Source organism: Trichosurus vulpecula, chromosome 3 (assembly GCF_011100635.1).
Source record: "Trichosurus vulpecula isolate mTriVul1 chromosome 3, mTriVul1.pri, whole genome shotgun sequence".
NCBI classification, from domain to species: domain Eukaryota; kingdom Metazoa; phylum Chordata; class Mammalia; order Diprotodontia; family Phalangeridae; genus Trichosurus; species Trichosurus vulpecula.
Genome location: NC_050575.1, coordinates 416723413 through 416795055, shown reverse-complemented (window position 1 = coordinate 416795055; position 71643 = coordinate 416723413).

Sequence of the window (71643 nt, the reverse complement as noted above, 5' to 3'; positions counted from 1 at the left end):
CACTTTGCATTGTGCCTGGCATGTAGTGATTAATAAGGGTTCTATCTGTCTGTCTGTCTGTCTGTCTATCTATTGAATCTACCTGTCTATCCATTCATCTCTCTATCATCTATCTATCTATCCGTTATCTACCCATCCATCATCTATCTATCCAACTATCTATCTTTACATCCACCCATCCATCCATCCTTCTATCCCCTCCTCCTTCCATCCATCCATCTGTCTATCTATCTGTCCATCCATCCATCCATCTACCTATCCATCTATCTATCATGTATCTATCTATCCATCTCTCTTTCTGTCTTTCTGTCTGTCTATCTGTCTATCCATCCATCCATCCATCCATCCATCCATCCTTCTATCCATCTACATATCTTTCTATCTATCCATCCATTAGTCCATCCATCCATCTCCCCACCCACCCACCCATCCACCTGTCCATCTGTCTGTCTATCCATCCATCCATGAACCCATCCATCCTTCTATCTATCTATCTATCTATCTATCTATCTATCTATCTGTCTATCCATATCAAAGGAAGCCTACAACAGGAAGGGAATTATTGTTACTAAGGTGTTATTCACTGTCATGGTGGATATCCAACACTGAGTCTTGCTGGGACAGGGATTCTGCCTATATGGACATGTCTTCCAGATGCTCCTGTTTGGGGCTAATGTACCGAGCACAACAAGCCTGAGAGCCTGCCTGCTCTTACTATCTATCCTGTCTTTCTGCTTTGGGGGTTTGGCCATCAAGTGAACCATGGTGCTGTTCCAGCAGCAAGAGGGAGTTCGACGTCCCCACCCCAAGCCCATCACATTCCCTGACAGCCCAGCTCTGGGCCCTGGGTGGCATCAGAGTGGAGCCAGATCCTGCCTGAGGGGGCCCAGGCAGGGTCCTGGCCCAGACCAGAGGAAGCTGCTGAGGGGAGAGGGCTATCAAGGGCGCCTGCTATTCTCGGGCCAGTGGCTGAGCTGGGTCACGCTTCATGCCGCATCAAGGTTTCTCAGACATTTTATAAGGGGTGAAATTGGAAGAATGTTGATTTTAATTAACCCAAGTGCACAGATATGGACTGAAAGACCAAGGGAGGAGGAGATCTGTTTGCTGGCCTGGGGACCCCCTGTAGATTACATGCCTGAGTACTACCATATGTTTGGGTCAGAGGGACATGGCCACCTGCCTGGGGGAGGAGGCCAGAGCTGGGAGCTAAAACCACCAGCTCCCTTCAGTGCCCCAGTCAGCTCCCCCTCTGGGGAATTCATCTGCTGATGCTCCCTTAGGGAACCTGGGAGAGGCAAGTTTCCCACATGGGGGAGTATACTCAAGCATGTTGGTGTGTCTGTGAAGCCAGTGGCATTGGCCAGCTTGCTCTTCTTTCCATTCGATACCAGCATCTCCCAAGCCATACCTTGACCTGACTGTCCTTCATGCCTGACATCCTCCTCGTCCTCCCCCTCTTGGGTTTCCTTCCAGATTCACCTCCAATCCCACCTCCCACAGGAAGTCTTTCCCAGCCCCCTACCACTGCCAGCACCTTCCGTCTGGGATGACTTTCTACCAGGCTTGTAGCTGTCTGCTATGGACCTGGCTGTTGCCTCCCCTGTTAGGAGGTGAGCTCCTAGAGGCAGGGGCTTTGCCGGTCAATGCTCGGCACATAGTAGGTGCTTCATGCATCTCCTTGTATCTCTGTCTGTTGGGTTTCTTTTATATTTGCTTGTGAGTCAGAGTGTGTGTCTTTGCACATTCTGTCACAAGACAACAGGACCCTCATTATCAGTGCCCCTGAGGAGATGACTTTGCACTTACAATTGTAAACATTTTGTGTTTACTCATCTGTGTACCTGGCATTTCCCCCAAGAAGGATGGGGGCCCCTTGAAAATAGGCACTGTTTACTTTTTCATCTTTGCATTTAACACAATGCCTGGCACATAGTAGGGCATAAATATAAGTGCTTATCAAATGAGTGAATGTATGGTTATGATCCATGATCAATCAACAAACATGTATTAAGTGCCTACTATGTGCTACGTGCTGATGACACAAAAGTGAACTGTTTCCTGCTGTCAAAGAACTTACATTCATTCATTGAATCAGTAATCATTTATTAAGCACTTCATTTATGCTAGGCACTGTATTAGGTGGTGGGCCTGGAGTCAGGAAGACTCACTTTCCTGAGTTCTAATGTAACCTCAGACACTTACTAACTGTGTGACCTTGGGCAAGTCACTTAACCCTGTTTGCCTCCATTTCCTCATTTACAAAATGAGCTGGAGAAAGAAATGGCAAGCCACTCCAGTACCTTTGCCAAGAAAATCCCAAGTGGCGTCACAAAGAGTCGGACATGACTGGAATGACCAAACAACAAATGTATTTTGTGTGTATCTGGTACACGCCTAATTATTTGCATGGTGTCTCCCTCCACAAGCCTGTGTTTTTCTTCCTTTGTGTCCTCAGTTAATTGATCGGCACAGCTGAGGGATTAGTGCCGCTTATGGACTGACTGACTGGTCTTGGGCTGGTGGAGATAGCCGCATCATACAGGTACATCCAGGGGCGTCCTGGGGAAAGGCAGCAGTCCCTGGGTGGGTCAGAAGAGGATTCCTAAGGGTAGAAGGTGGTGTCTGAGTTGAGCCTGGGAGGAATCTCGGGTTCTGAGAGGGGCACATAAGGACGAGGTTTTATGATGATGGTGATGATGATGACAGGCAGCATTTCTGCAGTACCTTAAGACTTTGGAAGCATTTCACAGGTATCGCTTTTGATTCTTGCAAGAATCCTGGCAGCTGCTATCATCAGTCTCATTTTACAGATGTGGAAACTGAGGTTCGGAGAAGAGGGGTGAAGTGGTTTGCCCAGAATAACACAGCTAGCCAATGTCTGAGGGAAGGAGGAGATGGGGAGTCAGGAGGAGGAGGAGAAAGAGGAAGGAGGACGTGAGGGAGGAGGAGGAGGAGAGGGAAGAGGAAGAGCAGGGAGGAGGAGGAAGAGGAGGGGGAAGAAGAGGAAAAAGTGGAGGGGGAGGGGAAAGCAGATTTGGGGGTGGGGTTGATAAGCTCAGTTTAATGAGCTCAGGGCCCAAAGACAGAAGGTCTTGGTTGCTGAGTTGGAAGTGAATAAATGAATGCATCATTAATCACTGAAAACTGTGCCAAGCACTGTGCTAAGCCTTAAAGACTGTGCGACCCCCAAAGAGCTTACATTCTAAGAGGGAGTGCAGCAGATGTGACCAGGGAAGGAGTCACCAAGATGATGAGTGGAACAATGGGGCCCTCCATTGGCATGGCCTCAGTGGCAGCCAGCACTAATACAGCGGCCTTGCTCAGAGGAACGGGCGGGCTGTGGACTGGGGGGAAGACGGAAAGGTGTGGGGCCTGGCAGAGCTGAGCCAGGTGGTTTGGTGGTCCCGGGTGTGGCCTCTGGTGCTGGGAGAAGCCCATTGTGAGCCAGCCCAGGAAGCAGCTGCTGAGGGCCCCGGGGCTGATGCTCCCCAGCCTGGACCAGAAATGCCTCTGTGTGAGTGTGTTTGTGCTGTAGGGAGATCTGCAAGCAGAGAACCTAGGTTCAGATATTGCCTCTTACAGGTACTGGCTGCGAGACCACAGGTAAGCCACTCCCCGGTGCTCAGTTTCCCTATGTGTAAAATGAGAGGATGAAATGAGATCATCCCTAAGTTTCCCTGGAGCCCTCTGAGTCTGGGACTCTTTCCTTTTTGATAGATCTGGGATCGGGGAGGTCAAAACCCACACAACCTACTCAGGCCCCAAACCCCCCTGGGGGGAAATGGAGGCCCTGAGCAGGCTGATGACCTGGGCCACCTCAGGAAGTGATTCCTGGTGTCTGGAGGGTGGCTGGACTCTGGCTATCCGGCCTGTCCACTCCCACTTCCTGACGATGGGGACCCAAGGGAGCAGGCCCCAGCGCATTGCGGGGCTCGGTGAGAGTGGGCAGGGAGGGCAGGGCTCAGACTATTTCTATATCACATGCGTACAGTATACAGAATTACAGCAAAGACAGTGAAAAGGTCCCTAAAGGGAAGTGAAAAAGAAAGAGTGAGGGTCTCTGAGAAGAGATAACGGACCTTCCCATTCTATTGCAGAGTTGGAGGGCTGCGGGGGAAGAGTGTTGCATACATGATATCACCATCGGTAAACATAAAGTGCCTACTGTGTGCAGGGGCACAGAGCTAAATGCAGGGGATACACAAAGAGGCAACCCTTGCCCTAGGAGCTTACAATCTAACCGGAGACACAAAGGCAGAAGTCCCCGCAAACAAGCTAGGATACAAACAAACGAAGAAATAGCGAAGTTTTGCTGGTGAAGGCTTCCCGGAGGAGGTGGGATTTTAGCAGGGACTTGGTGGGAGCCAGGGAGGCGGAGATGAGGAAGGAGAGTATCCCTGGGGTGCGTGAGCATCCCGGGGGTGGGGACCACAGAGAAAGAATGCCCGGAGAAGTGAGATCAGACAGCGGCCGCCGCGGACCGCTGGGCGCAGAAGCGGACCGAGGTCAGCCTTTCCTTCCAAGGCAGCGCCTGCAGCAGCTGCCCCGACGGTCGTCCCCTCTGTCCTTAGCTGGAGGTGGCTTCTCCGCAGACGCCTCTTCCCTCGAGGCAGCTCATCACCATGGGTGAGCCGTGAGATTCGCACGCACTCTGAAAAAGGTTTGCAAAGCCCCCGCTCGGACCCTGACGGCGACCTGGGGTGGGCGGTGGGGGGCTGTTTGCAGGTGCTTTCATCTCCTGGAGCCTCAGACGGATGGGACGTGCCCCGGGACGCACCCACCTCACTGCGTAGAGACGAGCCTTCCTCACTGCCTAGGCCAGCCTCTTTCCACCAAGACTGGTCCTTTACTCAGACCCTGCTAGCCGATCTCCCCTCCCCTCCCTTCTCGGAAGGTCCAGCTCAAAGGCTACCTCCTCCAGGAAGGCTGCCGGGGGCCCCCACCTCCTCAAATGATCATGCAGATTCTTAAAATACTAACAGTCATAGAGGTCATTTATTTACATAGCACTTAAAAATCTGCAAAGTAATTTACAGACGTTGGCGCATTTGATGATCACAAAAGCCCTGAGAGGTCGGTGCTAATAAGATTATTCCATTTTACATATGAGGAAACTGGGGCTGAGAAAAAGTGAAGTGGTGTGCCGGATCACGTGCTAATAAGTGGCCTTGAACTCGGGGCTTCCTGGGTTGGGGTCCAGAGCTCCGGACGTTACACCACCAGCTGTCCAGCCATTTACTTGTGGTAGGAGAGGAGGAATAAACCGACCTGGTGGTAGGGAGCCAAAACCCAAAACATTCCCTGAACTCAAGAAAGCTTATATTCTATCAGAGGAGGAGGATTTACCACAGGAAGAGGCAGTGAATCCCATGACTAAGGAGATGAGGAAAGAGGAGGGAGAGCACACCAGGCGTGGGTATGGTCTGTGCAAGGTCCTGGAGGTGGGAGATGGGATGTTCAGGCCATAGTACCATAGTAGCTAGTAGACCAGTTGGGCTGGACTGTGGAGTGCACGAAGGGAAGAGGAATGCTGAGGGAGGCTGGACAGTAGGCTGGGGAATCAGGTTGCACAGAGCTTTCATGGCAGAGAGAAGCAGGAGATAATTTTTCCTAGAGGCAATAGGAAGCTGTTCTGGAGCCTGGGCTTGAGGAAGATTATCTGATCTCTGTGTCAATCAATGAGCATTTATTGAGTACTCACTGGGTCCCAAATCCCACTCTCTAGGAGACTCCCAGGGTAAAATGGTGTGGGCTGTGGCCCTGGTCTCAGTGGCTCAGCTGGGATGTCCCTGTCCTGCCTGCCTGGGCTCCTCCACCTTGTTTTCCCTCCAGCAGCAGGATAAGTGGCCAGGGCCCATTGCCAAGCCCAGGAAATCCTCCTTCCTGCTTTGATGACAACTCAGTGGCCTGGGAAGGGAGTCTCTCTACTTTCAGGATCCCTTTGGCCCTATGGGCCTGAGCTGCCTGGGCAGAGTTTCAGGATCACACACTGCTCTGCCATCCCACAGAAGCCTCAGCTGGGAGGGCATCTTCTGTCACATGTTCTTTGGGTTTGGGAGATGGAATGAAGCGCAGAATCTCAAAAGAGATGGGACCTCAGGTAGCATGTGGCCCACCCCCAGGGGCCCAGGAAGCCCTAATGTCTGAAGACTTCCAAGGATGGGGAGCTCACCATCTCCCTGTGCCAACAGCCAGAATCGTCTAATAATATTCCCTTCCACTGAGCTATGTCTGCCTCTGGATTTCTCCCCTTTCCTCCCAATTTTGCCCTCTGGGGCCATGGATATTACTTAGATAATCCTAACTGCATTTGTTATTGGAAGGATTCTTTGGATCAGGGACCTCTGGGCTGGTTCATCCTTCCCTTACAGGAGGTGCCTGGCCTCCTACGAGTGCCCAGCCATCAGCTTCCTGCCAGCCAGGCACAGTGCTACCTAAGTGCTGGGATTTCCGGTGGCCACATTGTTCTTCCCATCTGTCCCGTGCCCAGGCTTGATTCTGGTGCCTTGGAAGGTGACAGAACAGGCCCTGAAACCTTCCAAACCCTCGGGGCTTTAAAAAGGGAAGTTTCTTCCTCCTTAAAGAGGGGATAATGGGCCCTGCCCTGCGGGAATGCCCAGTCCAATGGGGGTGACCACTTTCCAGTAACATGTACAAACTGGCCCTGGAGAGGATGATGGGAAATAACCCAGAAGATGGGCTGTGATAGGGCACAAAGGGAGGGATCTCCAGAGGGGAGCTGTGGCGGCCTGTGGAAGCCATGATTTTCATTTCTGTTGATTATGGCGCCTCTGGCTGGAATGGTTCCTGTCTTCGCCTCCTTAAGACACAGCTCCGGGCCCCTTCATGAAGCCCTCTCTGCTGTCCTGGCTGAGGGGAGGGGTCCTTCTCCCTTTCTGAACCTCCTCTTTGACCCTTTCTTCTGCACCGTGTTCTGTGATTCCAAATTCCAGCTAGTTTTACTTTTCCCTTGTTCCTTCTGTTCTAGGTATGGAGAACCTGTGGCCTTGAGGCCACATGTGGCCCTCTAGGTCCTCAAGTGCAGCCTTTTGACTGAATCCAAACTTCACAGAACCAATCCTGTTAATAAAAGGGTTTGTTCTGTAAAACTTGGACTCAGTCAGCAGGCTTGTAGACTATTAGCTTCCTGAGGGCAGGGGCTGTTTCTTGCTTCCCCTTTGTCCTTTTCCCCCTTATGAGCATGAGTCTTCCACGTATAGGTGGTTAAATATTCATTGATTGTTGTCTGGTTGCACTGAAAGAGAAGGTTGAGGATGTGGTCTTCGGACAGCGCCAGCTTGGAGGGGCCCTGACACCGAGTGGGAGGGATTTTTAAGTCCTCTCAGGAAGGCTCAGGAGGCTTCGGGCCAATCAAGATAGCTTTGTTGCCTTTTAGTGAAAACTGATCCCTCTTAAGAGAACTGAGGGGAACCCGAGTCCTACCCCAAGAAGGCTGGGCTCTGTGGCTCCTTCCGGGCTCCCCCGACCTGGAAGTCTCTATTCCCATGACCTTTCCAGTCTACAGGATTTTAGTTTAGCTTCTCCCAGAGCTATGTGAAATGAAAGACACATTTCCAATTTTGACAGATGAGGAAACCGAGGCCTTGGATAGAAAAGTGGCTTGCCCAAAGGCATTTTGAGATTCTGGCAGTTTGAGACTTCTATGGGCTGACTGGAGGAGCTCTTCTAGAGAGAGCTTCTGCTGGAGAAACCCCTTGCCGTCAGTGGCTTGGGGGGATGTTGGGGTCTGTTTGGTCACTTTTCATGGGACTTTGATCAAGCTGGCCATGGGAATGATGGGAAAAAACAGTGTGCCTGGTGGAAGCCGTAAGTGGGCAGGGGGAGCTGGGAAAAGGGGAGAGGAAGGGATGGAGCTGATTTCTGCCAGGCCGTGTAATTATCCCAGTTGGCCCCGGGCCAGTCATGGGGTTAATTACCAAACCATCAGGTAGAAAACAAATCTCTAAAAATATAAACAAAGTTCCCCAGATGCCTGCTGAAGGGGTGCGCTTCCATATTGAAAACACATTTGGCTTTTATGGATTTTTTTTTACGGGTTGGACCAAGACTGGGAAATGAATATATAATGTTAGAGGTGGCAGGGACTTTAGAATATAAGAATATAAAAGACTCAACCAGCCAGGAAAGAGCCGAGAGACATCTGCTTACAAGGAGATGCAAAGTGGGCGCAACTAATTAGAGAAGTGGATTTCTGCTTATTCATTAGGGGAGGCCAGGGGGCACCATAGTGCACAGAGCGCTGCACCTGATGAGTTCAAATCCGTCCTCAGACACTTCTAGCTGTGTGACCCTGGGCAAGTTACTTCACCTGTTCATGCCTTTATCAACTCTGGAAGACTGTGAACCTCAGAAAAGATGCCAGCCTGCATTGGTAGAGGACGTTTCTGCACTGGGAGCCCCCGATGGCTGCAGCCTCGGACACTGTTGGTCACTCTCTACTCCTTGGTGGCCTCTTCTCCCTAGGTTTTCAGGATCCTTCCTCCCCCATTCTCCTCCTTCCTCTCAGACTGCTCCTTCTCTGTCTACTTGGCTGGCTCCTCCTCCGGACCATGCCCTCTAACCACAGGGGTCCCTCAGGACCCCCTGCTTTTCCTCCATACTACTTTCGTTGGTGACCTCATCAGCATCCATGGATGAAATGACCATCTCTATGGTGATGATACTCAAATCTACCTTTCCTGCCCCAGCCTCTCTTCTGAGCTCCAATGGCTCGTTTCCAACTCCCCTTCAGCCATCTCCAAATGGATGTCCCGTAGTCCTCTTAAACTCAACATGTCCAAAACAGAACTCATTATTTTTCCTCCTAAACCCCTCCCCCACCCCCATCTTCCCTGTTACTGTAGAAGGCACCCTCATCCTTCTAGTCCCTCAGGCTCCCAACCTAGGGGTCGTCCTGGGCTCCTCACTCTCTCTCACCCCCCCCATCTCTAATCATTTTAAGTCATTTTTTAGTCATTTCCGACTCTTCCTGACCCCATTTGGGGTTTTCTTGGCAGAGATACTGGAGTGGTTTTCCATTTCCTTCTTCAGATCATTTTATGGATGAGGAAACTGAGGCAGATGAGGTTAAGTGACTTGCCCAGGGGTCACACAGTAATTGTCTGAGGCCATATTTGATCTCAGGTCTTCCTGACTCCAGGCTCAGCCCTCTATGCACTATGGCACCCCCTGGCCGCCCCAGTCATTTTCCTACTGTTTCTTCCTTTTTAACCTCCCTGCTCTGACCCAGCCCCAACCCTGGTGCAGGCCTTCATCACCTGAGGCCTGGACCATTACAGTAGCTGCTGCAGGGTCTGCCTGCCTCAGTCTGTCCCCACTCCTGTCCACCTTCCGCTCAGCTCTCAACATGATCACCTCCCCTCCACTGTCTTCCTATTCATTCAGCTGCATGACTCTCCTGTTACTTCCAGGATCCCAAACAAAATCCTCTGTTCAGCTCTAATCCCTCCCTAACTTGGCCCCTTCCTGCCCTTACACCCCCAAGTATTCTACAATCCAGTGACACTGGCTGCCTCTCTATCTCCCGACTCCAGGCCTTTGCAAAGGCTGTGCCCTCTGCCTGGAGTTCCCTTCCTCCTCATCTCTGCCTCCTGGCTTCCCTTATGTCTCAGCTAAAGCCCTACCATTTGCAAGAAGCCTTTTCCAGTCCTGCAATGATTTTCTCCAAAATTATCCTGTATATATCTTGTTTATACTGAGTTGTTTTCATCTCATTTCACCCATTAGACTGGGAGCCCCTTGAAGGCAGGGACAGTGTTGGTCTTTCTTTGTATCCTCAGTAGCTGGCACTGTGCCTGGCACATAGCAGGGATCTGATACATGCTTGTGACTAGACTGGTCCTGACAATCTCTGGGTTTCCTTCCAACTCTGAATTTCTTCTAGGAAGACCTCATTCCTTATTTGTGCCTTGGGGAGGGGGAGTTCCACAGAATCCTAGCTTCAGAACTGGAAGAGATCCCAGAGGCCCCTGAGACTGAACTTCATTTTGACACATGAGGAAACTGAGGCACAGAGAAATGGGACACAGCTCCTTTCCTCAAAGCAGAATTTGATGCTTTGCAAGTGGGGGCAGGGAAGGAAGAGGAGGAGAGGGATCCGGTTCCCCTAGCGGCTTGGAGGGAAGCCAGAGGAGACACAGGGACCTTCCGAAGAGTTGGATGCCACTCCCCCAGAAAGACTCCTCTCTCTTCTCTTTATAATCCCTGTAATTTCCATGCCTATAGGCTAGAAAGCTGTGTGGACGCCTCTGATTGGTGGGGAAGGCATGTATCAGTATTGCCTTTTTATAGATGTGGAAACTGAGTCTCTGGCATTGAAGTGACTTGTCCCTGTCACAGAAGCAGGAAGGGCAGAGACACCCACAGGCCCTGAAGAGCCAATGCTCCTTGTCTGTGGAGTTCAGGGGCCCCAAACCTCGTGGCAGATCTGGGCCAGCATCCTCACAAAGGGGACTGTCAGGAAAGGCATGGGGATGGATTATGTGATGCGGGTTTTCTGAGGCGGGAAATCTAGGGTCTCCTTTGCTTCCTCAAGGGGCCCTCTCCTCCCCTGGAGTCATGGTGGAGCCAGCCAGGAGCCTGGCTCACCCAGGTGCTTGTTTACCGAGTGACCCACCCTGGCCAGAAGGCCTTCCCCCTGGTCCTTGGCCCATGAAAGGGAGACAGAGACCCACCCAAGCAGAGCTGGGGCCTGGGGAGAAACAGGCATGTGGCTGTAAATCACAGTTTCAAAGCCAAATCCGCCCCCCTTTGCCCACCGCCAACAAGCCACCAGAGGTTCTCATAGACATTTGACACCGTCCCAGTCCTCGACCCTGACATCTGGGGCACAGGGGCAGCAGCCAGGGCCCTCCTGGGAATCTGGGTAAGAGCGCGCCAGCATGAAAGGCGAGAATGCCAGGCTGGGGAGGAAGCCTAGAAACCATCAAGCTTCCCATTTTACAGTACAAGAAGGGCCTTAGATTCCCCTTAGCCTAGTCTCTCACTTTATACAACAGGAAGCAGGGCCCAGAGAGATCATAGCATCTCAGACTGTGAGAACCGGGTCATCCAGCTCTACAGTTTCATTTGACACATGGGGAAACTGAGGCCACTAGAAGTTAAAAAGTATTGGGGATGGGAGAGAGGGGCTGTGACTATCCGGAACACTGGGCTCAGTTCTGGGGGCCATGGTTTAAGAAAGACCTGAGAGGGGTAACCAGGGCAGGGAAATACCTGGGGTGCATATGGTATGAGGAAGGAACCGGGGTGTTTGGCTGCCTGCCTAGGTCCGGGTTAGGAGTGCGGTGAGAACACTTGCTTTTTGGTCCCCTTTACTACCGGGGCCTCTGTTTACCGCTCTGTGCCTCAGTTTCCTCATCTGTAAAATAAGGGGGAAGGATCCTTCCATCCCCGAGTCTTAGATATGGATCCTGGCGATGCTGCAGCTGGCGGGGCCACAGCAGGGATTCTGACCGAGGAGCCTCAGGAGTCACTGAAGTCGCGCCCTCCCTTCTTTTTACAAAGGAAGCACCTGCGGCTCATAGAGGGAGAGAGAAGCACCCGGGGTCCACCAGGGAGGCGGCACTCGAACCCAGGGCTCAGGGTCACTTGTTCTGGAGTTCCCCGGGTTCAGTGAGTCCTTAGCGTGTGGGAGGGGAGAAGAACTCCCCATGGATTTCTGAGCACTACTTTTAACAGACATTTCTTCTCCCCAAAGCTCATTCTGAGGCTCTGGGCAGTGAGAAGCCGGCGACTTCTCAAAGGCGTTCGCTCCCTCTCGGGCGTCCGCGGAGCGCATGATGAGCAGCGATGCCTCGTGCGGCTTCCGCACCACCCACCGGTGACGCATCTTTGTAGACCTCATTGTTCCGAGATGATCAGCTAGGGGATGATGGGGAGCAGAGGCTCCTGTTAATGCGTCTGTGGCATCGGCTTCCTGAGCCCACCCTGCCGATTCCTCCACAAATAAGCACCAAGACTCATGGGGTGTTTACCTTTCTCCAGGCCCCCCTCCCGGCTTGCCGGCCCCTCTGTGGTGGAGAAGTAGTTACCATTTCTCTGCTGGGAGGACATGGAAGGTCCGAGTCGCTCAGTGACCCCCACTGGAGCGGAGCCTCCCTCTTCACTCCTGGGAGCCTGCTTCTCCTCTCCCGGAGTTCCAGGGCATTAACCTACATCCTGGATAGCGGAGCAGCAAGGGACTGGGCCAGCCCGTCGGAATGAGGAAGCAGGAGGGTCCAAGGAAACAGGCACTGGGTGGTTGGAATCATCGCCAGGAACTAGCAAAGTCACATTTCGGGACTTGGGGGACTTCCTAAGAAAATTTGCTTCTTTCTTGAACTGTACTAGAAATTGGATCCAAGAAGACCTGAGTTCAAATCCAGCCTCTGATACTTACCAGCTGTGTGACCCCAGAAAAGTCACTTAACTGCTGTCTACCTCAGTTTCCTTGCTGTAAAATGGGGATAATTAATAATAATAGTACCTGCCTTCCCGGGCTCTTGTGAGGATCATATTAGATAATAAGTGCTTAGTCAGCAGAGTGCCCAGCACACAGTAGGTGCCTAGTAAATGCTCATTTCCCCTCCTTCTTCCCTGTACTAGGGAAGTTCTCAATTGCCGCCTTGGTAGGGTTTCCTAGAGTAGAAAGAACAGTGGGCAGCGAGCCACCATCCTAGGACTGAGTGCAACCTCTGGATAAGAACAGCAATAATTAAGGATGATGATGGTAGCATCAATGAAGTGCAGTCAGTTTCACAAAAGGCTTTCCATATGTTCTAGCATGGGGCATAAAGGGCTGGCCTGAGAATCAGGAAGGCCTGGGTTCAAATCCTGCCTTTGACATTTCCCTGCTGTGTGACCTCTCTGGGCTTCAGGCTCCTCCTATGTGAAATGAGGGGGTCTTTTCTAGCCTCAGATCTGGGAGCCGCTGCTTCTTCCCTGATCCTCGAATCCCAGAGCCTGGCACATTTGCGGCACCTTCCCCTCTGAGGCCACCATCCATCTCCTCTATGCATATACAGATCTCTCTGGTGGACCCAGATATTTACATGGGATCTCCTCAAGCAGGGCTTGGGGCTTGATGATTTAGATCAGCAATTCAGCCCCACAGGAGCCCTTTTTGGACTTGGTCTCTGTTGGCAAGTTTTTTTTCCAGCTCGAAAAGTCTAGGACTTTAGGATGCAGCCCCCCAGGTTAGATTTGGCCATTCACAAAGTCCTTCGAAAGTTTCCTTTAGGTAGAGTCATTCATGCAGTAAGGAAACCTCGTTATTGATGGTGATAATCAGGGTCCTTTGGCTTCTGAGCAGAGTCTCTTGGACTGCTTAGGACACTGACCTATCAGTGCAGATCTCTTGCCCAGGATTGCCCAGAGCTGGTCTTCCAAGAGATGTCTTGTGACTCCAAACCCAGCTTGGACTCACTGGGGCCTTCTCTTTCATTTAATACAAGTTGCTGAATTTGCTTCCATCTTGTTACCACAGCAGAGACACAAGGACCTTGAGCTATGGGGGAATGGTTCCAAGGGTGCCATTGTCTTTCCCACACCGAGGCTGCTCCCAGGCAGTAGATGGACACATGGAGACATTGCTTGGTGCTCCCTAAACTGGCCTTTGGACTGTGGCCAAAGAGTTGGTTTTGTTAGAAGGAGGAAGGGGAAGAGATCCAGGTGAGGCATCTGTGTGACAAAGAAGTGTGGTTTGGGGGCATCTGGTCACTTGGGTGGCTCCTCCTGAGTGTCTTTAGGGGTTGTGTGTGGTCCTGGGGACAGTCTCTTGCATCGGGCTGTGTTGTAAACTGCCTGATGGCTTGAACACAGAGTAATTCTGAGAGGTAACAATGTCATGTTTCGGGACATGGGTAGCTTCCCATTCTAGTTCCTGGCTATCTTCTTGGTGTCTCTCTTAGTTGATCCTTGTGGCTTATTCCTGGGTTTGATTGTTTATTTGTGAAATGTGAGGCATGAATTAATAACAATCAGCCTCTTCTATCTATTTTTGGGCCACTAGGCTTTCTCTCCCCACAGTGTGCATGTGTGTGTGGGAGGCCAGGAAGGGGTGAGGTTTATTTAGCAATAGAAGCCAATATGACACAAGGACAAGAGACAAATTCTATTATTGGATGAAATCTATCTTGTCACTGAGTTCCAGCTATCTTCTTTTTTTAAATTAAATTTTATTTTTTTAAACAACAAAAATCCTTCTTTTTCCCACCTTCCCCTCCCCTCAATTTAGAAAGAAAAATAACCTCCTGTTACAAACATTTATAGTCAAGCAAAATAAATCTCCAAATTGGCTATGTCCAAAAAAATAGGCCTCAGTCTACCCTCTGAGTCCTTTGCTTCTCTTTCAGGAGGGAGGAGGAATAGTGTGTTTGGTATGAGTCCTTTGTAATGGTGGTTGATTATTCACTGATCAGAGTTCCTGAGTCTTTGAAGCTATTTATCTTGACAATATCATTGTTGCATAAACCATTTTCCTGGTTCTACTCACCTCAGTTGATACAAATCTTCCTAGGTTTCTTTCAAACCCTGCCTTCCATCATTTCCTACAGCAACACAGTATTCTCTTGCATTCATACACTACAACCTGTTCAGCCAATCCCTGATTGATGGGCACCCCCTCAGTTTCCAATTCTTTACCATCACAAAAAGCTGCTCCAAGTGTTTTATACTTCCTTAGAGTTTGTTTTGCTTAAATTAATTCTTCCTCTGTCTTTCTCACTCTCTTTTCCTTTCCCCCCTTTCTCTCTTATTTCTTGGTTAAATGAGATGTATTTCTCTCTCTCTCTCTCTCTTTCTCTCCCCCCCCACCCCCGTGTGTGTGTGTGTGTGTGTGTGTGTGTGTGTGCTTGCTTCTCTCCTTTAACCTCTTCAGCTGTGTGTGTGTGTGTGTGTGTGTGTGTGTGTGTGCTTGCTTCTCTCCTTTAACCTCTTCAGATGTTACACTCAGTTTTGGGGGCTAAGTTATTCTTGGCTATAAGCCTATATTCTTTGTCTTCTGGAATATCACATTACGAGCTTCTCACTCTCCTTTTGAGTGGTGGCTGCTAAATCTTGTCTGATGCTGAGTGTGACTTCTCTGCACTTCAGTTATTTCTTTCTGGCTGCTTGAAGGATTTTCTTCTTGAACCTGAAAGCTCTGAATTTGGGCTCGGATGTGCCTGGGAGTTTTCATTTGGGGATTCCTTTCAGGAGACGACCGGTGGACTCTTTCCATTTCTACTTTGCCTTTTGGTTCTAAGAGATCTGGGTCCTCTTTTTGAGTTTACAAAGTCCGATAGATAGTGTGGGTTAGTGGAAAGAGGGCTGGCTCTGGGGTCAGATGACCTGGGTTCAAATCTCTCACTACTACCTGTGTGACCTTGGCCATGCCACTCCCTTTCCACATCTGTAAAATGAGAAGGTCAGACTCGATGACCCTTGAAGTTCCTTCCAACTCAGTACCTAAGATCCTGTGATTTTTGAGGCTCCTCCTGACCTGGACATAGTGTTCTAGGTCTCTGGTCCTTTCTGTTCCAAGGTCCCTCCCAGTGCTGACATTCTGCGATTCCACAAGTCTGTGAGAGCCCCTGCTAAGCAGCAGGCCTCAGCCAAAGAGTGACCTACGGCCCTGGCATCTACCTGGCCCCTTGTTCAGCTCCTTACCAGGGAATGCCCACCCTGGCTCCACAGAGAATCAGTCCAATGACTTCTCCCACACAATCAAACAGGGGAACCTCATGGCTTCTGCTTCTATTTTTTTTAAGTCGAACAATAGTGCAAAATAATTGCTCATTCTTTCTTTTTAATAAGAGAGGAAATTTTTTCGGAAGGCAAGGTCTTCAAAAGGCCATTTCGTCAAATAGAAATACACTTGAAAGCCAGCAATCTTGAGCCCTGGGGGCCAGGCTTCGTCTGGTTCTGATTAAGCTTGGTGACCCTCACCCTGGAAACTCTTTGTAGATGTGCCTTTTCCCGAGACAACTGACTGACTGGCCAGGGATCTAACGGGCTTCACAGCACATAAATTTATACCTAATAAACGGCTTCAGATCCAGGCCCTTCGTTACAGAATTGGGGAAGCCATCTCTTTATAGTCGCCATCAGGTAAACAATTAGGAAATGCAACGGGGCATGTTAGAGAAGGGGGAGGCTTTTCTTTCCCACCCTTAGTCCCCTCACTCCCACCCCACTGGACCCCACCCCACTGGGCTTCAAATGATTGGATTCATCAAATCTAATAATGGGAAAGGACCCCAAAGGCCAGGTGCTCCAACCCTTGCCTGGGGCAGGAATGATCCTAACGATATCACTAACATCTCTGTTCTAGAGTCCCTCCATGTCAGAGCTGGGAAGGACCTTAGAATGTGGAAGGTGGAATGTCAGGGTTGGGAGGGACCTTAGAGCATGGAATATGGGACGTCAGAGCCAAGAGGGACCCTAGTATACAGAACATGTTCAGCCAAACCTGGCAGAAACTTTAGAAAGTCTAGTTCAACATCTCATTTTGTAGAAGGGAAAATTGAAGGTTAGAAAGAGAGAGTGTTTTGCCTGAGGACATAGAGAGAGACTCCCCCATTGGAGGAGGCAGAAGGAGAATCCAGTACTCTTAAGTCCTGCTCTAGGGCACTGTTGCCTCTAACTTTAGCTAGGGGGCCCAGGTTTCTTTATTTGTAACGTAATGGTCATACTTGGCTCAATACCACAGAGAAGCAAAGAGGCCCGGAGGTGCCAAGGCAGGTGTGACCAGGCCCTGGGGCATCTGAGGGAGCCCCAGGGAACCATTGAGGCTTAGGGGTGTGACCTCCATTCCTCATCAGACAGCTTCCATCGGACCTGGTCTAGACCATGTGGCCACTCATCGAGGGTTTCCTAGATCCAGAGCTGTGGAGGGCCACAGAAACCTTATGGTCAAATGCCCTTCTTTTCACAGGGAGGGAAACTGAGACTTGCTAGTGCCAGATTTTCTATCTTCCTACCTGGGGATCTTGCCCACACTTTCCAGAGGCATTGGTGGCAGAATGGAAGTCATCCTCACTGTCCTCAGAGGTAGAGGACCTGCGTCCCCTTTATGGCTCTTGCTCTTTTGGCTTTGTGACCTTGGACAAGTCCCAGCTCTCTGAGACTTCCCTTCCTCACCTGTCAAATGGAGATAACACCACTTGTCCTATCGACATACTTTGTGGGCCTGTGGTGAGGACCAGACTTACAGGTTCTGCAAAGGAGCCCTGGGGCTAGGATCAGAGCATCTGCCCTGGCTCTCAGCACTGGCGGCCTTAGGGCCAATCATGTTACCTTCCTGGGCCTTGGGGGCCTCTTTTGTAGGATGATTCAGTGACACCCATCGGCTCTCTCTGCTGAGCCCAACAAACTCCATATGAATGGGTGTAAGGTGTTAATCACATCAGATGTTTAAGAGGGAATAATTTCAGTTGTTTTGGAAATCACCATCAAATATTCTTAGATAGCAAACTGCTTAAATTCAGAGTCCAGGAGAGTGTTAACCCCATGAAGTAGATGCTTCTTAAGGGACTGTTGGTCCAAGGACTACCTAGAAAATAGAGGAGTACAGATCACAGACATAGGTGATTATTCAGCCTGAAATAAAAACCCAAAGCTCTCGGTGTAGTTCTTTTTTTTTTTTTTTTTTTTTTTTTGCCCTGTCACGTCTATTTTGTCTCCCAAAGAAAATTCACCATTTGCAAAATAATAGAACCTTGGACTTGGAATGAAATGTGAAACCATATGTGCAATGTTCTACAAACTTGAAAGTGATCAATATATAAATGCTAGCTATTATTGTTATTAAAAATAATTAGCAAGAAGTACTATATGAATGCTAGTTATTATTATTAATAATAATCAGAACACCCACGTTTGGATCTCAGCCCCAACACTGCTAGCCATGTCTCGTCTTCCTTCTCCAATGTGTTTTCACAAGCTGAGAAAATATTCTCCCTAAAGCATGAGGAAATTCCTCTGCTCCAGAATCCTCAGTAGCTTCCCATTTCCTCTTCAGAGAAAGTGCCCGTTCCTCTACTTGGCATTGAAGGCGTTTCACAATATGGCTCCAGCCTGCCTTTCCTTCTCCATTCCAGCCAAACTGGCCTGCTTGCTGTTTCACCTCTTGCTTCCGTCACGCCTTTGTTCAGTCTGTATGCTTTGTCTGGAAGTTATTCTCCCCTTGATCCTCCTCTTTGAATCCTCATCTTCCTCCAGGACTCATCACAGATGCTCCATGCCATGGAGCCTGTCCGGATCCCCTTGGTTGTGAGCACTATCTCCCTGAATACTTTTCCTTATATTGTCTTTTAGGGAGAATTAGGGTTAGGGTTAGAGTCTCTGTGTACATTACTTCCCAGGAGAATGTAAGCTCATTGAGTACATGGAAGGCTTCATGTGTGTTGGTTTTCTCAGTTTCTAGTCCAAAGATGGAGCTCAATAACTGCTTGTTAAATGGAACTGAAGCGAATTATGCCTGTTTCTGAACAAGAGTCCTCCACAAATGGTTATTCAGGGGTGGGGACCTCTAAAGGCAGCTCATTCCACAATGGGACTAATTGTCAGGAAGTTTTTTTTTTTCTTAGCTCTAAATATGCTTCTTCACCCCCCTATCCCTACCCCACTGCTCCTGGTTCTGCACTCTGCAGCCAAGAAGAATGGATCTAAATCCTCCTCAACACAACAATCTTTTAAATACATGAAGGCAGTCACTGTGCTCCCCTTAGCCTTCTCTTCTTGGGGCTAAACATCCCTCAGACTTTCAAGTGATCTTCATAGAATGTGGACTCAAGACCCTTCCCCATCTTGATAGCCTTCTTTTTGATCTTCTTTAGCTTGTAAATGACCTTCCTAAAATGTGACTCCTTATAACACATGCTCTCTTTGGGTTTTTATCAGCCTAGAATCAATTCTTGGCCTCCCTAAAAGGTTTTATGCCAAGGAATTCAGTGCTTGAAAAAAATGCTTTGTTCAAGTTTAAAAGGCAGTGTGGTATTGTGGGTAGGACAGCAGACATGGACTAAGAAAGACCTGGGTTCAAATCCCATCTTAGGTCTAGCTTCAGTTTCCCCATCTGCAAAAAAAAGGAGTTTGGACAAGCCAGTTTCTTAGCTCTGACATTCTGTGCACTATGATACTATCTATGATCATAGAAATCAAAGTGAAAGAGACCTTAAAGACCAGAATCTAGTTCAGGTCTCTCAACTTATAGGTGAGGAAACTGAGGTCAAATACCCAGGGGGACACAGGTAGTATAAATGGCAGAGGCGGGATTTGAACCCAGGTCCGCTGGCTCTAAATATACTGGGTTTTTTTTCCCCACCCTTCTCTGAGGCCTTTGTTCCTCTTTCCTCCCTATACCTACCAACTCTGACATTCTCTCTTGTAAGGTTCTAACTCTAACTCCTATTCTCATTTCCTAACTCCTTTTTCTATACAACCTGTTTCCCAGGCCTCTGGATTTCACCTCTGCAAGCATATCTTGTTGATTTCACCTCTGGAGCATCTCTTGTCAATTTCACATCTCTTGTTGATTTCACCTCTACAAGGTGTTCAATATGCTCCATTCTCTCCTCTGACCCTGCCCCACCTTGGTGTAGACCCTTATCGCCTCACATCTGGGCTCTTGCAATAACTGCTGGGGGCGGGGGTCTGCCTGCCTCGTCTCTCCCCACTGCAATCCATCTTCCATTCAGCCACCAAAGGGATTTACCCAGCATGCAGGTCTGATCATGTCAGTGCTACCTACTCAGGAAACTCCAGTGACATCCTATCACCTCTAGGACCAAATATAAAATTCTCTGTTTAGCTTTTAAAGCCCTTTACTACCTGCCGTCCTACCCAGTGACAATGGCCTCCTGGTTATTCCATGAACAAGACCCTCCATCTCTTGGCCCTGGGCATTCTCTCTGGCTGTCCCCCATGCCTGAAATGTTCTCCAATCTCATCTCTGCCTCTTGGCTTCCCTGGCTTCCTTCAAGTCTCAGTTAAAATCCTACCGTCTTCAAGAAGCCTTTCTGGATCCACTTAATTTTAGTGCCTTTTTTCTGTTGGTTATTTCTTGTTTTTCCCATATATAGCTCGTTAGTACAAAGTTGTTTTCATCTCCCCTGTTAGATTGTGAGCTCCCTGAGGGCAGGGATTGTCTTTTGCCTTCTTTTGTATCTCCAGAGCTTAGCAGTGCCCAGCACATAACAGCCACTTAATAAACATTTATTGACTGACTAAAGTTCTTTCTAACTCTGACATTTGCAATTTTGTGTTCTAAAGCTCCTCCTAGCTCTGACATCCTATCATTTTATGATCCTTAAGACATCTATAAACTCACATTTCAGATCAACTCTAAAAAGCTATTAGTTGTTTTAATGAAAATTTAACTTTGGCTAGGACAAACATTTCTCAAGATTTTTTGGTCTCAGAATCCCTTTACACTGAAAAATTGAGGAGCCCAAAGAGATTTTGTTTATGAGCATCAAAGCTATTGATAGTTACCATATTAGAACTTAAAATGTCTTAATGTTATTACTAAAATAGTTTTAACCTCATGGACCCCCTAGGAGTCACTGGACCACACTTTGAGAACCACTGAACTGGAGGAATCTTAAATACACAGATGTCTCTTGTTAATCCCGCCTCCCATCTGCCCCTTTCTCCTGACCTTCCCAGGCAAATGAAGTTCTCCCCTCCTTTTCTAGAGCTCTGTGGATGAACTTCCCCCTCCCTTCTGCCTACCTTGGGAGGTTGTTCTCAGTCCTTAATCAAGGCCCAGTGGGGAGCTCTCAGAAATGTCTGGCTTATCAAGACAGGATTTATTTACTGTCCAAATTCCTCACAGTTCTCCTGTGCTTGCTGGTCATTGAGTCAGTAGGTTGGGAGACCAGAGCTGATGGATCACCCTGTTGCTTACTCAAGCAACTGTAAACAGGGCTCACAGAGGGGAGCTAGGGCCATCTGATAGGATAATGGGATAATCAGCCCAGTCCCAAAGGCTCCCAATTTAGGAGTCATCCTGGACTCCTCACCATCTCATGTTCCCCCTATATAGAGTTGTGGCCAAGGCATGTCAATTTCATTTCTCATCTTTGCAACATTTCTTGTTGATTTCACCTCTGCTGCATCTCTTCTAGATTTCACTTCTGAACATCTCTTGTAGATTTTACCTCTGAACATGTCTTGCCGATTTCACTTCTGAACATCTTCTGTAGTTTATTCTGCAGCATCTCTTGCTGATTTCACTTCTGAACATCTTCTGTAGATTTTATCTCTGCAGCATCTCTTGTTGATTTTACCTCCAACACACCTCCTCCTTCTCTCCTCTGACATGTCCCCACCCTGGTGCAGACATTCATCACATCATACCTGGACTATTGCAGTAGATGGTTGTGGGCTGGGGTGGGGGGGAGGTCTGCCCATCCCAGACCATCCTCCATTCAACCACCAAAGTGGGTTTCCTAAAGTGTAGGCCTGACCATGTCACCACCCCTGCCCTAGCACCCACCCCCTGTGGTTCCCTATTACTTCCAGGAGCAAATACAAAATGCTCTGTTTCCAATTCAAAGTCCTTCACAACCTAGTCTTCTACCTTTCTGGCATTCTCACATCTTATTCCCCGATATTTACTCTTTGATCCAGAGACCCAGGCCTCCTGGCTGTCCTTTAATCAAGACCCTCCACTTCCCAGGACTAGGTTATCTCTCTGTTTGCTCCCACCCCCACCAATGCCTGGAATGTTCTTCCTCTTCTGCTCTGACTCGAGCTGACCTCCCTGGCTTCTTTCAAGTCCCAACTAAAATCCCATCTTCCACAGGAAAGTGTCCCGAGCCTTTCTTAACTCTAATGCCTTCCCTTCATTTATTATTTTCTATTTATCCTGTATATAACTTGCTTTCTATATATTTTTATGTTATCTCCCCCATTAAATTGTGAGTTCCTTTAGGGCAGGGACTGTCTTTTGCCTTTGTTTGTATCCCTAGTGCTTAACATAGTGCCTGGCACGCAGGAGGAGCTTAATAACTGCTTATTGACTAAATGTTAGTGGCTAGGAATAGGGGATTCAGGATGATACAACTGTAAACAGTGCTGGCCTGGGACTTAGGGGTCTGGGGTTCGAATCTTGCCTTTGACAGTTACTGCCTGTGTGACGTGACTAAGTCACTTAACCTCTGGGCCTTAGTTTCCACCTCTGTAAAGTGAGGGGGATGGACTCTAAAGCCTTTTCCAGTTCTAGATCTTCGTTCCCCGATTTAGGAGTATCCCTTCTGGGATGTCCCACCTAGTTCTTCTCCCCTTCCACCTGGGCGCGTGTCAGTTCGAGGCCTGTGACCACCCAGCCTGTCCAGAATTGGGGAATTAAGAAATAGCATGATGAAGCCGTCGGCAGACTGGCACTGCATGGGCTCTGGACAGTCCTCTGTTGGGTTATTTTTAGTAAGTCCCTTAAGGAACTCCTCAAAGCCCCAGTAATGACAGGGTGAGGCTTAGAGATTGATTTAGCCCTGCAAGGACCCTGGAGACTTTCCGGGGACCTCAGACACATCTCCTTCAAGCCCCCCAACGTTGTACAGTTGAGGAAACTGAGGCCTAAAGTTGGGAAGTGATTTGTCAATGGACACACAGAGGCAGAATTTGAACTCAGGCCTCCTTGACTTCAGGGTCAGTGCTCTTTCCATTGTACTACTAGCCCATTTATTTTACAGTTGAGGAAACTGAAACCAGAGAAGGCAAGAGACTTACCCCAGGTCACAGAGGGAGTATTAGGAGCCACCTGGGCCAGGTGGCTACTCTTCCCACTTCCCAATCCTTAGAGTCAGAGGGGCTCACAGCTGGCTAAGTTATTCATTCATTTGACATGCATTTATTAAATGCCTACTGTCTTCCAGACTCTGTGCTAGGTGTTAGAGACACAAATATAAAACAGACACCCCCTACCCTCAAGGGTAGAGTATTTTACTGGGGAGGGGGGCACAAGTCAAATCAATAAGCATGTATTAAGTGCCTACTATGTGCCAGGCACTTGGGATACAAAGAAAGGCAAACAATAAACAGCTGCTGCTCTTCAGATGCTCCTGCCTAATGGGGGAGAACAAACAAGACAGAGGGGGATAATTTGAGATAGTCACCAGAGAGAAGGTGCCACCAGAATCAAGGGGCATCAGGAAAGGCCTCCTGGAAAAGGCCAGGGCAGCCAAAAAATAAAGATGAGGAAGGAGAGATTTCTGGGTATAGGGCAGTCAGACAAATGCCTGGAGGCGGGGAGATGGATCATGGGCAAGTAACTGGCAAGGAAATCCATGTTATTGGATCACAGAGTACATGGCTGGCCTAGAGGGTGGATAAGGTGCAAGAAGATTGGAAAGATGGGAGGGGCCAGGCTCAAAGGCAAATAGAGGGTTTTCTATTTGATCTTAAGGTAACAAGGAGCCATACAGAGTATTGAATGAGGGAGTAAGGGTGAAATTGGAGGGGGGGAAGGGAGCGGGGAGAAGGAGAAGGAGAGGTGGGAGGGAGAGGAGGGAAGAGAGAGGAAAGAGAGAGAAACAGAGATAGCAAGGGATGGAGAGAGAATAAAGAGAGTCCTTTGGGGATGGGGGGAATGATCCTAAGAGATGCTGATTTCATGATTTCCACTCCTCTCAGGCAGGGCCTAGTCAGCCTCTGTGTATGTGTGTGTGTGTGTGTGTGTGTGTGTGTGTGTGCATTCAACTTCTTGGCAGATGCTGGGAGACCTGGGTAAGCCCTCTGCTCTGTTCTGGGTCCATTTCAGTCAAGTGAAGATCTTATGACGTAGCCATAGTATGCATAGGGGTGACATAAGGGTGTGTGTGTGTGTGTGTGTGTGTGTGTGTGTGTGTGTATGCTTAATGTGGGTCTGTATCAGCATGAGTGTGGGTGTAAGTACGGGTATATGCCTTTGTATGTGTGTCTGTTTCCCTGGGTGAGTCTGAACATTAGGGGAGCCACATTCAGTGCCTGCCCTTTCTGTATTCCTGGCACCAAAGGCCTCTTGTTTTCCTTTGGTCTCCTGAGGCCAGGAGAGAGATATGAGGGCTGGACAGAGCCAGGGAAGGGAGGGAGGCCTGCAGCCTGAGACCTTCCAAAAGCCAGCTCCTGACAAGTGAAAGATGTCTGACTTCCAGTCCCAGAGCCAGGCTTTTAAAAACACTGGGAGTATTTATTTAAGCCAGTAAATAGGTTTATTAGCAAGGGCCCCCCCTTTGTAGTCTCGGTAATGGATCCTCCATATGTTTGGGCTTTAGGAGCCGGCTAAGATGCCTGACACCTAACTCTCCTCCTGCCGCAGAGGTTAAGACCTTGGAATGTTGCCATGTTACGTGTGGCCCCCTCTCCTGGGATAATTACAGGCATTCCCAGGGAGAAGGAAATCACCGGGCTTTGGCCTTAACCAGCCCCAGTGCCTGCTACCCCAAAAAGCCCCTCTCCGAGGAGGGAAGAAAGAAGTCATAAAGTGGGCCCGTTATTAACTTCTTCCTTTTTAAAAGGAGCCGGAGACAGGCCGCTGGACCACATTAAAGGGCCTCCCGTGAGACCCACAAGGGGCTAATGAGCCACCTTGGACCTTCAGCCACATGAGCTGCCCGCCTGCCAGTGCCCCTTTGAACTCAGCCTTGATGTGGTGCCAGGAATGTGGGGAGCCCACAGGCTGATGAGAGGGAAGGGGTTGGGCCTCCTCGGGACATTTGCATCGGAGGCCTTAAGACTGGCCAAGGACAGAGTGCAGATCTCACCCAGCAAGGAGCATGGACAAAGCTGGATTCCCAGATACTCCAAATCTCACGAGGAAGGGACCTTGCCACCTGTCTGGTCCAAGCTGCTCCCCCAGACACTCCAGGGAAGGGGATTCCAGCCATTGCTTGAAGATCTACACAAAGACAGCTTGGTACAGGAAGGGGAATGAAGGGACTTGGAGACAGAGGGCTGAGTGTGAATTCTAGGTCTTCTGTGCCATTGTGTGTGGGGGGGTCACTTCACACCACCTGGGCTTCAATTTCCTCCTCTATAAAGTGAGGGAACTAGCCCAGATGACCTCTAAGGCCCCTCAGAGCTGTTGTCCCAAGAGCCCTCTGCCATGGCCAAGGCACCCCATTCCACTCCGAATTTCCCCAGTATCATTAAAACCCAAATTGGTCTCTTACAGAGCTCCTTCCCATCATCCCTGGGAACAGGGAAGCAGACCTCTTCCCTCTTCTACAGGCTAGCCCTTCGAATTCCTGCAGACAAGGGGCCTGTCTCCCCTGATTCTTCTCTGGGCTAAACACCCTGGTCTCCACAGGTGCTTTTCCTATGTCGCACTGAAGGCCCTTCTCTATCCTGGTTGTCTGCTCTGCATCCATTTTCTTCTTAGACAATGGAACCCAATACTCCAGCTGAAGTCTGAGAAAGGTAGAATGCAATTCCTCTGGCCTCCCTGTTCCTAAAAGTTCTGTCCCTTTTACTGTAGCCTGGGACTCCATCAGCTTGTTTCCTGGGGGATTCAGACTCTTTCATCTCTGTCCCAGTTGCTGCTGTCACTTCTCTGTAGGAAGGGCTCTAGGACCCAGGTCCCACTCAGCCTTGGCAGGTAGGCACGTTGGCTGTGGGCCCCACAGGCCCCCAAGCTGTACCCTAATCCTCCTCTCTGAACTCCTCAATGAAAGTTCATCCTTTGGGCAAACCCAGCCCTCTGGGGATCTGCACCCAGACACATCCACGAAGTTCCAGGAAACAGAACCTAGACACCCAGGAAAATTGCTCCCAGTGAGTCACATTACAAGGTCCCATCACTCCACCCATCTCCCTCTGACATCACTAATGAGTCCGACCACAACACTAACCCTCTTTCCACACTTGGTTCTCATCCCCAGGGATGGTTTCCCAACTCCGGCTACTTTACTAGTTACCACCAGAAGGAGGCGGAGGGCCAGAAAAGGCTCTCCCCTTTACAATTTGAGAGGAGAGGGTTAATTAATAGCCATGGACAGCTCTTCCTTTAGCCCTCTCCCCTCCCTTCCCCTCCAGGGTTCTTCTTCCTTCCCCTTGATTCTTCCTGAATTGAAGTAGAACATAAGTATGAATGGAAACCCCAAAGATGCATGATCATGAATTTCTGCCCACCTCTCCACCCCTCCTTGCCCCAATTCTGCAGTTCAAATAGAACTTCTCTTTGTTTCAAAGTTTTCCTACATTTCACACATGCACAGTTTCTTCATCCTCCATGCTGAACCTCTTCCCGCTCCTGCCATGCTATATGAAGACTGATTGAAGAAGGGGGAAAGTTAGCCTGGAGAAGGAAGGCCTTGGGGACTTAGAACCTCTCTTTACGTATCTGAAGAATCTTGGGAAGAGGGATGTGATTTGTTCTGTTTGGCCCTTGGGTCCTGTAGAACCAGGAGCAACTCGGAGAAGTTACTGAGAGGAAAACCGAGGGGTGATGTCAGGAAGAAGGTCCAAACACTTGGAGGATAACAAGAGGAGGTGGTGGGCTCTCCTTGCTGGGGGTCTTATTGGGGATGGTAGGGTGGCTCTGTCAGCCTGTCCCTCCACATGCATTAGAGGTGGGTGGGATGAGCTGGCTGGGTCTTGTCCCAGTGGGGCACGGCTCACTCTCCATCCCCCGAGCTGAAATGGGCTTCCTGTTGTTACTGGTTCCTCTCTTTGGGACCCTGCAAAACTGATTTATTTCCCATCTATTAGCAGTCCTTCAAAGGTTTGGAGACAGCTTTCTGACCCCCGCCCCCCAAATCTTCTCCAGGTCTCTTAGCCTTGTCTGTTTTGTGGAGGAGTGAGATCAGTAGAACATTCTGACTGATCAGTCAAAAGGCATTTTGGTTGGTTGGTCAGTTCTGGGCACCAGGTTTGAAGAAGGACGTTGCAGAGCTGGGGGAGCGTCCAGAGGAAGGCCTCCAGAATGGCTGAGGCCTTGAGGTCATGATATGTGGGAATGGCTTGAAGGAAGTGGGCTTGTTTGTCCTGCAGAGAAGACAGGGAGGAAGGGTCACCTTGTGTAGAATATTGGGCTTGTCTACTCGGCTCCTGAGGGCAAAGGCAGGAGCCACCAGGAAGTTTGAAGATGTCCAGTTTGGGCCAGATGGCAGGAGAAATTCCCCAGCTGTGAGAGCTGTCCCAAAGTGGGATGGATTGACTCGAGAAGCGGTGGGCCCCCCTGCTCCAGAGGTCTTTGGGCAGAGGTTGGATGAACCCTTGCTAGCTATGCTATACTAGGGATTCCTTTTTGGGTATGGGCTAGACTCAACTGCCGCTGAGGTCCCTTGGAAATTCTGTATTCTGTGGTTCTCTGAAATACGGTCACACCAAACAATGGCCACACTGGCTGTGTCTGTGAAGGTGTGCCTCGCTCTGCATCGGGAGTCTGCCATCTCCCTGATGGAAGGAGGAGATCTCTCCATTCTTAAGTCACCGTATATTCCCCTCTCAGGTATTGTGATGCTTGGATTTTAGTGTGTGACTGTGAGCAGTCCAGGCCAGTGCTGGGTACTGCTTCAGCCAGGGCTTTAACAAGCTGTCCCCTCAGTCTCTGGATGATCCAAACTAAGCCATGGCCTTCTCCCTGGGAGGAGGAGAAGGAGAAAGGGGGAAGAGGAGGAGGGGAAGGAGGAGGAGGGGAAGGAGGAGGAGGAGGAAGAGAAGGAAAAGGAGGAGTAAAAGGAAGAGCAGTAAGAGAAAGAGGAGGAGGAGAAGGAAGGAGGGGGAGGAGGAGGAAGATGAATGGGAGCCCAGCCCTCCCCTTCTCCTTGCCTAGGAGGGAGGAGGAGGAGAGCCAGCTCGGGACCCAGGAAGGCAGGCATGGGAAAACTGTCTCATTCATCACAAGGACTTACCTTTCTGGGCCTGTGGCCTCCAAGGTATTTTCATGCTTGGGCTGGTGTGGGGTGTTGGTCTTTGGGCAGTATTCCCCAGATTACACGCTGACCGCATTGTTGTCTGTGGAGGGGTCAGTGTACTCGGTGGACACAAAGCGGGCCCCGGGAGTGGCGTGCAGGTGCCCGGCTTGGGGAGAGCAGGCCTCACGTAGCTTGCAGGCCCCCAAGCTCCCGAGCCCAGTCCCTTCCTCCTCTGGAGAGCCGATGTTTCAGATAAAGTTCAGTTTCACCTCTCCCGGAGTTTGTGATCTCATCAGTCTGGGGGTTCCCTGCACTGACACAGACCCCATGTCCCCTGGCCCCTCAGCCGACTATCTGGGGCCCAGGCACAGGCCCAGGGAGAGGGGGAGCCTCTGCCTGTTGGAGGCTGGGCCCCAGAGTGCAGACACACAGACTCTCAGCCAGAGAGGGCTTTCTTCCATCCCCACCAAGTGCTGGGGCCCGTCTTTGCTCTTCATCGTATCCATCAATCGATGGACAAGCATTTATTGAACACTTACTGAATGCCTGGAACGGAGCTAGGTGCTGGGGATACAGCTACAATAAATCCTCAGTGCTGGAGAGGGCATCAGTCAGTCAACAAGCATTTAGGTGGTCAGTGTTTCCTATGGGCCCGGCACACAGGTATACGAAAAACCCGAGACATTCCCTGCCATTCCAAGAGCTTACATTCTAACGGGAGACTATGCGTCTACATCACCAGGTACAAAGTAACGATCTTAGAAGAGGGGGTTGGGGGGGCAGGCTTCTGGTAGCAGCTGGAGTCTGAGCTGAGTCCCGAGTCCAGTGGAGGTACAGAGGGAGGGCATTCCAGGCATGGGGCACAGTCAGTACAAAGATGGGAGGTGGAATTTTTGGGACCGATAGGAGCAGACGGTAGGTTGCGTGGAGGGAAGCAGTATGCACAAGGAACAGAAAGGGGGAGAGAAAAAGCCCTGGCCATATTCTGCTTTAAATGACAAACAGAAGAGCTTCTATCTGATCCTGGAGGTAAGAGGGAGCTAGGGGAGATTCTTGAGTGGGGGATGATGCGGGAAGACTGTGCCTTAGGAGAATCTCCAGGATGGTTGTATGGAAGATGGAAAGGTGAGGGCAGAGGCTAGAGCAGGGGGCTGTGGGGGCCAAGCAGCAGGGAGGTGATGGAAGCTCCACATTTCTACTCCCAGCTTCTCTTTCCTCCCACAGCTCACGTGCACTACCTTCCTACCTGGTCTCCCTGCTTCAGTCTCTCCCCTCCCTGGTGAGTGCCTCTGACTCTGTCACTCCCTTACACAAGAAGATTCCGTGGCTCCCCACACAGCTGGTTAGTGAAGCAGGAATGAGGCCTGGATTTGGAGTCGGAAGACCTGGGTTTGAATCCTACCACTTGCTGCATGACCTTGGACAAGTACCTTCCTTCATGGGCCTCAGTGTCCTCCTGGGCAAAATGAGGGTGTTGGACTCTGATGGTCTCTAAGGGTGGTTTGTTCCAGCACTAAATCCTATTAAATAAACAGCTTTTTCCCTGCCCTCTCTCAGGGCCATAACTAAGAATTTTTGACCTGGGCCAGGGTGGGGGTTGTTGAGAGATAGGGGTGGTGACACCTCAGAATAGTGAAAGGCTGCCTCCCTGCTGAAGGCCTGGCTACTGCTGGGGATGTAGGGAGAAAAGCTGGAGACCAGAGGCCAAGGAAACCCCAGATAGGCCATAAGGGCCTCTCAATTTCTGTGCCCTGAGACAGAACTCCAGCTGTCTCACCCTAGTGATGACTGGGTGCAGACTGCCTTGATTTCACACCCTTACGAAAACAGCCAACCATATGGTCCCCATCCCCCTCCCCTCACCCCAAGGGCCTGGGAGGAGACCTGTCCAGTGTTGGCCAGACACACCCATGGAGAGAATCCCCAGCTCTGAGCCCAAGCAGGCAGCTGTCCGACCACTGTTAGGACCACTGAGGGAAGGGTAGCCTCTGGCTGACTCCAGGTCTGCTATCCTTGGCCAAAGTGCCAAGTGGACACTCCCAACGCCGGCTTCAGGAAACACACTGCAAATTCCTCTCTAGGAAAAAGAAGCAACAACGTTGGAGCAGCATCAGTGGAGAGTCCCATTCTGACTGGGGGCGGTTCCCCGGAGGAAGTGGGGCCTTCAGCTCCTGTCTGTCCTGCCCCTGTGGCCCAGATGGCCTGGGGCCTCTCCAGGGAAGCTGAGAGAGCCTGGGGACACCTGGGGGCCGGCAGGGTGGGGCAGCTGCCTCTGTGCAGGCAGAGGCCAGACAGAGCCCTGGCAAGCAGCGTGCACTCCTGGCCCTGTCCCCTTCCCAAATCACAGGCCTGGAGAACATTAGAGGAAGAAGAGACCTCTATGATCACATTGAATCATACCTTTAAAGTCAGAGGGGACCTGATACCCTGAGGAGAGGGCCCTGAACGATCCACTCAGGGCTTCTCATCCCATCGTACTGGTCTGTGTTTCATAACTGAGCTGCCAGGCGGGGTCCCCCAGACATGTCAGAAGCCCTTGTCTTGGTCTTTAAACCTTCTGTGTGCACAGGCTCCCCGAGGGGGTCATCTCTCCTGTCTCTATGTGGCTGGCTCATCTACTTTGTAAGTCATACATTTCAGCACAGGGTTGTGGCTTCCAATCTGAGAAGGCTGCTCCTTTGTCCGCTCTCCAGGCTGGCTGCCTCTACTTCTTTGCTCTGACCCTCATACAGCAGGGTCTCTTTCCTTCTCATGCTCTTCCCCCTCTTCTGGATGGCATCCCCTTGTTCATATTCTTCTGTGGCTGAGCCCAGGACCCAGCACAGCGGGCTCCTTCCTCTCCTCTTTTAAACACTGGAGCTGAAGTCGACCCCAGTTGGCTAGTGGGGGGCTGACACGTGTTGTAGCCACAGGACCCACCAAGCAGATAAAAGCCGAAGGCTGCACGCAGTCTCTTGGGTCCACACGTTGCTTTGTTGACTCGTACTGAGTTTTCTGACTGCTGACCTCCCTCCAGTGTTTTCTCCTGAGTTGGTTTCCAGCCTGAATTGTGCAATTGATTCTTTTAACCTTAGCCCTACGCTTGACATTTATCCCAATTAAACTGAATCTCCTTCCGTGGAGCCGCCAAAACCAAGCTGCCACAAGCCCACATGCTAGTCAGACATTCCAGGTTTGTGTCATCTGCAATCTTGATTAGACCACGCTTCTTTCTAAGTGATTGATTAAAAAGTGTTTCAGCACCACCTACCCTCCTCGCTTTATAAATAATAACAGCTAGCATTCATAATAGCACACAAAGGATTGCTGAGCACTTTACAATGTGACCTCATTTCAAAACCACCCTTATGAGGTGGGCGATGTAATTATCATCCCTATTTTACATATGAGGAGACTGAGGCAAACAGAGGTGAAGTGGCTTTCTCAGGGTCCCATAGCTAGTAAATGTCTGAGATTTGAACTCAGGCCTAGGGCTAGTCTTAGAAAGATACGTAGCTGTTAGATATTGAAACGTAAAATGGGGCTGGATCGGATGGTCTCCAAGGTTCAAGGCAATTGAATTCACCAAGCATTTGTCAAGCTCCTACTGCTAAGGTTTAACTCATTGACCTGCCTGTGATTGTCATGCAGTGGCCTTGGGCACCCATCCGGCTGCTGGTTATGGTTCTGCAGACTGGCCAAGGGACAGTCCCAGCCCTCACTCAGCCCCTTCCCCAGCCCTGCTGATGGTCATAAAGCCCAACATAGTATGAATGGCTCAGGGCCAACGCATCCCTGCCCCTGGGGGAGCCTGCATCCTAGGGACCAGAAGCCAAGACAGAGACTGGATCTCTGGCTGGCTGCCTGAGGAGGGGTGATGGACCCTCTGTCCTCTATGCTGCCCATTTTGTCTGGGCCTACAGTCAGTTAACAAGCACTTATTAAGTGCTTACCATGGGGAAGGCTCTGTGCTAGGTGGAGGGAGTTTCCACATTGGAAGTTCCCTACATTGATAGAATCAAAACGTTTGACCCATGTAGCCTTTTGAGGGTCATCCAAGTTCTGTCTGCAATACCACATGAAAGTCAGTTATTATAAGCAGAAGCACAGTCAAAATCCTGCCTCTTACATGGATTAGCTCTGTGTCCTTCACTGGAGGTGGTGTGGGGCAAGCTCTGGAGGGCCTGGATTCAAGTCCCACCTCAGACTTTGGATAGGTCATTTACAGGTCCTCACCTGTAAAATGAGGGGTTGGGTCTTGATCCCTTCTGAGGTTCCTCCCAGTCTAAATGTACAATCCTCTGAGCCCTGGTTTCTTTGTTCGTAAAATGAGATCACCCAGCCTGTCTTTTCTACCTTTCAGGGTCATTGTGAGGGAAGATCTTTGTGAACAGTAATGAGCAATGAAAACACGGGCTGCTATTCTTAATGTGGCCAGGAAGGAAGACGGTCTTGGAATGCCCGAGCTGAATGAATACAAGGAGGGAAGGCTGTTTGGACTTCCATAACGAGGAAGAAGGACTCAGACAATGGGCCAAATGAACTGGACTTCTATGCCTGATAGAATTTTCGTATTGGTGATAAAAGGGTGGTCTGTGAGTGCCCAGAAGTGAGGACTGGCACATCATGCCCTCCTGACCTCTTTTCTTACAGAAGTAGGCTGGTAGCTCAGGAGATTGCCAGGAGTGGGGGAAGAAATGGTGCTCTCTGGTCGCCTCCTAATTTATAGTATGTGGGCATTTCATTCAGGTGTATTAGAACATCTCTCACTACACTCTCAGGGGTGAGATGGAGGCGGGGGCAAGATAGCAATCAATCCGTCATTCGACAACCCCATGGCCTCCCGAGTGCCAGGCTCTTTGGTTGTGCGGGAATACAGATATGCAAGTGAGACAGTCCCTACCCACATGGAGCTTACGCTCTCAAGGGACAGATAATGCATGTAGGGAAATGGCATAGACCCCAGGAATAGCGGGGTGACGATACCACAGCCCTCGGCCCTCCCCACACCTCATCTATACCATTGTGTTCAGTTCTGGCCCCCATGGTTTAAGAAGCATATTGGGAAGATGGATGTTGACCTAGGTCTGAGCAGGGACCATCATCTCTTTAAAGCTCCACCCTGCCTCACGCAGCCCAAGATCCCATTGGCTTTCTTGGCTGCTCATCAATAGGAGGCGGGCTTTGGATTCTGCCTCCACTAGCAGAGATGGGTTTGCCTTGGTCCATTCTCCCTTGCTCTTGGTGAGCTTTTGGAAGGTGGTAGGTGGGATACGAGCCGTTTGAGTGCCTCAGGCATGCAGCACTAAATGCACCCCGAAACCAACCGTGGGATGTGGGAAACCCAAACTCCACCTCCACAGGAGGAGAAAACCTGAGATAAGGCCAAAGCAGGTGCTGTGAAGGCCCAGGTGGGACCAACCTGCAGAGGAAGTCACCTGTTTGTGGCTGCGGGTGGAGAAGAAATGGTGCCATCTGGTCGCTTCCCAATTTAACTAACTATTCTTGCTAACTAGTTCCTGTGCTGCTCAAGGAGTGAACATGCTGTCAAAATAGAAATGTAACAAATTTTAAATTGCGCAACCTTTAAAAAATAATTATTTATACTTTTTCTGCATTTTAAATTTTGATATCTTGAAAGATAATCCTGATTGTCCCACCTTGGTTAGAGCTGTGCCTGTCTTCTCTAGGGGGTGGAGAGATTCCTAGAGTAGAATTCCAGTACCAGGGGCTACAGGGAGGGGGGTGCCCGGCTGACCCTGGGATGCTTGAGAGGTCCCTTTTTTCTCTCAGCCTCAGGTTCTTTATCTGGAAAGTGAGTGGCTTGGAAAAAATGCTCTCTAACATCTCTTCTAGTTTTGACATTCTGGGATGCAAAGTTCTGATCTCACAGGGTGAATGCATCCATTCTGATGGGGCCTATCTTTTTGTGTCACCTGGTCTATGATGATGACACAGTGTTCCTCTTCCAAGGAGGCAGTGTGGGGCAGTGGGCAGCAGCACTGGATTTGGGGTCAGAAAGCCTAAGATGGAATTCTTCCTTTGAACTCAAGGGCTGTCCACTCTCAGATGAGCGTCTTCCCCATTCTGGGCACTGGGAGGCGATTAGACAGATGACCTCTGCCTACACCAGGCTGTGTGCTTGACCACTCTGTCCTCCTGGTTGTGACTGCCTCCCATTCCTTCCTCTCTGTTGGGATCTTGTCTGGAACTTGACTACAGCTTCCCCCATCACAATGCAAGCTCCCTGAGGGTGCGGTGGCCAGCATCTAGTAGGCGCTTCATCAGCACCCTTTTCCCCTGTCAATACCAAACAAGTCTCCTCATCCCCTGAATCCACTTAACTGCAGCTTCACTCATTATTTCAGCAAAGGTTTCTTAAGCATTTATCCAGAGCCTGGTAGTGGGCCCTAGAAGGGCAGGGGGAAGGGAAGGGAAGAAGTATTCATGAAGGACTTACTAAGTGCCAAGCTCTGGATTATCACCCAAGAGAAACAGCAGCAGGGCATTGTGATTCACACACTGGGCACAGAGTCCAGAAGACCTGGGTTCAAATTCTGTCCCTGACACTTGCTAGCCCTGTGATCCTGGGAAAGCTGTTCCCTCATCTCCTCACAATCTCCTCATTCACCAGCCTAACAGTCTCAATTTCCTTGTCCATAAAATGTGTACATTAATAGCACCTTCCTCACAGGCTCGTCATAGGGCTCAAATGTATAGAAAGTGCTTTGTAAACCTCAACACAACATGGAAATGTCACTGATTGTCCATCATCTCCAAGCTGAGACAGCTCCTGCTTGGTGGAGGCTCTGAGCCTGGTGGGGGGACAGGACACCCACACCCATGACTCTAGTCCCCCACATGACAAAATTGAAAGTAAGCTCCCTGAGGGCAGGGATCTTTGGAAATGTTTTTTTGTCCCCTCCTCAGCCATGTCCCTGCCTGGGCCTGCTATCTGGCTGTCATCCTTGTTTCTTGTAATGTCAATTAAGTTGGGACTTTCTTACTACTTTAAAATGATTAATTGAGTGTCTTTGATTGAGTCTTACTAGGTGCTAAGCCCCAGGCCCAAACCCCTACCTTTTAGCCTATGTGGGTGTGAATTGGTAACTAAGGTGGGGCTCCAGGTGGGGCCAATGAAGGCAGGTGCTAACTCCAGAGCCAATAGTGAGAGCTTAAGTTCTGGTCGCTCAGATGACTTTTGATGAATGCCTAAAGAGTGCATAAAAAGAGAAGACAGAGTTATTTGCTTAGGGCTCTCACTCTTGGCAGGTGCACTGATATGGAGACTCTGGGCAGCTACAGCTAAGAGCCCTCCAGCTTGTAAACCCAGATGTTCGGACTTTGTTAAACTCTGGTAACTATGCATTGAGATTTGAATCAGACAAGGTCTATTGATGTTTGCAATTTGTTTGTGTTTGCTCTGAAGTTCAGGGTGCTGGCTTTTCCCCCTGAGCTGAGTGAATGATATTTGTACTTCGATTAAATTGAGATTGTTAACCCCTTAATGTTGCTTTGCTTAGTAAAGCAGATCAAAAGAACCTGGACTTGCAGTGTTCTGTGAGCTGGTTGTCGTTGGTTTTACACCCCCACAGCAGCTGTTAGCCGGATTGTTGAAACATTCCCCTAGCCTTGCTTGGGTTCTCCCCATAGTGATCTGCGAGCCTTCATCTCCTGCCTAGACCCAGGCCTCCACGCACCACCAGCTTTCACCTCTTACCCTTCCCTTTCAGCTTTCTTTTATGGGCCTCTTTTCCTGCCAGAAGGTGAGCTCCTCACAGTAAGGGCATGTCTCATTTACTTGTATTTATAGCCCCACTCCTTGGCACACAGTGAGTGCTTAATAAATGCTTGCTTTATCTGTCTATCTATCTTTGTCTGTTTGTCTATCTGTCCATCTATCTATCTGTCCATCCATCTGTTTATCTTTCTCTGTCTTTCTCTTTGTCTATCTCTGTTTATTTGTCTATGTATCTCTATCCAACTATCTATCTATTTATATCTATCATCTATCTATATCTATTTATCCAATCATCCACCAGTCTATCCATCTATCCATCTATCTATGCATCTATCTATCTGTCTATCTATCCATTCATCCATCCATCTATCCATTTGTCTATCCATTCATCCATCCATCTATCCATTTATCTATCCATCCATCCATCTATCTACATCTATCTATCTATCTATCTATCTATCCATTCACCCATCCATCCATCCATCCATCCATCCATCCATCCATATGTCTATGTATTTAGCTATCTATGTATCTATGTATCTATCCATCTATCCATCCATTCATCTATCCACCTATCTATCTATCTATCCATCTATCTATGTATTCTCTCTATCCATATCTCTCTCATATCTCTCTCTCTCATCTCTCTCTCTCTCTTTCTCTCTCTGTCTCTTTCTATCTATCTCCATCATCATCCATTTATCTCAGAACAATGTCTGGCACATGCTCACTAAAAGCTTATGGACTGGTGAATAGAGTATATCAGAGCAGTGCAGTCCCAGTGGTCTATGAAGTGGAAGGTTCCTACAGCTGGTGGACTAGTAAAGCTTCAGGGAGAAGGCAGCCCTGGAGTTGGGCTTTAAAGTTTCTGTAACTTTACTAAACTGGTGTTTAGCCAGTGTAGAAGAGGAGGAGGCCAGTCATGGCATTCAGCCCAGGGCGCTTCCTTTTCTCTGGGCTAACTTCATGCAGATTGATTCCTCCCAGTCCCCTAAGTGACTCTTCTGGAGTCCAGAGCCCCCAGGAGCTCCATGCCATGTCTGTCTACACGTCACCCACCCTCCCTGATGGGAACTCCATTCATCAAGATTTCACAGTAAGGAGGGCTGAGTGTGACCTTTGCATTGCCCCAAGGATGCTGTGAGCTGCTCCTGTGACATCCAGGGAGCTAGACAGTTTGGGCCGGGGAGGCCGCCTGGGCCCACAGCTCCTCAGAGGAGATGGCCTTGGCTTTCTGTCCCTTCTCTCAACATGTCCAAGACTGAACTTGTTTTATTTCCCTCAAACCCACTCATCTTCCAAACGGCCTTATTCCTTTTGAAGACACTGCCATTACCCCAACCACCCAGGCTTGAAAACTCAGTGCTATCCTTGGCTCCAGACTCACAAAGTCTATATATCTGGCTGTTGTCACCGCTAAAATTTGTCATTCCTTTCCCCACAACATCTCTTATATCCTCTTTCCTTGGCTCACACAAAGGACTTAGGATGTCAGAGCTGGGAAGGACCCTAGGGCAGAAATCACAGAATGTGGGAGCTAAGAACATAGAACATGGAAGGTCAGAGTGAGGAGGAACCTTAGAACACAGACCAAAGCCTGTCAGAGCTGGGAAGGACCTTGTTCAATCCTCTCTTCTTGGAATTTGAGGCCCAGAGAGGGGAAAAAATCTTGTACAGTATCCAACAGAAAGTTAGGGGCATGCTGGGACCCCAATTCAGGGCTCCTGCCTTCTTGGTACAGGTAGTTCTGGACTCCAAGGGACATATACTAGGCCAAGATACCCACGGGGAAGGATGGAAGGAGGAGACTCAGAAGAGCAGCAGACCTGATGTAGGATCGTGGGCAAGAATGGGGATTGGACGAGATGAACCTTTGCCCCAACATCCTCTTTCCTGCCCAGATTTATTCACCCTTGGCAGCTGCTGGAGGAAGGTGGAGGTATGGAACTCTCTTTCCCCTCCCAGCCCAAAGTATGTTTGGAGGCATTTATTACAGCATGAAGGAGGAAGATCCATGAACAGGGAGACCTTCCATCTGTGGATTTTAAATTGGCCCCAGGCCTGCCCCTGGTCCTAGGGAAAGAATCCCATGTGCCAGAGGCCAGGGCTTCTCCTTACTCTCAGGCTAGTTCCAAGGTGAGTGAGTCTGTGGCTGAGCCATGGCTGGGAGGATGTGGGTGTAGGAATGTCACAGGAAGGCAGGCCTGATGTCCCCAGCCCCAGCCCTGCTTGCCCCAGGACTCAGCTTGGCACTCAGAGCACCGCCATCCCCCCACCCCAGCCCAGAGGATGGGTGGAGCTGCTGTCCTGGAAAAATGGACAGGTCATGACTGGGCCCCAAGCCAAGCCTCCCTTCCCTTAGGGCAGGAGTTTTGCTTTTTGTTATTTTAAAGTTTTATTGTTTAAAGATCGACTTTCATCCTAGAAACAGAGGAATCCCTTTTACTTATGTGATGCTGTCTTCCTCTACCATCCTTATCCCATGTGCTCTTGCATCTGGAGGGAACCCTGGGCTCCCCAAGGCTTCACCAGAGGCTTCCAAGCCCTAGCAGGTCCTCCCAGGCTGCGATGGCTTTGAGTGTGCACACGGAGATGGCTTAGGGGTCTGTTGGGGGACCAGGCCAGGCCACACTGGAGAGGCTCAGATCTCACCATCCTACCTGTAGTAGGATGGACTTTGGAGATGCCCCATGGGTCAGGTCTGCAAGAGGAAGTGGGACCAGCACAAGAGACGAGACCATGGTTCTGAATCAGAAGCAGGCCTTGTCTCCAGCCCCGGCCTGGCTCTGGGGTTTCATGGTGTGGCCATTTTCTTACTCACCTGGTTCACACCTCAACCCCTCCACAGCTTATTAGCTTACCTCTAAGCTTCTGTGTCTTCCCACTATGGAGAAAACGCAAGCCCCTCTGTTGGGCCTGCCTTTATGGCTTCTCTCTGGCTCCTTGATCATCACTGCCCTCATTCCGTCAATGATCCTGCCAAAGCGACCACCCTGTTGTTCCCCAAGGCTTCTCGCCTCCATACAGGCTGTCCCTCCTGCCTGGAGTGTCCTCCTTCCTCCCCTCTGCCCCTTAGAACCCCCAGCTCCTTTCAAAGCTCTGCCATCCTCAAGAGGCATTTCCTGGGGCCCCCATTGCTTAGTGACCCCCAAACTGCTGTGTGTTATCTTGCTTATATCTAGTATTTGTTTATATGAAAACATTTTCAAAATCTGAATGAATGACCAAGCCTTTCCTCAGTGTTGACCATGGGTTGGACACTGTGCTGAGTGCTAAGGCTTCAAGCCCTAAGACGAGATGGGCCCTGAAACAACACATAGGTGGGATGCAGTGGTCAGGGAGGTCCCAGGGAGGGTGAGTGGAGCTGGGGGCAATTGATGCTGCATCCTTTCCAGGCTCCCAGCACCTCGTGCATATATGGGGGGCACTGTACCTGGCAGCTCACCGATACAGGGGAGGAAGACCCCTCTACTAATGCAGGTCAGCACCTTCTCTGCACCTACAAAAGAATTATCTAGTCTCCAGAGAATTGGGAAGTTCAGTGGCTTGGCCAGTGGCTCACAGCCGTGTATTCCGGCAGCTGCTCCCTATCCTCTGTGCCATGCTAGCTGAAATCTTTGGTTTTAACCACTTATGCATATCCATTTTTTCTCTGCTTGTCTCAGTTCAAAGATCACTCCCCTTGGAAAACAAAAAGAAGCAGATAGCAAGCTTCTGCCATCATGGTCATCCCTCATCTCCCCCATATATGCATGAAGTGTTGGGAGCCGAAGAATGACATGTGGCATGGGCTGTGCCCTCAAGGAGATGGCAGAGGATGCTCCTCACCAGGCATTCACTCCCTAGCCTGGTGAAATCACAGAATCAGGGAAAACCAGCAAAAATCAAACCCTGAAGACAAGGGGCTAGTGGGCAGGAGAGCATCCAAGGGCTGTGATCACTTCTGTTCCCATGGTGACCACAGGAACTCCCTGGAGGATGTGATCGCTGTGGAGAGTGAAGAGGGACCACAGGACCAGGGAAAGGGAGGAGTCTGCCAAGAATAGGCCAAGGAGCTTGGCTTCAATTCCTGGAGAATTTCTGAACCACACTATTAACGGGATGGATGATGATCACTTAGAAAGGGAAGCAGTGGTCATTAAAAGCCAGCATGGGCCCATCCAAATTAGGTCATTTCAGACTAACCTTATTTCCTTTTTTGGGAAGGGAGGCTTATTAGATGAGTATGGGGAGTGTTGTAGGCATAGGAAAATTAGATTTCAATGAGACAGCTGACTATGAAAGTCTCACACTATGCTTGCAGATAAGATGGTAACATGTGGCCCAGATGGGAACTTTGAACAATCTTCTTATAGGAAAGATGGAGGGATAGAGATGAGATGGATTTAAACTAGTTGGAAGGCATAATGTAAAAAGTAGTTGTAATATAGCCGGAGGTCTCTAGTAGAGTACCACAGGAATCTGGGCTTGGCTCTGGGCTGTTTAATATTTTTATCAGTGACTGGGATAAAGGCATATGTTCAGCAAATCTTCAGAAGACACCAAGCTGAGGAGGAGAGCTAATACAATGAACAACGTAGTCAGGATCCAAAGAACCTTGTCAGCTTGGAGGGAGGTCTCTAGTGGAGTGTTCCAGGATCCGTACTTGGTTTTGTGTTGTTTGTTGATGTTAATTATTTCAATGAAGGCATCGGAATGTATGGATAATGTAAAGCTGGAATGCCTAACTCTGTGGATGACAGGGTCAGGATCCAGAAAGATCCCAACAGGCCTGAATAATGGGCTCAGTCTGATAAAAGGAAAACTCATAGGGTCACTGTCCAAACCAGGAGGAATTTGCCTTGGAAAGATATGGGGAAGAAGGGATGGAAGGGAGCAGACATTTATTAAAAGCCTACTGTATGCTAAGCACTGTGCAAAGGGCCTTACAAATGTCTGATCCTCACGACAACCTTAGGAGGGAGGTAGCATTATTATCCTTATTTTGCAGATGAAGAAATTGGGGAAGACAGAGATGAAGTGCCTTGCCCAGAGTTACACAGCTAGGAAGTGTGTGAGGCAGGGTTTGAACTCAGTTCTTCTGGACTGCCGAAGCCCAACGTTCTATCCACTGCACCGCTGAGACGCCTTGGTGAAGACCTGGAAGTCTACAAGACCTGCCGGGTGACCGCTTGTCCGGGCCTCTGGGGCTGGGCCACTTTGGAGGTCCTGTGCCTCTGGCACCACCTGCCCAGGGTGATGCAGGTGGCGACTCTGGGGGTGGAGGCTGGGCCTGGTGACCGAGACGGTCCTTGCATGGGAAGTCTGGCACCTTCTGAGACATCGAGGGCTTCAGGTTTCGCTGCCTGCCCCCTTGGATTCTGTCCCTTTCCTCCCTTTGAACAATGCCTCTGTTCAGCAGTGGCCCCTGACGGGAGTTTTCACCTTCCTTAATATTCATTACGAGCCCTGCTTGGCATGTATTAGCCGAGTGAATGATGGGCCCCAATTTCCTTCCCTAATGGAAGCCCTGTTCTTTCAAACCTCCGCCTGTCAAAGGCCTAATCTCCCTCTCAATTAAGCTTCCTTCTTTTCCAGCAAGTGAAGTCTTCTCGTGAAGCATGTTCTGGTCTGCTGCTGGTTGCCTCAGAGGCAGGAGGACTGGGCTGGGGCCAGGGAGGTGGCGCTCAACCACTTTTCTGTTTTCTTGAGCAGAAACAGGCTTCCTGATCTCCTGGGTCTGTTATTCAGGAGGAGAGCACCTATTGGTCACTAAGCTGTGCCATGGCCAGGCAGTGTGGCCTGGTGACTAGAGCCCTGACCATGGGGTCAGAAGAGGCCTGGGCGTGAATCCTGCCTTCTGTTACTCTTTAAAAATTTTTTTTTTTAATTTTTAGTTTATAACACTCAGTTCCACAAGTTTTTGAGTTCCAAATTTTCTCCCCCTCCCTCTCCTCTCCTCTTCCCGCCTCCAAGACAGCATGTAATCCGATATAGGTTCTACATATACCTTCTCATTAGACTTATTTACACGATAGTCAAGTTGTAAAGAAGAATTATAACCAATGGAGCGAACCACGAGAAAGAAGAAACATAAACCAAAAAAGAAAAAAAGACAGCAAATAGGCTGCCTCAATCTTCATTCAGACTCTGTAATTCCTTCTCTGGATGTGGACAGCCTTTTCCATCATGAGTCTTTTGGAGCCGTCTTTGAACTTAGCATTGATGAGAAGAGCCTTCTGTTACTCTTAGGCCAGATGTATGACCTCTCATCTGTAAAATGGGACTGCTGACTTCTGAAAGGTCATCACTGTATGGAAAGCATTTCACCCACACTAAGCCTCCAAGATGTGTCTGTCTGAGAGCTGGTGATCCTCCTCACCTTCATCTGTCCCATCTGTGTCTGCATCTTGTAGTTGTTAGCATGTGTTCTCCACTGCAGCCCTGCAGCTGACTGCTTGGCTAGATGTGGGCTCCTCCCACCCCAGAATGTGAGCTCCTGGGAGAGCAGGGACTGGCTGACTTTTCCATGTGCATCACCAGCACCAAGCCCAGGGTTTTGCACGTAGTGACTGCTTAGGAAATACTTCATCCAATGGCACCGTCAGAACGATTTCTGCGAGACGCCCCGATGGGGGCTCCTGGAGCTTGGGATGGCCTCAAAGGTTGATCCAGGGAGGAACCTTGGAAACACAACCAGCTCCCTCATTGTCATCCTGTGTCCCTAATATCCCTCCCCTCCATCCCCTCCTCCCTTTTCCTTCCACTGATGTCCACAGAGTCTCAGCACTAGGAAGGCCATCAGAGGGCACGGAGGCTGGCCCCTGTCTGAACAGCCCAGTCTGGGCAAGATCCTTTCTGTGACAACGTCCACACAGCCAATCCCTCGTTATAACGGACCTCCAAAGGCCTCTCACAGTCTGCTGGCCCCCCTTCAATCCAGCTGTCACGGGCTTCCCGAATGAAGAGCCTCCAGGAGAGATCTGCTCCTGGCTCCTCCCTGCCCACAGCTCTGCGGGGCCATTATTTATTTCCTATTTGTTGATAAGGAAACTGAGGCAGGCAGAAGTAAAGTCCCAACCCTTCTCCCTGGCATTCGAGGCCTTCCCTGATCTGAGACCACCTGCCCCCCTTCCAGTCCTCTTGGCATCTGAGTTCCCTGGCCTCCCATGTCCTCTGCCTTCCTCACGTTGCCCTTCCTCCCTCTCTCTCTCTTCACCCTATGGTTCTTTCCTAGACTCTGCAGCCAGGAGAGCACAGTCCAGACGGGCCATTTCCCCTCATATGTTGTTCAATCGTGTCTGACTCTCTGTGACCCCATCTCCAGATACTGGAGTGCTTTATCATTTCCTTCTCCAGCTCATCTTATAGATGAGGAACCTGAGGCAAACAGGGTGAAGTGACTTGTCCAGGGTCACACAGCTAGGAAGTGTGTGAAGCTGGATTTGAACTCAGATTGAAGATAGAAGATGGAGAGAGAATATTCAGTTACATAGGGAGGGAGGGAGGCCGCCCCCCCCCCCATCGGGACAGGGCTCTGTTCTTTGCCTTTTTCACCATTTTCTTCTGCTCTGTGCTTTGGTGAAGGAGCCACTCTGACCATGGCCGTGACTGTGGGACCATAGCAGGGCACTCAAGGACGCCTTGGGGATTGATCAATCGGCTATGCCTTGGTTAGAAGTGACCTTGGTGGAGTCACTGCTTTGTAGGAGCTGCTATTAGTGGGATGGCTCTGTCCAGGGCCCTGGATGTGGGGAGAAGCTCCTTCTTCTGTTCTTGTCACTCATCTTAGTAAATGTCCCTTTGCGAGAGCTAATTAATGTTAATTGACTAAATGATCCTGGAGTTAGAGGGCTTGCCCAGCGTGCCAGAAGTTGCTAGCCTCCACTAACTGAATAGCATCTGCTTTAAAAAGTGCAAAGCCTATTAGAGCGACCTTACCTTGGAGGGGGTAAGGGAGTGCTACCGCCATTATCTCTTTTACAGGGGAGGAAACTGATCCTTGGCAGGGGAAGTGACTCGGCCAGGGTCATGGCTGGCAAGTGTTTGAGTTGGGATTCAAACCTGGGTCTTCCTGGGTCCAGGTCCCTTGTAATTTCAGCACACCGGTGCTTGAGGCAGTGAGGTGGCCCAATGGGTAGAGCTTTGGGCCAGAGCGGGAGGCGGGGGCGGGGGGGGGGGGGGGGGAAGCAGACCCTGAGTTTGGCCTCAGGCACTTCCCAGCTGTGTGACTCAGGGCAAGTTTCCCTGCCTGTAAAGTGGGGGTGAAAACTGCCTTCCTGGGGCATGAGGATAAAATAAGATGGTGTTTAGAGAGTGCTTCACAAACCTTAAACCACATCTAAATGCTTCTGTTGTTGGTGAGGCTGTTGTCTTTATTAATTCTACTTCCCAACTCTCTGGAGCTTTGAAGACAGTTATCCATCAATTAATCAATAGCAAGTATTTATTAAACACCCACTGTTTGCCTGCGCAGCTGGGTGGCCCAGTAGATAGATCACCCAGCTTGGAGTCAGGAGGACTGGAGTTCAAATCCTGCCTCAGACACTCACTAGCTGTATGACCCTGGACAAGCCACTTCACCCCTGTTTGTCTCAGTTTCCTCAGTTGGGCACTCACATGGGTATAATAACACTGCCTACCTTGGAGGATTGTTATAAGGATGAAAACGAGATCATATTTGTGAAAAGTGCCCAGCACTTGGTAAGCGCTCATCAAAGCTTCTCCCCTTCCTCTTGGACCAAGCACTTGCTGGCTCTGATCTGTCATCAGCCCAAAGGGGCAGCTGAGGCTGAGGTCCTTCTTTGTTCTCAGGGTCTGCGATTAACTCCTGTGGACTCTGCCAAGGGCTGAGCAGGGCACAGCCCAACCTTGGGTGGCTCTGGGGAGAGCTCGGGGACCCTCTTTGCCTGCCTTCACCAGCTTATAGTACTCAGGGCTGGGGGCTCCGGTCCATGTCCTCCCTGCCCCCAGCCTCTCTCCTCTCCTCCTTGGCACCTCTGCCCTCTAAAACAGATGCGCAGCCACCCTCCCCAGGGAGCAGAGAACCAGACCTTGTAGGATGGTTGGGATAAGCTGCTAGAAGTGGCTTCCATGGCAACCAGGGAAATCTCTTCTACCAAGGGAACAGGCTTTGCTGTGGCTTAGTAACTGCACCCTGAGCCCCAGGCTTCTTTCTTGCTGCAAAGGTAGAAGCTGATGATTTCAAAAACAGAGGTAGCTCAGAGGAACCTCAGAACCTAGAACATGAATGTTAGAGATGGCTAGGACATGAGAACCTAGAGCAAGGAATGCCAGGGCCCGGAGGGACCTCAGAATCTAGAGCATAAATATTAGAGATGTCTGGGACGTGAGGACCTAGAACAAGGAATGTCAGAGCTTGGCAAGACCTGGGAACCTAGAATGTGAATGTCAAAGGTAACCAGGATGTGAGAACCTAGAACAAAGAATGACAGAGCTTGGAGGGACTACGGAGTCTAGAACATGAATGTTAGAGCTGGCAAGGGCATTAGAACATAGTACAGGAATGGTGGAACTAGCAAAGACCTTAGAACATGGAACAGAAAACATCAGAGTTCAAAGGGACCTTGGAACCTAGAACACAAATGTAAGAGCTAGCAGGGACGATAGAACCTAGAACAAGAAGTGGTAGAACTCAGAGAGACCTCAGCACCTAGAACATGAAAGCAAATGCTCTCAAGAACTTTAGAATCTAGAACAAGGGATTTCAGAGCTAGGAAAATACCCTAGAATCCAGAACATAGGATGTTCGAGTTTTGAGGGACCTTAGAACTACTTTGGGGCAAGTCTCTTTAGAACAACATCTTTGTTAGGAAACTAAAGCAGTTTGTCCTCCTGACATAGTCTAAATTTGCCCATTTCTAAAGTCTGTTGCTCCTGGTTCTGCCCCCTGGGGTCAGACAGAGCAAGTCCACTCCCCCTTCCAACTCTAGCACTATGTTTTCTCCTCCCTGGGCCAACCACCCTCAGCTCGGCCACAGGCTGACAATCCGATGCAGGTCAGACTGGCTAAAGGCTGGGGCTGTGCTTCTGCAGCTGTTTGGCTTGATAAGAAGAAACAAAGCAAACCTGATATTCCAACTTTCCAAGGAGCCTAATTTCTGGACTCCCCACCTAATGCTCTCTTCTCCATCATTGACTGGACAAAGTTTTCAGGCTTTCTGACAGAGGCCGGTGAGAGGAAACTCATGGACATGGCGGCCCTTGGGGACAAAACCCAAGAGCATAGATGCTGAAATCCTTTTGGAAGAAAGCAAGCCCAGGACTTGAACCCCCTTCAAGGCCTCCAGCTCCACCTGCTCCTTCCTCTGCATCTCTTCCCATCCTGCTCTCCAGCCTCAGGTGTCTCTCTTCCTCTCCAAAGCCAACCCACCCATCTGAGCTCCATGGCTCAGCCTCTCCTGCCTCTTCCCCAATCTCACTCCATCCATCAGTCTCTCCTCAGACTCTGGCATTGTCAGCTCCTCCTGCTCCATGGGCTTCTTACCCATGGTCTGCAGCCCTCAGCCCCACCTCCCCATCCCCCCTCGGCACTTGGACACTCTGATTCTTTAGAGAAGAAAGTGAGACCTGAGAAGGTTTTTGGTCTAAAGGGAAGAAACCAGTTCTTTCCTGTCATTAAAAAATAAAAGTTCTTTCCTTTGACCTTGTCATCCTCCCAAGCCAGAAGCCCATCTCTCTCCTCTTGTTTACTGCCTAACTTTTACAAAGCTGACCATCCTGTAAGCCTCCTCTCTCTCTCTCTCTCTCTCTCTCTCTCTCTCTCTCTCTCTCTCTCTCTCTCCCCCCACCCCTCTCTGTGTCTCTGTCTTTCTCTCTCTGTGTCTCTGTCTCTGTTTCTCTCTCTGTGTGTCTCTCTGTGTTTCTGTCTCTGTCTCTGTCTCTCTGTGTGTCTCATTGTCTCTCCCCCTGCCCCCTCTCCCTCCCTCCTTCCCTCTCCTCTCCTTCTCTCTCTGTGTGTCTCTGTCTCTGTCTGTCTCTGTGTCTGTGTCTCTGTCTGTCTGTCTCTCTCTCTCCTCAGCTGCTTGCAATCAGACTTCTGACCTCACCACTCTATTAACGCTCTCATCTCAAGGGTCACTTTTCTTGCAGATCCAATCACTTTTTCTCATCTTTCTTGACCTCTCTGCAGTGCTGGAGGGGGTGGTCACCCTGTCTTTCTGGATACTCGCTCCTCCCCTGGCTTTTGGGGTGCCATCTTCTCCTACCTCTTGGGACAGCTCTTGGTGCCCTCTGGTGGTCTCCTCTTCCTCCTCATGCCCACACATGAGTGTGCCTCCCAAGGGTCTATCCTGAGAGGCTTCTCTCTCCATGCCCATCTTCCCCGCTGTCCTAGCTCTGGGCAGATGACTTCCCTGTCTATATGTCTAGCTTCGCTTGTCCCCTGAGCTCCAGGTCTGAAGGTTCAGCTGCCAACCCAATCATCACTACCTGGACACTCTGTGCCTCAGTCAGTGTGCCTGCACAGAAATAATGCCATCTTGAGCAGGGGAGTGATGTGGTGAGATGTGCTTTATCGAGGAAGGCTAATTGGGTCATCATGCGGGAGGTGCTTACAGGGGAGAGAGACTGGAAGTAGGGGGACCAGTTAGGAGGCTGGAGTCGAGGAGAGGGGATGAGAACCTGAACTGATCCATCCCCTCTCTGCTAAAACTCACTCTTCTCCTTGATTTACCAGTTCTTAGTGGGACCCCCACCTCCCCAGTCATCGCCTCTTCTCTGGAGCTCCTCACCTCCAAGGAGTGGACAAGCTTTCTCACTGTCCTTCAGCGACATCGTTGGCATCATCTCCTCTTTGCTCATAAAGCCTCCACCTTCACCATCTCTTGCCAGGACTGTCCTCGCCATTGTGTCCTAATTGGTCTCAGAACCACAGGATCTCTGCACCTCCGAGTTGGGAGGGACCTCTGCGGCCGCTCGGTCTGACCGTACCTTCCTGAGAAGTCCGTCTATGCCATCTCTGAAAAGTCCTTATCCAGCTTCTGCTTGGAGACTTCCGGGGATGGAAGGACGAGGCAGGACATTCCCCTTTGGGCTAGCTTTGATCACCCCTCACATTCTGCCCGACTAATTCATTCATGCACAGCTGTGGTCGTGTCCCTTTTCCCAGCAATCAGAGCTTTCTTGAAATAGAATGGAATGTCATCAGAAGTAGAGAGTTCTCCTTCCCTGGAGATGACCCCTTGCCAGGGATGTTCCAGAGAAAGGACCTTAATGCACATCTGGGCTGACCCTTCAAATGATTCTGGGATTCATCATCACAATGAGGACGGTAAAAGTGTCTCTCCTTGGTTCATTTCTTTTCAGATTTAAAAAAACTATATGAATTTTGGGATCCACATTTTCTAAACGTTGTCTGTTCTGTGGTTTCCCCCTCCCCCTTTCCATTGGACCAGCCTCACACAAAGTCCTACTGTCAGTACGTACATCCGGGAGCTTTCTGGAATGTCATTTGGAAAGCTTCCACCATTGGCGTGTCCCTACAACTCATGATGTAATCATGGAAAGTGACAAAGATGTCCCAAGTCTTGAGTGGACCTACAGTGAGGTGATGTGCAGAAAAGGCCTCAGTGAAGAGCTCACCCAGAGTGGGGTGGCTGTCTTGGCCACATTTCTGGAGCTCTCCTGAGCAGCGAGGCTGGGGCAGCGGATGGCTGCTAGTTCTGCAGTGGGGAAGAAGGGAGGTCAAAAGTGGTCTCGGACATGCACTAGCTCGGCCAGGTCACGTCACTTCTGTGTGCTCAGTTTCCTTGTCTGCAAAATAAGAATGGTAACAGCATGCACCTGCAGAGTTGTTACAAAGATCAAATGAGATAAATGTAAAGCGCTTAGCACTGTGGCACACAGTAGGTGCTTTATAAGTGACAGCGATTGTTCTCTCTTCAGCGCTTTGCAATCTTTACTGATCTCTGTAAATGCTGGCTAGCTACTCCTGCTGTTGCTGGCTGACGTTCCGTAACAAAGTATGATGTACAAGGGGCTCCCCTAACACCACTCCCTCTTCAGGACTTGTACATTCCCCTCCCAACCAGTCAGTGGGGAAGGCAACTCCCTCCTCAGTGGAGGAATCCAAACTGTGGCCCAGCAGGATGGTCACAGAGCTCAGCAGAGCCTGGGCCGGGGTTCTGGCCTTGGTCTTCTGTTTCTGGCCCCTTCGGATGCTGGTGGACGCTCACTTTGTCTTCTGCAGGGGCGTGCTGGGGAGCTGGAGTCTCCGTTGATGCGGACGGGTATTGCCCAGCTAGTAGTCAGATGGGGAGAGAGAAAACAGGACAAGTGGGCTGTGCCTGGAATGAGGACCTAACCCAGACCAGATGTTCCCCCACCAGGGCCCGGCCTGTGGCAACATCAATGGACTTCCTCATGCGGGAGTCACCATTTTTCATGGACAACAAAGAGACTTGTCACTGCGCGGGCCTGTCAGGGCTCATGGTGCGAACTGATACTTCCACACGGGGCCCTCTTCCTAGGGGGCGAGGGCCGGATACAGGATATGACAGATTTCCAAAGGAAATTAATTAATTCAAACCATTTACAGCCTGTGGATGTTGGGAGGTTTACAATGCCCGTTCAGCTTGCCCGGCTGGATGGGGGACGGTGGGGGAGAGAAGAGGGGAGGCCAACCCTTAGAGACTGGGAGTGAACCCAGTCACTTGGTTCTTTCAGAAATTCCAGAAATTTGTAGGCAGCGGGCTGAGGGCAGGGGTGGGTGGGAGAGCTGATGGACTCCATCCTTTCCTCCCCCCACCCCCGGTTACAATAAGAGGAAGTGAGCTCATGGACCGGCCGAGGGGGCATCTGGCCCAAGCCTCTCCTTTTCTGGAGGAACTGAGGTCCAAGGGGGCTGAGTCCAGACTTAGGTCCTAAAGCTCGGGCTGAGAGGGTCCTCTGAGACAAGGAAACTGAGTCCTAGCATTTGAACCAGGATCTTTTGACTCCAGAGCCCTTTCACTTAGAGAGGCGAGGGGACCTTGAAAGCCCTTCAGTCCAAACCCAGCAGGAGTCTGCATCCCAGAAAAGAGAGAGACTTGTTCAGGGTCACACAGATAGCACGTGGCAGAAGCTGAATTTGACCCAGTACCTTGGACTCCAAATTAAGGGTTTTTTCTTCTATACAATGCTGTACTGCTTCACCAAGATGTGCAAAGCGAGTCTCTGATCTCCATGCTTTTTTGTCTTCTTTCTGCTGTGGTAGGGGACCACAGTGTCCTAGATCCCACAGTGGGGGTCCTTGTACCTGTGTCCCCCCCATCACACTTTTGATAAGGTATGACCTAAGAGAGTCCTGACACAGGGTCTCATGCTGGGCTTCCTGCTGGGGGATAGGGTATGTGTCTGATGCTCTGTGATCTTGGATCTTGGGCCCGAGCATCCAGAGCAGGGTGGGATGTTGGCGGACCACGGGCTATGGACTGCCAGAGCTGGGGAGAACAGGCGAGGCTGGGGTGGGGTGATTGGGGTAGCCTGTTTACTGGATCTGACCATGAGCCGGCCTTTGGAAGGGCTTCTGTGGCCAAGGCCCCTGGGGACTCTGGGTGGCCATAAAAGACCCTCAGAGTCATGGAATGCACAAGGACTGTAGAAGGCCTGGAAACGGTTTCCTTGAACTTGGAATAATGAGCCAGACCAGCCGCCCACCTCGGGCCACGGCACATGGTTACCGGTAATGACTTCCTCCAGCGTGCAGGGGCTGGGGACCCCCTCTGTACCTGCTGTCCTCCTCCCCAGTTAGGGACAGATGGGAGCTGATCAGGTAGCAGCTGGTCGACTGGAAAAGGCCAGGGCTTTCCCCAAAAGTACAGATCTGAGTCAGCTGGCGACTTCCTCTGTGAGCCGAGCAAATCTTCCCTTCTGTGGGACTGGGAGTAAGGATGCTTGTCCTAACCAAGGGTGTGGTGGGGGCAGGTGAGAGGATGGAGAAGATGGAGCTGACAGGGGGGGGATGTTGTGCACTGGAGTGGAAAGAGCCTTGACTTGAAACAATTCTCTGTGACAGGTGGAGTCAGGAAGACCTGAGTTGAAATCCAGCCATAGACACTGACTAGCTGTAGAATCCTGGGTGAGTCACTTTAAGCTCCACTTTTCTCAGTTCCCTTAGCTGTAAAATGGGGATCATAATGGCATCTCCCTCCCAGGGTTACCTTGAGTCTCAAAGAGCACTTTGCGAGGCTTAGAGCACCATATAAATGCTAGCTGTTCTCATGAAAGCATCAGGACCTTGTGAGGTGACGGGGCTCCAGAGCTAGTCCTTGAGAAGCTTGCATTCTATCGGGGGATCGTGCAGTCCATCATTCTGCGTGTATCACTCCATTAGGTGCCGGGCACTGCCTCCGCTATAGGGATAGATGAGATGAAATGTTTCCTGCCCTCAGGGAGCCTGTACTCTGGTGGCAGGAGACAATGTAAACAGAGGTAAGTCAATTACATACAAACAAATCCAAAGTAATTACTAGTGGAGGCAAACACTGTGAACTAAGAGCATCCAAGTCTTTTGGGACTAGCCCCTGGCTGAGTCTTGAAGGGCGTTGGGGGTTCCAAGAGGCAGAGGGGGGAGGAGGAGAACGTTCTTGGCCCAAAGGTTGAGTTCAGAAGTTCCACGTGTGTAGAGAGGGCACCAGACCACACCTGTGATGGTGATGGTGTGGGGAACAGGACTCGAGCCCAGGGCTTCCTGGCTTTGAGGCCAGCCCTCTACACCAATTTGCCTGTCACCTAGGAACCTCTATTCCTACAGCTCAAAATCATAAGAGCTTCAATCACACTGCTTATGATTGCCATGGAGCTTGTAGCACACCAACCCTGCCCTGCCCAGACCTTTTATACACAGATACATACACACACACACACACACACATACACACTCAAACATACTTCTTTCTCTTGGGAAAATTCTACTCTAAACCTTAAACTAAGTGCTATGATGTTTTTGCCTCTCCATTTCCCATGGTCAGAGATGGTCTTGCTTGCCACATAATAACATTATGAATAATGATGGTGTCCCTGATGATGAAGATGATGATGGTGATGGTAGCAACTCCTATTTCTAGGCAAGTCCGGTCAACGGGCACTTGTGAAGCACCCACTATCTACCAGGCACTGTGCTAAGTGTTGAGAATACAAATCTAAGCAGAAAAAAAAGACAATCCCCGCCCTCCAGGAGCCTAGATTTTAACAGGGAAGATGGCACATCGAGGGACCTGATAGGGGAGAGGAGACCCTCCTCGGGGCATGGTAGAGAGATCACTTTGCAGAATGCCCACAACATCCTGGGAGGTTGGCAGGGCAGGTGTTATTTACATCTTGTTGGGGTTATTGTTCAGTCGTGTCTGACTCTTCATGACCTCACTGGGGGTTTTCTTGGCAGAGATATTAGAGCAGTTTGCCATTTCCTTCTCCAGCTCATTTGACAGATGAGGAAACTGAGACAAACAGGGTAAAGTGACTTGCCCAGAGTCCCACAGCTAGGCAGTGTTGGAGGCTGGATTTGAATTCAGGTCTTTCTGACTCTAGGCCTGGCATTCTATGCACTGCATCACCTAGCTGCCTTGCATTTACATTTTACGGATAAGTAAGCTGAGACTTCCCCTAAAGAAGCTTGGTTGGTTCATTACTGCCTCCATAGTAATAAACCCTGATCACATGGGTGATGGCAGGTCCTTTCAGTTGGCCAAGGTGAACAAGGCTGGCTGACATTCCTCTGGTCTTTTCAGCTTTGCCGAACACTTCTCTCACCCCAACCCTGAGAGTCTGGGAACACAGGCTTGCTACCACCCGCATGTGAGAGATGGAGAAACAGGCCCAGAGTAGCGGAAGGCAGACTAGCCTTGTTCTGCGTGACTCTAGAAGGCACAACCTGAAGCGATGGGTGAAAAGTGCAAGAGGCCAGTGGAGGCTGGTTTTCAGGAAAAGCTTCCAGGTCAGAGCTAGCTAGATGCGGGCTAGGCTGCCTTGGGAAATCTTCACGAGGAGGCTGGAGGACCACTTCACTGGATGGAACAATTGGGATGGGGGGGATCCTTATTCAGGTTTGGGTTGGATGAAGATGTCTTGGAGGCCTTCTATAGCTTCCCCAGGGTTAGACACTAGTCCACACTGGAGCTGGGATTCAGTCCTGGCTCTGGGTGGGACTCAGCCTGAGCCTTGTCGCTCAAGGACTCTCTCTTCACTGTTCCCTCTCCGTCCTGGCTGAATCCTGGGAGTGCCGTCAGTGGACTCCCTTTCACTTCATTCAAGCTTTTCTTATTTTACTTTCTCCAAATACTGCCTAAATCTCTTCAGATGATGTGTGGGTGCCAGCCTCCAGCCTCTCTGGTCCTTTCCTGCACAAACATTTGTTTCAGGAAGAGAACAAAAATTTTGTTTGCTGTTTCCCATCTCTCACCTCCTCCCCATCCTCCTCCCCATGGTTATTTTTTTTTCTTTCAAGTGAGGCGATGTGACCCACAGAGATGGTGAAGCCTTTGGCAGCCTCGGTCACTAAGGTCTGAACTCTGAGTAGTCCCCTGTGTCTGGTAAGGATATTGGGGTCCAGTGGTGCATGGTGGCTGACCTCTGGGACACCCAGTTTACCAAGGCTGATTAGAACCAGGCCTCCTGGTCTACCATGCAGAGTGTGTGTGTGTGTGTGTGTGTGTGTGTGTGTGTGTGTGTGTTTGTGTGAGTAGTCCAAGGAGAGGGTTTAGGGCCATAGTAATTACAACGTTAAAGCATGGAACTTGAGTTCACCAAGGTTTAGGAGAGATTTGAATTGAATGCAGAACGTCAGAGCTCTGAGAGGGCCTTAGGACATAGGGGATAAGGAGGGGGTCCTAGAACATTGAACATGAGGAGGATTCTAGAATGTAGACTGTAGAATGCTAGATCTGGGAAGGGTCTGAGAGCAAAGAACACAGAAGGTTGGAGCTTGGATGGGTCTTTGGACGCAAGAAAAATGTGGCTGAATCTTGAAGAGGAGTAATCCCATAAGTCCAACAACCCCCTTGTCCCCAGTCACCAGAGCCTCGGGTTAGCACCCAAATGGGAAAATATTCAGTTGAATTTCCATTTCATGGGGTTTTCTTGGCGAAGGTACTGGAAGGGTTGGACATTTCCTTCTCTAAGGCCCCCTACAGTCAGCCCCAAAGCAAGTGCTCAAGCCTTCAACCCATCACAGTCTTTCATGTGGGATGGAGAGTCGGACACGACCAAAATGACCCAACAACAAGAAATATCAGGCTTGGGGCAGGGGGGGGGGTGGGGGGGGCGGCTTACACTTTATCCTGGAAATGAGAAGGTGCCAGTAAAAATTGTTGAGCAGGACAATGACGTTGAATGAATTCAATTCAGCAGATTTCCTCCCTCCCCTCCCCCTTCGGGATTCCTTTATCCCCGGAGAACAGACAACAACTCTGGCATTTACTTGGGTCTTGCCAAAAGATCCACCGATGTCTTTTCCCCTCCCCTTCATTTCCAATCGCATTCCTCCTTCCTTTTCTTCCCCACAGAGATACCACCTTAACAGAGGATAAAAAAGATAAAAGTAGTTCAGCAAAAGCAGTCTGAGTACCAGCTGAGTCTGAAAGCGTAGGGGTCGCTATCCACACCCGCAGCCCCCCACCTCTGTAGACAAGGGTGGGAGGGACAACCACTTTTCTGAATCACGTTTAGGCTCAGTCTCGGTCATTATCACCACAATGATGTTAAATTTCCTTCTTTTCTTTCCATAGACACTGTTGGACTCTGGCCCCTTTTATTTCATTCTGCATCAGTCTGTATGTCTTCTCATGCTTCTTTGAATTCAGAGCCAGGTGTTTCTCCCTTTCATTTTTTAGGTTTTTTTTGATGTCTCTAGTTTTTTAATACCCCTAATAATCCAGAGAGTCCTCCGTTCCTTATAACAAACAAAAAATATTTAAAAAGGAGAAAAAACCTCAATGAAGTAGCAATATTACCTCCATTTTCCAGATGAAGAAACTGAGGGTTGGAACTCAAGTCCTCTTTTCTAGGGCTCTTTCCGCTACACGGCCCTCCCTCCGATGAAAATGGAAAAAGAAAAAATCAGACTCAAATTTGGACAGATGGGATTTGTTGGAAAATACAAATACAAATTAGATTCTTGAGGAGGCCTTGTGCACAGATGACAGTGGGATGCTGGACTTTTTTCCTACGGGAGCCTCACAACAGTGTCTCTGTTTCTTTGGCCTGTTCATTTCCCTTGGTCTTGGAAACATTGCTGGGCTGGGCTACCTGGGGTGGGCGGGGGAGTGGGGGGGCCCGCCAGGGCAGACCTGCATGGGATAGGCAGGCTCACTCCCTCACAGCTTGGAGATAAGGTGCCCAAGAGTAGGAGAGGGAATGAGATGTTTCATCTGGATTGGGCTCTTGTCCAACCCTCCTTCCTCACCTCTAGGAGCCAGAGGAAGAGAAAGAATCGAGAATTTTGCCTCCCCGGCTTTTGTAGAGGCACCTGATGTCACCGGCAGGCCACAGCCGGATCTTCCGCAGGAGATTGTGGGACAGCCCCACCCACCACGGGGTGCTTCCAACGTGGCCTTGGTCACAGATGCCCACTCTAGCCTGGGGGATGGAAGAATGTCCAAGAGGCTGCAGGAGCCACAGGTCCCGGGTGCGAGATTTAGCTCTAGTTATGTGACCGTGGGTGGGCACTTTACCTCATCTATGAAATGGGGATAAGCAATGTCTAGCCCATCTCCTTTAGAGGGAATATTGTGAGGACAGGCTTTGTAGAGCCCTGTGCAAAGTAATTTATTCAGTCAGACACTCAGTCAACGAACATGTATTACAATCCAAGCCAAGCCAGCAAGCATTTATTAAGCACCTACTACAGGCCAGATATTGTGTGGGGTGTTGACGTAGGTGTTAGGGAGATGCAGACTTTGGAGAAACTACTTCTGCCCTCATGGTAGGCTTAGTGAAAGAGTCAGACACCAGCACAGGGAACTAGAACACACCACCAGTTAGCTCTGGTAGAACCCTCGGGAAGAAGCCCAGCTTAGCAGAGCTGGATCCCTCATCAGAGTCAGGCAGCCTTGGGTTCAAGTCTGGATCAGGCCCCCAGGCAGCTCTCTGCCAGTAGGAGGTGCAGAAGAGGGCCTGTCTGCCTGGAGGGAAGGAGCCTCCTCATCTGGGAGTCCTGCAGACTAAGGAAATCACAGGCCTAATCCCCAGGCTCTGTCTTGCTGTCTGTCTGTCTCTACATCTGTCTGTCTACTCAGTCTATCCGTCTATCATCTCTCTCCCCAACTATTATTTATTTACCTATCCATCTATCTACTCAGTTTATCTATTCATCTATCATCCAGATCTATCTATCTATGTCTGTCTGTCTACTCAGTCTATCTGTTCATCATCTATCTTTCCATCCATCCATCTATCATCTATCTATCTATCTGTCTGTCTGCTCAGTCTATCTATCCATCCATCAGATTATCTATCTATCTCTTATTTATCCATCCATCTCTCTCTGTCCCTGTCTCTCTCTGTGTCTCTCTGTCTCTGTCTCTCTGTCTCTCTCTCTGTCTCTCTGTCTCTCCGTCTCTGTCTCTCTCTCTCCCTCTTACCTATCTCTCCATCTCTCTCTCATCTCTCTCTATCTTAGGCACTGCCATCCTTCCCTTCCCCTTGCTTCATAGCTCTGGTGTCCTCGACCCCTCCCTTTCCCTGGTCTCCACTAGACCAGAGGCCCAATCTTGTCGTTTCTCTGCCCATCTCCTCTTGTACTCAGCCCCTCCTCCTCTGAGACAAAGCACAAAGTCTTTTGTTTGGCACTTCAGAGAGTGACTCCTCCCTGGGCCTGTTGCAGGCTTCTCCCTGTGTGCCCTCCACCTCCTCACTCAGCTGCCAGACTGATCTTCCTAAGGCTGGTTCTGATCATGTTACACACCCCAACTCAATAAACTCTTATCTCCGGGATCAAATAGAAATTCCTCTGGCTTTGAAAGTCCTTCAGAACCTGGCCCCTTACAATATTCCCAGTCTTTCCAAACATGCTTCCCCTCCGTGCCCTCCCTGGTCCGGCGACATGGGCCTGGTGGCTGATGCTCCATCTTCTAGTGCTTCGGGGCTGGCTGCCCCATTCTTGAGACGCTCTGTCTCCCTCCACCTCTCAGAATGCCTGATTTCCTTCAAGACTCATCTCAAAGGCCCCTTTCTAGGAGGCCTTCCCTGCCCCAGCTGCCAGGGCCTTCTGCTGCGAAGCCCAGTCCCAGCCGCTCTTCATTGGCTTTATCTGCACAGTGGTCGCAGGCCCCCGCCATTACTGGGTGAGCTCTCGGAGGGCAGGGAGCCATGGCTGCTCTTTTCTTTGTTTCTTCAGCATTCAGCACAGTGCTTGGCACCTAGTAAACACCAAGGCCTGCAAGATTAAAGACGGGGGCTGGACTAGGTGCCCTTTGGGGTCCCAAAGTCCCATAATCCCTCTCCTACATGACAGCCCTTCCAATGCCTGAAGTCAGTCGTATCTTCCTCTCCCTTGGCTCCAAGCCTCAAGTTCCAGCCCTTTCTTAGGTGGCCCCTTTCCAACTTCACCACTGTCCTGCTGCCCTCCTTGGATACTAGCTTGTCAATGTTCCTTCTAACATGGGGCTCCTGAACTGAGCCCAGCCTCTCAACTGTCCTTTGGGCCATTGTCCTAGGGCTGGGGCCCCACTGAACCCAGGCAAGGAGCACACTGGCTTTCTTGGCTACACTATCATGTTGTCGACAAATCCCAGTCTTGAGGTCCACTAAGGCATTCAGATCTCTTTCCTGTGAATTTCTGTCTTATCATGTCTCCCCTATTAATCCATCAACAAAAATGTATGAAGTGATCTCTACGTGCCAGGTACTGTGCAGGATGCTGGGATACACGGGAAAAAGAAGCAAACAAGCGCTACTCCCAAGGATTCCCCTCTCATGGGGAGAGACAGTAACAAAGTGTAGGATGTACCAGTATGGGAGGGAGATCAAGTGGCAGGCCATCCTTCTGCAGGCAGCTTTTCCTTTTTTGTGATTTTGCATGCTCCTTGTGAAATGTCATCTCCTGGGTCACAGAGGGAGGGCTGGGCTGGACCCCTCCCTCCATGCTTACTTACTAAGTGAGGAGTCACCTGGTCTCAGGTCACACAGGTGGTGAGCCGCTCTTCGGAATCCAAATCTACACCCCAAGAGTCAATCATTCGGTGACTTTTTTTCCTTCAAGGCCATCCTGGATGTGCATTTGAACTTGTTTACACCTGGATGAAAACATTGGTGTGTGTCTGTGCCCTCTAGGCTTGGCCCTGACTGAAGTCATCCCTTACCTGGAGGAGGAGGAAGGCTCTCACTCCGAAGCTGGAGAGGGCAGCTAGGCATCTGCAGCCTCTCTCTCCCTCCCTCTCTCTCTCTCTCTCTCTCTCTCTCTCTCTCTCTCTCTCTCTCTCTCTCCCTCTTTCTCTCCCAAGACCTTATGTGTAGAACAAAGTTCCCAACCCTACCACCCCCTTTCTTAACCCCATTCCTGGCCAAGGCCAGAAGATCCCCTATGAAGCAGAGACCAGGAAAGATCTGATAGGACCCTTTTGAACACCTTGCCTGGCCCTATCTCTCTGTCTCTGTTCGTCTCTAGGAAGTTTTAGTCAGGAGACAAGGTGAGTGAGGGGCCACCTTCCTTGGGGATGTGCCCCAGCACACAGGAATGTGATGGAGAGAGCGTGGAATCTGGGCTTTCCTTTTTGCAGGGGTGAGACGTCTGAAAGGAAAGGGTTTTGTTTTCAGTGCCTGACACCAAATCCCTCATCTGCTTTCGAGGACTGAAGCTAATCCCCTGAATATTTGAGAACAAAGACCAGGAATCTGGGCTAGGACTGATGAAAGTCGTCGGCCTGCCGGCTCCCGTTGGGACAAGTCTCAGCCTCCTTCCACACCCGGGGGCCCTGGGAATAGGCAGGCTCTCCACCCGACATCTCGAGGAGGCTTTAGAGGGTGGAGGCGCCCTCCCCACACAGTCTGGCTGGATCCCGGGGATTGCTTAGAAGCTCTGGCTTTGAATCCTGGCTGAGCTGGGTGACTCTGGGGACGACACTTTGCCTTTCTTCTCCGGTGAAATAGAGAAAACCCAACCCAACCCAACCCTGTCTCCTGCCTCCTTCAGAGTCGTAGGGAGGTGCCAACAAGATGAAGTCTGCACAAAGTCTGATAGACGATGGAGCTCTGCAAACGCTTGGTGGTGGCAGGGGTGGGCTAGATCATGACGACAGCTGCTCATTCAGGATGCCAGACAGGAAGCTCACTGAAGGCAGGCAGGGGCTGTGTTTTCCTCATCTCTGCCGTCTCTCGGGTGCCTAGCTAGCATAGGGATTTACGAATAATAGAACAGCAGATCAAGAAATGTATTTGTTGAATGAGCTGAAAAGCCTAGATGTGGAACTGGGAGGGGCCTTAGAGTCCAGTCTCCTCCTTTTACAAATGAGGACACTGAGGCACAGAGAGGTTAATTCGGAATCAACAGAGCCACAATTTGAACGTGGTTTCCTCAGCATCAGAGCCAATGTGCTTTCCACTGTAGAGATGGGAAGGCACTCAGTAACAGGGGGACCATTCTTGGTCTGCCTAACGTCAGTGGTGACCCTGGTCATCCCCTTTAGACCTTCTGTCCTCTTGTCCAGTATGTTTCAGGGTAGAGAAGATGAGAAAGATGAAACATGATAAAACAATCTTCAGGAGCCGCAGGATGAAACACCAGTTACTTGAATGCAGGTGGGGGTTGGAAGTGGGGGGAGGGGAGAGGCCCCCACGGGGCAATGGCAAGTTCTGCTCTAGAAAAGAAAGTGTTGGACTTTCATCTCATGGATGCCGTGGGGTAGAATCATTGGGCCACATCTATGAGGAGGAAAGTCAATAAATACAAGATGGTGGAGGCATGGCTGGACAGTGCCTTAACTGAAAGATATTTGGGAGTATAGTGCCTGGCGTATAGTCAGTGTTTGAGAAATGCTCTGTCTCTATCATCTCTCTCTGTCTCTGCATCTCTCTACCTCTATCTCTTTCCCTATCTCTTCCATCTCTTTATCTCTACCATCTCTATCTCTTCCATCTCTCTATCTCCATTATCTCTCTTTCTCTATCTCTGCCATCTCTCCCTATTTCTGCCATCTCTCTACCTCTATTATCATTCTTTCTCTATCTACCTATGACCTCTGTCTCTGTTTGTCTCTCTCTAATTTTAAGCTCGATAGGAGTCACCAGGAAGATCTGAATTTGAACCCAGCCTCAGACCCTTAGTAGCCATACGACCCTGGGCAAGTCATTTAACTTCTTCCGGCCTCAGTTTCTTCACCTGTAAAATGTAGATATTAATAGCACCTCCACTGAGAGCAGGGTTTGTTGTGAAGATTGAATGACATAACATATGCACATGTGAAGTGTTTTCCAAAAAAGCAATTTATTTATATGATTATTATGACAAAGTGCTCCCTTCACAACAATCTTCTGAGTTGGTGGGTGGTGTGATTGCTCCCGTGTCACAGGTGGATAAACTGAGGACAAGTAAAGTGTTGAAGGGAATAGTTCTGGTTGGATGCAGTGTCTAAGCCAGGCTGGGGACCATGGAGTCCATCCTTGCCTTTTGGCTCCTCCTGGAGTGATCCCACCCCCACCCCGATCCCCATAGCCATCATCATCATCAGCTGCAGCCATCTCAGCGGGCCCTGGGATTTCAAGCCAAGCCCGTCATTTTCCAGCCCAAGAAAATGTGGCAGTGAAGGGGAGGGGGTGCCTTTTCTGTGCTCACAAAGGGAATTAGCAGCAGGATCTCAGCATCTTGGGGCTGTCTGGGACCTCAGGGGCTGCTGAGGTTAGCCCATGCCTGCACAGGATTCCCTCTACATCCTCCTCACCAAGTGGTCACCCAGCCTCTGATGGGAGATGTCCACGGAGGGGAGCCTGAGCCCTCCCGAGACAGCGGCCACCTCTTTGGGTCGGCTCTAATTTGGGGAAAATTCTTCCTCCCTTCTCAGTTGGCCTCTTTGTAACTCCTTCCCCCTGCTCCTGGTTCTTCCCTACGGGTGGAACGGGACAAATCAAACCAGCCCTCATCTGAACAACAGCCTTTCAGATCCTTGAAATTGGGTCTCCCCGGTCTCCAGGCCCCCCTCACCCTGTCCCTGACTCTTCTCCAGAGCAAACATCCCTGGTTCCTGCGACGGATGCTCACATAGCAAGGACTCAGGCCCTTGCCCATCCTGGCTATCCTCCTCTTCATTCCCTCTGGCTCTTCATGTCCTTCAAGGCTGGGCCCCCAAAACTGAGCCCAGTGCTCTACATGTAGCCTGACCAGGTCAGGTTTTTGGAAGCCGTACCTGCCTCATTACTGCCCAAGCTTACCCCAGCTCCTGTGAGCAGCCATATCACACTGTAGACTCCTGTTGAGTGCATCGTCCACTCAGAGCCCCAGGTCTTCTTCAGAAGACTATGCCTCCCCTATCTTGCACTTGCGAAGTTGTTGCTGATCCCAAGTCTGATACTTTACACTTAATCTTCTTATATTTCATGTATTTGATTAAGCCCCATATTCTTGCCTGTTGGTATCCTTTTGGATCCTGACTTTGGAAAGAACACTCACTGTCTGGAGACAGAGGTTCAAATCCTGCCTCAGATGTGTGCTCCCTCCATGAACTTGGACGAGGCACTTGGGCCGCAGTTTCTTTGTCTATAAAATGAGATGTTTGGACTAGGCGGCTTTTGAACTCTCTTCCGGCCCTTACCACTCTCTCATCTTTGGCGCATCATCTGTGCCTTTGGTCGAGTCATTGATAAAAACATTAAAACCGCACAGAGCTAAGCGCAGATCCCTGTGGACCTCCACTGGAGACCTCCTGCCATGCTGGCATTGAGGGTCCTCTTGAGGCTTGCTCTGATTCCGTTGGATTCATCTCACCCATGCCTCTCCACCCTTTCCTACAGGAAAAGCACCAGCTAACTCAGGTTAAGAGACTTCGGGTCATAAGGTCACTGATTGAGAGCTGGGGAGAGCCTCGCCTAGTCCAACCCACCCACTTTACAGATGAGGATTGGAAAGTTGAAGCAACTTGCCCAAAGCGCCATAAGAAGTAAGAGGGATGTAACATCTGAAGCCACCCCCTCTGGCCCTCTTTCCAGTGAGGTCACCTAGCCAGTAAGTGGTCAGACTGGAGCTTGGGTCTTCAGGGCCTCCCAGTGCTCTGACGGCTCTAGACCTAGGATGCCAGGCTGCCATGACCTGAAGCCAGCATTCTTCTGGATCTGCAGACCTGCTTTGGAAGAGTGCTGCCCCCTCCCACCTCCAGCCCTGGGAGCATGGGGCACAGATTAGGAGGGAAGGCTCTGAACAGGTTTGGGGCCCAGGTTAGGGCTGCTCCTGTCTCCTTCCCTAGCAGAATTCCTGGCCCAACAGCAGTGTGGAAGGCTGCAGGAACCACAGTGGATTTGCTGCTCGGGCCTTGCAGAGCCCATCAGAGGACACGGGGACAGGCGTCCTTGGCACAGCTGTGGGTCTGTGCTGGCACTCCCCTGCCCCGAACCCCATGGCTGCGCCCACTCTGAGCCTTCCCACGACCTGGCTCAGGGTCCCAGCCCTCACCAGCACCATCATCTCCTTCCACTCCCCTCCTAGACTAGAGCCCCAGAGCCTGGGACCATCTGCTATCTTCACAGTTTTCAATCAAAACAAACCTAAGAAAAACCTTAGAGCTTCCTGTTGACACCTCCTGGCGGCTCCGTGGTCATTTCCAGGACTCTAGAAACACCCATGGAAGTGGTTTGGGGGTGGGAGGGAGACACGATGGGATGTGAGTGAGGGATAAAGGGCTGCTGGCCAACAGTTCTTCCCCTGCGCCACCCCCCCCAGACCATTGAAAGGACCAGGGAGGGCTCGGCTGCACTGGGTGGATTTTCCGTAGGCAGACAAGAAGTACGTTGGATGGGCTGCAATTTGTACCACTGGAGGGAGAATCCCCACTGAGGGGCAACTGGGTCAAGAGAATGCTGGACCTAGAGTCTGGAGGACCTAGAGTCTGGAAGACCTGAGTTCAAATCCAGCTTCAGACACTAGCTGTGTGACCCCCGGCAAGTGACTGAACCTGTCTGCCTCAATCTCTTCATTTGTAAAATGGGGGTACCAATAGTGCCTGTCTCCTGGGGGCGTTATGAGGATTAAAGGAGACCATGTTTGTAAAGTGCCTCGTGAACCTCAACACAACGTAGAAATGGCGGTTGTGAAGGGTGCATCATGGATCCATCGAGTTAAAATTCCTGCAGAGGAAAGTCTGGGTAGCAAAGACTCAATGACTTGGGATCCTGGAAGCTCAAAGAGGTGAAAGGGTTTGCCCTGGCGAATGCTCTGGGTGGGATGTGAGCCCAGGTCTCCCAGGCTTACACATGCAGGACTCCACCTGCCCTCCCACACAGCTGGCAGAGCTAGAGACGCTGAGCCCAGAGAGGAGAAGGCTGGGGGCGGGGCAGGACAGCTGCCTCCACATGCCTGCTGGGCCTCAGGTGGAGGAGGGGCACGCTGGTCCTGCTTAGCCTGGGTGGGGGGAGCTGAGAAGGGGCAGATCCCAAGGTGGACAGGGCTGTCTTGGGAGGCAGGGAGGCCCACTCCCTGGAGGTCAGAGGCTGTCACTCTGGGGAGGAATTAGAAAACCTCTGGACCCTATGTTTATAGAAAGGGGAAGTGTTTACCTCTACCTCTTCCCCCAGCCCTCGACCCTTCCCGCTATTCCCTCTGCCCCCCTCCTTCTCCCTTTTCCCTTCCTTCTCCCCTCCCCCACCTTCTCTCTTTCCCCCATCTCCCTCCTTCTCCTTGTCCTCCTCCTTCTCCCACTCTCTTTCCCTGTCCCTCCCTCCCTCTGTCTCCCTCTCCCCTCCCCCACCTCTCCATCCTCTTCCTGCCCCTCCCCCTGTCCCCCCATCCTTTCCCTTTCCCTCTGCCCCTCTCCATTCTCTCCCACTCTCCCCCTCTTCTCTCTCCCCCTCTTTCTCCCTCTCTCTCTCTCCCTCTCCGTCACCCCCTGAGTGGCTTCCCTTTGCTGGATCTCTTAGGACATAGTCACTGAGACATCTTTAGGCAATGACCTTCCCAGGAGGGCCCCCACCTCTAAGACCCTGGGCTCCCTCAGCTTCCAGTCTAAAGCCTTCCGAGTGAGGGGGAGGCAGCTGAGCCCACCCAGGAGAAGAGCTGAGTCCAGAGCCCAGGACCTGGTTGGCTTCAGTCTATATCCCCAACACCTGGCAGAGGGCCAGGCCCACAGTAGGTGCTTAATAAATGCTGGCCAGAGGCAGGTTTTGAATTTGCCAGGAGACAGGGATGGCTTGGAAAGTCCCAGAGATCAGAGCCTGAATGGGGGGCAGAAACCTGTTTATTCCTCTTCCCTGTAGTCCTCTGCTGGCCTCTCACACCCCATCCCCTCAGAGGGGGCCCCACCTCTGCTTCCCTGCACCAACATCCCTGTTTAGGGAGGGACATCCTGACCATTTTTTTGGAAATGAAATTCAAAAACAGCTGAGAAGGGCTTCCTCCTCCTCCTTCCTTCATGGGTGACCCAGGCCTCCCTGGCCGGGCTCCCAAAGGCATCCTCTGGAGAGTGCCTTCCTGCCCCAGGGAGGAAGGGGCCTGGCCTCCCTCCGATGGCCTCCCCTGCATGTTCTGTCATTTCCAGGTCCAAGGCCTCTGTGATTCACTTTCCATTTATAAAGTACCTTGGCCCCAGGAGGGACGAGGTCTTGGAGCAGGGGGAGGGGGGAGGAAATCAGGAAGCTGGCCAAACAATCCTCCTGGGGGGGAGCTGGCCCTGGCCTCTCCTAGGGAAGGGTTTCCTCCTGCTCGAGGGGCCTCCAGGGCTGCCTGCCACTGGCTCCTCTGTGCTCACAGCCTCTGGAGGCCTGACCGTGGCTGACATTCTTCCACTCAGCAAATGCCCAATAGAGGTCCCAATATTCAGCACCCTGGGCATTCTGGGTGCTGGGGATCCAGCCTTGAAGCAAGGCACGATCCTTATACTCTTGGAGCTGTTTTGGGGGGAAAACAGTGGCCACCCCCACAAGGATGCATCGGGTGTCTACTGTGTGCCTGGCACTGTGCTGGGAGCCGGGGACACAGACACAGCAGAATTCTGATGCCTATACAGATGAAGAGACACAACTTATGTACAGGGAAAATTCAAAGTCATTCGGGGAAGGAGAAGGAAAGGAGAACAACTGGGAAAAAGAGAAGGCTCATGAGCTGAGCTTCCAAGTATGAGGTGAGGAGGGGCAGAATGCCAGGCATGCATGGGGAGCAGTCTGGGCAAATGCTCGGAGATAAGAGATGGAGCAGCACAGACAAAGACTAGCAGGTAGGCAGGTGGCCTGTCACATAGGAGGAGCGTTATAAGTGCTTTTGTTTTGATAGTGAGTCTGAAAAGAGATTCCAGAGGCAGTTTGCGGCAGAGGGGCTTGTGTCTTATCCTGGAGGCTCTAGGGAGCCACTGGAGGTTCTTGAGTGGAGGAGTGGCATCTCCAGAACAGAGCTGGGCCTGGGATGGACAGAGCTCGAGAAATGTCTATCTGATTGCTCTCGGTGCTCAGCCACCCTGTGGGCTGTGCCATGCCCTCCCTTGGAGCCTGCTCTTGCTTTTTCCTGGATCTGAGGTATCTCTTTGGCAACAGTACAAATGCACTTAAGACACATCCTTCCATGTTCACTAAGCAGCCTGCCTGCTCAGCCCCAGAGGCTGCCCCTGTCAGGCCTGAGAGGCCTCCCTGCTCTGCCTTGGAGCTAGGGAAGTAAACAACACGAGGCAGGACCAGCTGTCCACTCTGATGACCCCTGCCAGGTGCCACCCCCTCCTAAGTGATGCCAGCAGGAGCCTGGAGCAGCCTCCTGAGATGTCAACCCCTGTCTGGTGTTCAAGGCCCTGGATCGTCCAGGCCAGACCTAGACTGAAGAGTGAGCAGAGGGTCATAGACCTAGTGCCAGACAGACCCTCAGAGGCCGTCCGGTCCAGCTCCCTCACGTTACTGATGAGGAAACTGAGGACTAGGGACTTGTCTGAGGTCACCCAGGTAGCAGGAGGTAGAGGCTGGCTTCAAACCCAGGCCTTGTGGTCTCAAATCCAGGCTTTTCTTACCCCCCAAAACAGCTCCAAGAGTATAAGGATCGCACCTTGTTTCAAGGCTGGATCCCCTGCATCTCCTACTCTTCTCCAATATTCACGCTCTGCTGTGATCACACACTTCACTGTCCCTAAACACAGGCCACTGGAAAATCTAAACCTTTCAGTCTGGCATTCAAGGCCCTCTACAATCTGGCCCCACCTCCTTTTCCTGCCTCCACACTCCATTCTTGTGTCAGACTGTAGAAAGAGCCCTGGATTTGGAGTCAGAAGATCTGGTTTCAAATTCAGCCTCAGACAGTTACTAATTACTAGGACGTATGACCCTGGGCAAATCATTCCACCGCTGCCTGCCTCAGTTCTGAGGGCTTAGACTCACTGGCCTTCTAAGATCCCTTCCAGCTCTAAAGCTAGGATCCTGTGGGGGTATTCTAGGCATGGTGGGCAGCCTGTGCAAAGACATGAAGAGGGAAATAGCAGGAGGAACAAAAGGAGGCAGGTGAGGCGGAAATGTAGGGTATACAAAGGATAATTGTGTGGCACGTGTCTGCAAAAGAAGGCACTGCCAGATTCAGAAGAGCCCTGGATGGTGAACTCAGAGCTCTAAGCCCACAATCCACCACCACCAAGAAGCCTTTCTTGATCTCCCTGGTAAACATCACCAAATCAAAGAATCTGGGAGTCGGGCATGACCAGCTTGGCCATGTGGGTACTAAGGCCCTTGATCTGAGATCCTCCCAAAAAGCACCCCCCCAACATACAACTGGACATCCAATCTCTGTTTGGAGACATCCAATGACAGGAGAGCTCCGCACCTCTCAAGGCAGCCCATTCCAACTTTGGATCACTCCAATAATTGGGATGTTTGGTCGTAGAACTACTGATTTATAGTGAGGAGGAACCTTGGTGGCCATTCTCCTCATTCTGCTGATGAGGAAAAGAGACCCAGTAATTTAAATGACTTGCCCAAGGACACACAGCTCGTGGCAGAGACCACTGGATTAGAACCTAAGATCCCTGATTCTGAAACCAATGTCCTTCCTCCCTCACTACACTCCTGACCTTTTCTCACTCCTTCTAGAGCATGGTCTCTACCCTCTTACTCACTGTTTCCTGCCATGTGTTATAGCGATCTCCTGGAGATGGCCCATGTCTTCCATGCCTCCCCCTAGCTTGGCCTGAAGGGCAGGCTTCATGGAGCTTTGTTGAATTAAATTCTAGCACCTTTCCTCTGATCCCTTGGTCCTTTGCTTTCTCCCCTTCCCCACCAGTGGCCATGCTACCTTCATGACTCAGATCAAGTCCCTCTTCCACGGGCAAGTTGCCTAATCACAGTGTGCCTTGGTTTGCCCATCTATAAAATAGACCAAATATGAGTCCCTACCCCAAAAGGTGGTTGTGAGGACAAAATGAGATCATGTGGGTGCACTATATAGATGTTAGTTTCTTCTTCTTCATCTTCATCATCCTCACTTATTGCTTGGAGATAATAAGACCTTCCCAACACACCTTTTGAGATTCCTGTAAATATCAAACCTATGGAAATCATGGTCATGGCAGCCTTTTAAAGGAATCGACGTTTCATAGAAATAAAAGCTCTTGGCACAATTCCTGGTACAAAATAGGCAATTATTAAATGTTTGTTGAATTGACTTGAGATTATTAATGTAATTTCAGAAATTATCCAAGAAAAACAGATGAATGCAGGGAAAAGTAAAACACAGAAAGAAGACTATGGGCTAATATCACTAATGAACTTTGGTTTAAAAATTTTAAACGAAATCTTATTAAACTACAGTGATTTGTCCAAGAAATCATTCATTATGATCAAGTGGGATTTATACTAGTGATGCAAGGATGGTTAAACAGCAGGAAAACTATCAATATAATTAATCATGTTAAAAACCAAAACATTCCAAGCCATGTGATCATCTCAATAGAGGCAGAAAAAGCCTTTGACAAAGTATAAGATTCTTTTATGCTAAAAAAGTCCTATGAAGTATAGGCATAGAGGAACTTAAAAAATTTTTTATCCTAAAAAGCAACCGTCTGAAATGAAAACCAAACATCACATGCAATGGGGATACACTAAAACCTTTCCTACTACATAAGGGAGTGAAGTGAGGATGTCTGCTCTCCTACTATTGTTTGATATAGCACCAAAAATTCTAGCAATAGCAAGATGGATAAAGAGGAACCAAAACTGTCCCTGTTTGTTGATAGATGGCTTACTTGGAAAACTCTGGGGAATCAGCAAAAACACAAAATGAGACAGAAGCTTAAGCAAAGTTGCAAAATAAATCCTCAAAAATCAACAGCATTTCTATGTCATAATGATAATAATGATAAAATACAAGAAACAATAATAGAAAGGGAAATTTCATTCCAAATATGTACAAAATGCAGAAACTATCTGGGTATCAACCTCCAAAGCTTACAAAAGATTTGTATCAACTCAATTATAAAATTTTCCTTGAAGAAATAAAGAAAAACTTAAGTAGCAAGAAGACTGTTCATTCAGTACTCATGGAGAGGCAGGGCCAATACAATGATGACAATACTACCAAAATTAATTAACACTTTTAATGCTATGTCAATCAAATTACCGAAGATAGAGAGCCAGGCCTGGAGTCAGGAAGACTCATCTTCCTGAGTTCAAATTTGGCTTCTGACACTTCCTAGCTGTGTGACCCTAGGCAAGTCACTCAACCCTGATTGTCTCAGCTTCCTCAACTGTGAAATGAATTGGAAAAGGAAATGGCAGATCACTCTAGCATCTTTGCAGGAAAATCCCAAATGGAGTCATGAAGAGTCTGACATGACCCAAAATGACGACACTAACAAATACTTTACAGAACTTGATAAAATTATAACAGAATGTGTTTGATAAATTACGAAAAGAAGTAAGTAGACCTTAAGCTATATTCTAAAGCGGCAGTCACCAAAGCCATCTGTCATTGGTTAAAGAACAGAGAGAGAGATCAATGAAACAGACAAGACAAGGGAGATTCAAAAAAATAGAGCTCAATTACTCAGTGTTTGATAAAGTGGAAAACATAAATTATCTATTGAAATATTTCCTAGATGATAAAAACTTCTGGGAAAATTGGAAAGCAGTCTGGCAAAAATTAGATTTAGACCAATACCTTATACCATATTCCACAATATATTCTAAATGTATATGTGACCTTAATATAAAAGAGAAAACCATGAAAAAATTAGAAGAAAAATAGATCATATATTTTTCGTGGTTGTGGATAAGAGATGTATTCTTACCAAACAAGAGATATAGGCAATTACAGAAGAGAAAACATAACTTTGATTTCCTGAAACTGAAAAGCCTTGGCATTGACAGCATTAATACATCTTGGATAAGAAAGGAAATGGTCAAATGGGAAGAAATTGAATCCAATTTTTCTAACAAGGGTTTGATATCTCCTATATATAAATAACTAAGCAATGTATATAAGGCTAATAGCCATTTCCCAATAGATAAATGGTCAAAGGATAGGAACAAACACTTCTCAAAAGAACTACAAAATATTCATAATGACATGAAAAATGCTCCAGGTCACTAATGAGAAGAGAAATGCAAATCAAAACAAGCTTGAAGTTTCACTTCATACCCTGCAAATTGGCCAAAATTATCAAAAATGGTGACAGTGTTAGGTTGTGGAAAGATAGGTTATGCTGATACACTGCTGGAACTGTGAACTGGTAGAACCGTTTTGAAAAGTAATTTGAATTTAGGCAAATAAAGTGCCTAAACCTTCCATACCTTTTGAATGAGACTCCATTACCTGGCTCATCAATCGATAAGCATTTATTAAATGTCTGCTGTCTGCCTGGCAGTGTGATAAAGGAAACCATCGATAAGAAAAAAGTCTTCATATATGACAAAGTATTCAGAGCATCCCTTTTTGTGATAGCTAAGAACTGGAAACAAAGTTGATGCCCATTGATTGGGGAATGGATGAACAAACTATGCTACATGAATGTAATGGAATATTCCTGTGCTATAAGAAATGATATGTGTATGGTGAATCCAGAGAAGCCTGGGAAGATGGATAAGAATGGATGCAGAGGAAAGTCAATAGAGCCAAGAATACATGATGCACTGTAACTACCACAACATAAATGGAAAGCATAATGACAGCAAAAAAATCAAAATTAAATGTAACAGAATTATAAAGCTCAAGCTGGATTTGAATGAGGAGATATCCGAAGACTCACCTAGCCAGAACCTTCATGGAGGTGAGAGGTCCACAGATGTTATAAACTGCACAGGATTTGGACTTTTTCAGTGTATCAATCAGATGTGCTGATTTTTTCTTCCTTTCCCCAAAATACTAGTCCTATGGGATGGCTCTTGGCAGGGGTGGAGGGGGAGGGGTGTATGCGTGGGAGACTATGGTGTTATAAAAAACAGAAAGCATCAATAAAAATTTATTTTAAAAAATAAGAAAAATACCTCGTTGTCCACTAAATACTCCATCTGGTCATGCAAGGAAGCCCCTAAGAATTTGGCTCCAACCACTTGAAAAGCTGTGGAAGCCTTCAAAAGGCGGACAAACTCCCTTCTATTTACATGAAGAGAGAAATCCCTATTTCCCACCAGCTTCCCACAATTTATCATTTTCAGGGACTGCTTTGCAACACAAGCTTTTCTAAACAGAAAGAAGAAAACAATCCCCGGTTAGAACTTGTTTAAAGAAATTATTTTCAGTCCCAGAGAAGAAAAATATACACATGGCCTGGTGGATGTGAGGGTGAGCTGAGCGGCTGCCCAGAGAACCGAGCAGTGGCTGCTGCGGAAGTGTCAGCACACACTTACTGGGATGAAGGATCACTTTGCTGCTGCTTAGCTGTGGGTGGCAACAGAGCATGGGAGAGGCCTGGGAAGGGCCAATGGTGACAGCAGGCCAATGACCAAGTGCCCAGAAGTCATGGAGGCAGGGAGGGGCTGACAGGTACCCTGGAGGAAGGCTGGGGAGGTCCAGAGTCTTCGAAGCTGGAAACCTGGGTCCAGAGCCCAGGCTGGTTCCCATAGGGAGAGGGACCCGCACAAGGACACTGGCCCCACTTTGATGGATTTGTGGGAGTTCTTTGCTCAGGGCCAGAGGGTGAGCAACCCCCACTTCCCCATCCCATGTGGTTCTGGTCCATATCTGTGTGTAAATCATAGAAGTGAATTTATGTCTCAGTCTGGATTACTGGCGTGTGGGGGGAATCATGGGTTTAACTCCTGGTTTCTCCATCAGCCCCTTACTTTGTTTTTTATTTGAAAGCAATCACCGTGGCAAGGTTTCCTGAAGCATACCAGCTCAATTGTCGGCTTTGCAGATTGGAATAACAGCCAACGCCAAGCAATTGCTCCACTCATGGGTCGAGGATCAGAGGACCACAGATGTTCTCAGAGCCTGCCAACTGCCTCTGAAGTGGAGAGGCCAAGGATCACTATTCTCACATGACAGATAGGATCACCTTAGACCAGAGACAAAGCAACCAGGGCCACATATCTAGCAAAATTTCAGAGTTAGCTCTAGAGCCTGGGTACTCTCCAGGGTTCTAGGTGAGCAGAGTGCTGGACCTGGAGTTCAGAGAACCCAGGTTTGAATCCTACTCCTCGTTGTGTGACTGCAGGGAATTCATTTAACTTCTCTGAGCCTCAGTTTCCCTATCTGTAAAATAGGAGCGATGATACCTGTGATGCCCGTGTCTTAGTGCTGATTTGAGGCCTCAGTGAGCTAAGGGTTTAACATCTTTCACTGCTCTGCAGACAACTCTTTCAAACTGGACATCCCATAGACATCTCGACCTCAACACATTCAAGACACAAAGTATTGTCTTTCCCCCCAAACCCTTCTCTACTTCCCTCTTTCCCTTGAAGACCCTACCACCCTGCCAGTCTCTCAAGTTTGTCATCTTTGACTGCCCCTCTTCTCTTACCCCACAGATCCAACCGGTGGCCAAATCTTGCTTTTTCTGCCTTCCCAACATCTATTGCATATGGTGC